This window comes from Tubulanus polymorphus, chromosome 1 (genome assembly GCF_964204645.1).
Source record: "Tubulanus polymorphus chromosome 1, tnTubPoly1.2, whole genome shotgun sequence".
Taxonomy (NCBI): domain Eukaryota; kingdom Metazoa; phylum Nemertea; class Palaeonemertea; order Tubulaniformes; family Tubulanidae; genus Tubulanus; species Tubulanus polymorphus.
Genome location: NC_134025.1, coordinates 12,545,478 through 12,617,566, shown reverse-complemented (window position 1 = coordinate 12,617,566; position 72,089 = coordinate 12,545,478). Strand labels below are relative to the sequence as shown.

Genomic DNA, 72,089 nt, shown 5'->3' with positions numbered 1-72,089 from the left:
CACACGTGTATCGATCGTTAACTTCGTCGACCCGAGTCCCATCTCCGTATGTAGAGAATTCCAGTTTTCAGTACGTTTCCCCCTTGATTTCTCAGTGTAATAAATTCTTATTCCGATAATCCGTATTTAAAGTGGTTCCACTTTATTTCGTAGCCAAATAAGCGGTCCCGTTGTCCACTATGTGAAACAGGTGCAATGTCCTTATAAACGATTGGAGTTTTATAGTTATCTAATCTTGGATTCACTCCAAGGTCTAGGTATATTTTTACTAATTTTTATCATATTTGATCACAGATCTTCGCTCACACAATACATGTGTGAAGTTTTTCTATATTTTCAGGGGATTTTTTTCACGACAGCCCCGTGTGCTGCCCGGAGTTTTCTTACATAAGATTTTTAAACGGACCAGATCGAATTGAAGAGGACCACCCTATTAATATTAATCAAAACTTAAATCTAACGTTGATGGGATATTCCGGCTCTGTGCCGCTTTCGACTTTGACAGCCCTTTCTGATGATCGTTCTCCATTCATACTGCCGGTCAGATTTTATTTATTTTTTTTTTGCTTTGACCTCAACTTCATGAAGGATTTCGGCTTGGCCAAGGGAAGGACTTGTTCGCAGTACCGCTGTTAAGTAGGTACTAATAGCTACCCGATTTCTGTGCTACCAAGGTCTAGCTAGACCATATTATTTTCTTTTTCATTAATGGCTGTACGACAAATAAACCATTAGAAGATCTATTCTGTAAAACTGCTAAAAACTTATTTTTTGCTTCTGCTTTCTACGTAAGTTTCGATTACCGAGTTGATGTGCTTTTTACTACTTAATTACTAAAGTAGTGTTGAGTATATCTAGCCAAATTCATCAATCTTGATAATTTTAAAACTTTCATTTAATTCTCCGTTAAAACTAATGGCATACTGCTGCATTAAAACTAATGACATTTTTCTCACTGAGTGATACACGTATTTAAAACTATCTAGCTTAACTTTCTGATGAATTCTCTCATAAGATTATCGTTACCAGTTTTCAAAATGATAATGAATATTTCTTAGCTTCTCAACAAGTGAAAATATTCCTCATTTGTCAGAAAAATGCGCTTTTTCCAATCGCTATTTTATTGACCCTATTCAATATTCGTACAGTTGTCAGTTGAAATCGCAATTTACCGTTATTGATGATTTGACGGAATCGTATTTTGGCATCTGGGCACTACATGGTCCCCAGGAGCCGTTTAGGTTGAAATATACGCGATTTAAACAGGTGACCGGGCGAAATCAATAGAATCAGAACAGAGGCGTGCATTGACTTCAAATGCATTGTTAAATCAATCCGAGTCATAGGGTCCGGTTCAACTGTTTACAACCTATTAATGAATCATGACCCCCCTTAAAAAAATCCCGGGGATGCCCGCGAATTCCGACATGTAGAATTTCGAGTTAATTATGTCGAATTTCGACTAATTATGTCGAATTTCGACTATTAAGTCGAAATTGTGAAATATTATCTCGTACGTCACCATGGGGCTTCCGTAGTTAAGTCCCTAGGATCTGTCCGGTTGTGTACGTCAAACCATCGTATAATATTCTCACTCCCTGTTGTGCGGACATACTGCAAAAATATATAGATATGGGAAAACCTGGGACCGCAGAATGCTCGCACGAAGGAGCGAGAACCTACAATGACTTTTCTTTTTTTTAGACTGACACCCCTGGAGAAATGGGAAAAACCGGGGCCTCCCAGCGACGGCTCCAACACTCCGAAACTGAAAGGTATTGCAAAACCCCAAAACTAACATCCCAAACCATAAACGGGTTATGACAATAGATCTAAACAGCAAGCGCAAAGAAGCAATATTAATTGAGAACGTAAACGCCCAATGGACCGAACTTCCCTAAACGCTCAAAGATAAAATTTAACGACAATGGTTTAGCATCATCGGCTGCGGTAACATGACAGGGAAGGAAAAGCAACTCCCAAAAGTTACCCAACGGTAATCACAATCGTCGCCGGAAAATAGAATCCACACCCTCAAAACAGATCGTACCGTATCCCAAAGGCAACTAAAAAGGATTACCGGCATTATAACTAAGCCAACCCCCCAGCCAACATGACCGAAGCCATGACAACGGACATTAATTAAGAGGCCCGCGGCTAGAGAATTGAAAACAGGACGCAATGAAACAACAAATTGAAACCGATAGACGATCTAATTTATTACCAGCGTAAACAATCAAAAGGTTTTAGACGCTCAAATCCATGCAATTCGGCTATTTCTACATTATGAGTTTTCCGGTTTGCTCGGCTACCCGTACTGGCGGGGTAGTCTAGATAGGCAAATGAAAGCTCCGGTTTGCTGAACTACCCCTCTTTGCAGGGATGCGGTATGATGTTTGATCTGACAGTTTCAAGTGGTTAATGGGTGTTTCAAGTGCTTACAACGATGCTTATTACTTAATGTGGTACATGGTGCTTAAAAAAAGATTTCATAATAATACGCTCAAAGTATAGGCCTACCGCGTGGGCTTCGTAGAAAGACCACTGCCTGTGGCCTTCCCAAATTTTAATTGTTCTGTCCGATTTGGTATCGTCCAATTGAAAGAATGCCTTTTCCAGTTAGGGCATTTTTGGATCACATCACTCAGGAAATGACTCACGCTTTTGGGCCCTTTCGTCGGTCCCACGTGTTTCATTTGAGCTATAGACCACAATGGTGACACCATGATGGTCAGAAACTAACCAATTGAGATATTCCCGAGTCTGAACACCTGACTTCGAATTTCGGAAATTTATCAAGTCATGTTTGTTTTCAATCTACCGAGGTATCATCATTGCAAATTCATAAATTGACCATCACTGACCATCACTGACCAATTCAAACTTCTCGAATATGAGTTCGATATACCGCATTATGGTGTCAAACTAGAAAGGATTCGCCATAAATACTGAGAATTCATAAATTTACCATCACTGACCACCACTGACCAATTCAAACTTCTCGAATATGAGAACGATATACCGCGTTATGGTGTCAAACTAGAAAGGATTCGCCATTGAAAATTCATGAATTGACCATCACTGACCACCACTGACCAGTTCATGCTTCTAGAAAGATATACCGGTACCGCATTTGGTGTGAAACTAGAAAGGATTCGCCATTAAAATTCATACATTGGTCATCACTGACCACCACTGACCAATTTAAACTTCTGGAATGTGAGAACGATATGTATACCGGTACCGCGTTTGGTGTGAAGCTAGAAAGGATTCGCCATTGAAAATTCATAAATTGACCATCACTGACCAACACTGACCAATTTAAACTTCTGGAATGTGAGAACGATATACCGGTACCGCGTTTGGTGTGAAGCTAGAAAGGATTCGCCATTGAAAATTCATAAATTGACCATCACTGACCACCACTGCCCAAGTGAAACTTCTCGAATATCGTGGTCGAATTCGAAAGTGGTTGTCGTCGTATTGTTATTTCTAGAGACCAGCAGTATGTTTTGCTACTGTTTCTGAATGGCGTTGACATGATGGAAATATATTACTCCTAAATAGGTTACACATCTGGATCACAGCACCTCACTTGCCGCAGTGCGTTATTTTGACTGCATAGTAATGCTAATACATAAACTTTTTTACTACTTGACTCAAAGCTGAAGCGAATCATCTGAACAGTACTGCGTTTGAAAACGAATAGAAAATGTTTGCGAGAAGCACCTGCAAATTAGTTATGATAAGATTAAATCTATGGTTAATCGATGCTTAAAAAACAATTAAATCACAGGCAACATGACTAACAACCGTCTTTCAACCAATCAGCGCGATGCCAATTAATTAAATCATTAAACGCATTAGGCTCCTAATATTTGTAATCATTTCTCGTTCTTTAAACTTGGCCACTTTTGTTTCAGAAAACCGCGTACAGACCAGTGGTCACCAAGGCATTAAAAAAGTTTTGAAAATTCGATGGTAACGATTTGTCCGTAAAAAACTGTTTCGTTAATATTTCAAGTATTTTTTAGTCTTGTACAGAATTCACTATATGAAAAGTGTTCATAGGAATTGAAATTCGGTGTGATATCAGTCACCTGTTACCCCTTTTTCATTGTCAGTTCTTTATTGCACTATCATGCGCTCTTCTAAAATAGAAAAGAACATGTGTGTTTCGTTATAAACAAGGTTAAATTCCAAACGCACATGAAATATCACACAATATACACATCTAGCATTTTCTCTAACTAGGCCCTTTCCAAATGGCAATTGTTTAGTTTTTCAACGGCCGACATTCAGAAGCACCTAAAAACCAGTGGTAGCGCTTGAGATTTTCAGTGTAGGTCACATCTCACATCGACTCGGCTCGCAGTCGGTTCGTTTAATGGGAACACATCTGGTTGACACTAGTTTCACAGACGAAATCAAAAAATTTTTTTCAAATGCCTTTGATAACATCTTAAACATAGTATTCTTCTTAATTACATTTCGTTGATTCCATAGATATGTTTTTATGAAAATTGCTCCAGTTATAACGGATTCAAACATACATGTAAAATCATTATTTTCAAAATATCCTTACTTAGTCAAACAAGGAGATATGCCTGATTCCTTTTTAAAATTTAGATTTCGACAGATATCATCAAATTACTAGAAAGGGACAGCAGCGTTCGGTCATCCACGAAAAATACCTAAAATGCAGTCCTAGGGTTATGGAAAAACTGGACACGAAACATACAGAAAAATCCTTTGTTTGGTTGACTGAAATTATTATTGAACTCTTAAATAGCGACATTCAGAGAAACAAAAACATAAGAATATAATCTCGTCCACCCGTTAAAAAACATAACGTAATGATATGAGGCCATGCGTCATCTTTAATTGAAATCACATTATATTCATTCTCATGCGAGGATGGGTCTCCAAATTCATAGGATAAGGAGAATAATGGGTTTGAATGATGAATACAACTGATAAAGCGCCAATTTCACTGATTCTTGCATATAAATGTTCAAAGGCGCTTTACAGTAATCGAGTAAACAGGTGCGTTTTTAGGAGTCTTTTGAATTTGAATTCAAATCGGGTGTTCATGACGACTATAATTGAGCATTCTAGGGCTGGAGCAAGAAACGTGTGGGATCGTCCGCCAAGGTATCGCTAAGGAGTCAGTCCGTGGTGGCTTTTGAAAGCGACAACCGCATATGAATGCATTGATTGAATGACATCTCAAAAGTCAGATTATATAAAATTAAACATGATATACGGATAGGTTCTTCCATATAGGCCTATACTGGTAAAAATGAAATGACCCAATATGTGATATAAATGTTCAATCAAAAAGTAGAAACTGAATCAATAATTCAGTATGGTAGGCCTATTGTTACAACATCAAACACTCAAATTCAATCCTTTGTTAAATTGGTAGCCAGTGTAGATGAGCAAGTATCGTGGTCCCTGATTTTAGTTATCGTAATAATTCAAGCCACGCGATTTTGAACTGTTCAACAAGTTGGAGTTTGTGTAAAGATGAATAAGTTTGAAATGGAGTGGACTTCAGATATTACTGTTTGCATGCCTATGTCCAGAGCCGTCTGAAGGAATTTTTCAGTGGCGAGGCTTATTTCTGAAGGGTGGTCTGGGGGCCCTCCCCTAGAAAAAATCTTGAAAATTCAATCGCCGGAGATTCGGAGATGTTCACGGAGATGTTCACAGAAGCATGAGAAGTCGTGAGCAAACCACCTAGTACAGAGAACGACGAGCTGCTATGCGGTACAGCGTGCTTTTGAAAAAATCTTTATTATGCAAAAAAGTGGAGCGGCTTTGGCCGCCCCTGCCGCCCCTGTTCCGACGGCCCTGATGTCTATTACTTAATCTTTTTACTAATCATAGAAAATTGTGGTAAAATATTTGACTCGACGGTTGGTTTTAGATTGTATCTCTCCAAGCCAGAGGTAATCACGGATATCGGACTACAAAAAAATTCCTTGTGTAAAGCTCAACTTTGTAAATTCCTGGAAAAGCTCGCCTCGGATATTTCAATAATGATTAAACATTAATTTTCCCAACGAAAAACCTAAACAACCAATGTACGCTTGCTTTAAGTTTACCAATGGACTATCGTTGCTTTTTCTAGCTATTTGTACTGTTTGCCGCAAAAAGATTGCATCCTCTATTACAGGATTTAAGGATACAACTCTAAAACCAGTTAGTTTGAATTAACCATTATACAATATGATACATGACCAAATACACTGTTAATATGAAAAAGATCCACTATGTACACATTTCAAATCTCAAACCAAGTTTTATCATTAGAAAATTACGACACAACATTCGATCGTTCACTAGAGATCATCTTTTTGAATTTGTACACAGTGAATTTTCGTATCGTATTATGGTATTATCAATTCTCCGCATTTGAGTGTGACTATTCTACGAATACAAAGTTATTTTTAGCAATGAAGTTTTAATTGTCATTTTAAATGTTAACTATCCACTGGTATGTAAACTTACTAACTTTTGGCAACTGACCTCAAATCGTGGAATGGGCTCAGGTAGCCTGCTGATCCACTCTTTATTAATACTACTAAAGAAATATTCAGTATAAGAAGTAAAAAGTATATTAGAGTACTATTTATCTTTATATCGCAATAATTTGTGTACGTATGATTGAAAAACGATATTCTATGGAGTCTCATGTTACGTACTTATGATTATTGTGTATAAGATCAATAATTAGCAACCTTCCACGGATACGAAGCGGCCTAAGTTTACATCCTACCATAATTTTCTCTAAACTCTCAGCATTATATCAAGATCGGTCTTAGAAAATATATGAAGGACGTGTTCACAGGTTAACGAGGCCAAAAATCTTCCTCAAAATTTCAAATTTTTACGAGCAAAGATAATATACTTCATGCTTTTGGTGCAGAAATAATGCATGTCCACAAATTGCAAATTGTGTTTTCAAAGTAAACGATCCGAGTGTGGAATTGTTTCGAATTCACGGTTCTCCCATTTACTCTCCGGTATTTTACAATTGTTTCAATAAGATACGTAAGTCGCACTTTTGTTGTGATACAGCTTTCTCTATTGGTCAGCGTTGTGATCATTTAAAATTACCCCTAAGTTTGTATTCTCACTGAACTACTACATCCCTTATAACGAATATATATTTCATATGAGGCGATTAACTTTGATGATCTGCGGTCAGTGGACAGCAGTTACGAAACATTCAAAACTACTACATTATCTTCCTTCTATTCATTATTCATATATATGATATGATATGATATGATATTATATCTCCTTTAGTGTTCAGTTTAAACGTCTTGAACGCAAAAGTTTGACAAGTTTCGCATAATGGTACCGATACGCACGTTCACACTAGTGAAATGTGCACGTTACAGGCTCAAATGCGCACGTTACAATTGCAAATCGAAACGTTGTTCGTCCAAAACCCGATGTGAAAATCTTTTGCATTTAGTGGGAAATTTCAAAGTTAGCTCGCTTCCTACAATGAAAATTGGACAAGACTTTTAAAACGACACATTTAATAAGAGTAGTACTGACGAAGGATTCAGGCAATACCCCGTGTTATTTCTAAAAACATTTAACCGGTAATTAGACAGTACTGGTGTAGCTTGTACAGGTAAAAGAGTTGTTATATTTACGTTCAGACCGAATGGAATTATTTGATACGAGACACGACTAAGTTGTCTCCGAAACAGATAAATATAACTATGTGGTCAGTATTGGTCAAGATTTGGTCACTTGAATAGTTGTTAGATGAAAGCCCACACCATTTCTAATTATTTGACACCAAACACGACTGTGTTGCTTCTAGAATAAACAAATTACTTTAAGGTCAGTATTGGTAAAATATTGGTCAGTTAAATAGTTGTTAGATCATAGCCCGCACCGTATCTAGTAGCTTGACGCCCAAACACGATTTTATTGCTTTACTAAACATATAAATTACTTATGGTGGGTTCTAGTTAGTGGTAACTGGTCAGTACTGGTCAAGCATTGGTCAGTTAAACAATTTTTAGTTTAATGTCCACATTATATCTAGTTATTTGATACCAAACAACTTAATTGTTTGCAAAACAGATAATTTACTATATAGCCAGTACTGGTCATGCATTGGTCAGTTAATAGACCAAGGTCCCCGCCACGAGTTATTTGATACTAAACATGATTGTGTCGTTTCCGAAAATTTATCTGTTGGGCAATTTGTGGTCAGCCCTGGTTCGTTAGTATTTTGCGGGCATTTTATCTCGAACCACCGAAAGACTGAATTACTAATTAATTCAACAGATCATTAATTAATGGAAATGAAGATCAGTGTTAACCAATAGTCCTTAGTCTGAATAAAATGTATGTGGTATTATATGGGTGCTATGGTGCTGTACACCGAACTGTATCTTTTTATTTTCACTACTACCGTAATTGACTATGATGTTTTTAAGTGGCATTATGAGAATGCCGGTTTGCTAGCGTATCTATTTAACACCCGTATTGCTCGGGTTAGTTTTACTATCAACGGGTGGCGCTGTATGTAAATTTCACATAAATCAACGACTTTCGGCTATTAGCGGTACTTAAGACCACTTGAAAACATCATAGTCAATTACGATAGTAGTGAACATAAAAAGATACAGTACAAAGATACAGTACGGTGTACAGTTAAGGACATGATTCCATAGGACCCATACCAGAGACATTTTGTTCAGACAAGGACTATTAGTTAAACACTAATCTTCATTTTCAGCAATTAACGATCTGGTGAATTAATTAGTGATTCGGTCCTTCGGTGGTTCGAGAAAAAATGCCCGCAAAATAAGAACCTAACGAACCAGGGCTGACCACAAATTGCCCAACAGATAAATTTTCGAAACGACACAATCCAATCATGTTTGGTATCAAATGTGGCGTGGACCATGGTCTTTTAACTGACCAATGCATGACCAGTACTGACCATATAGTAAATTATTTGTTTGCAAACAATTAAGTTGTTTGGTGTCAAATAACTAGATATGATGTGGGCATTAATCTAAGAATTGTTTAACTGACCAATGCTTGACCAGTACAGACCAGTTACCAGTGCTAACCAGAACCCCCATAAGTAATTTATATGTTTAGTGAATCCTTCGTTAGTACTACTAACTCTTATATTTAAATTTGTCGCTTGAAAAAGTCTTGTCCGATTTTTGTTGTAGGTAGCGAGCTAACTTTGAAATTCCGCTAAAATGCATAAGAGTTTTACGTAGGGTTTTGAACGAACAACGTTTCCATTTGTAATTGTAACGCGCGCATTTGAGCCTGTAACGTGCACATTTCACTCGCGTGAACGTGCGTATCGGTACCAACATGCGAGACTTGTCAAACTTTTACGATCAAGACCTTTAAACTGAACAAAGAAGATATCATATCATATTATATATACATGAATAGATGGAATGATAATGTAGTAGTTTAAAATGTTTCGTAGCTGCTGTCCACTGAGCACAGATAAAAGCTAATTGCCTGATATGAAATATATTTTTGTTATAGAGATGTTGTAGATCAGTGAGAATTCAAACTTATGGTTAATTTTGAGTGATCACAACGCTAACCAATAGAGAAAGCTGTAAGGCCTAAGAAAGGATGCATTAAGTATAACATATCTTTCAATATAATGATGAAGTATTCAACTGGCCATCACAACAATAGTTTGACTTATCTTATTGAAAAATACCGGACTGTTAATGGGAAAACCTTGAATTCGAAACAATTCCTCACTCAATCGTTTACTTTGAAAACTCAATTTGCATTTTGTGTACATGTATTTTTTTCTGCACCAAAAGCATGAAGTATATTATCTTTGCTTGTAAAAATTTGAAATTTTGGGGAAGATTTTTGGCCTCGTTAACCTGTGAACACGTCCTTCGTACATTTTCTAAGACCGACCCTTGAAATAATGCTGAGAGTTTCGAGGATAATTTTGGTAGGATGTAAACTTAGGCCGCTTCGTATCCGTGGATGGTTGCTAATTATTGATTCTATACACAATAATCATAAGTACCATGAGATTCGATAGAATATCGTTTTTCAATCATACGTACACGAATTATCGCGACATAAAGATAAATAATATGTTCATATACTTTTTACGTCTTATACTGTATATTTCTTTAGTAGTATAAATAAAGAGTGGATCAGCAGGCCGCCTGAGACCATTCCACGATCTAAGGTCAGTTGCCAAAAGTTAGTAAGTTTACCAGTGGATAGTACATTTATAATGACAATTAAATTTTCATTGCTAAAATAACTTTGTACTTGTTGACTCAAAAGCAGAGAATTGAAAATACGATAATACGATACGAAAAATCAGTGTACAAATTCAAAAAGATTATCTCTAGTGAGAGATCGAACGTTGTGTCGTAATTTTCTAATGATAAAACATGGTTTGAAATTTGAAATGTGTACATAGTTGATCTTTTTCAGTGTATTTAGTCATGTATAATATTGGATGATGGTTAATTTAAACTATCTTTTGAGAAACGGGTCCCAGAGCTGTATCCTTTACTCCTGTAATAGAGGATGCAATCTATTTGCGACAAACAGCTAGTGCAAATAGCTAGAAAAGGTAACAATAGTGCATTGGCAAACTTACATTGGTTGTTTAGGTTTTTCGAAGGGGAGAATTTGTGGGAAAATTAATCATTACTGAGATATATCCGTGGCGAGCTTTTCCAGGGATTTAAAAAGTTGAGCTGTACACAAGGAATTTTGTGTAGTCCAATATCCGTGGTTACCTCTGGCGTGGAGAGATACAATCTTAAACCAACCCTAGAGTCAAATATTTTACCACAATTTTTTATGATCAATAAAAAGATTGAGTAATAGACATTCAAACAGTATTATCTAAATTCCACTCCATTTTAAACTCATTCATCTCTACACAAACTCCAACTTGTTGAACAGTCCACATTAAAATTAGGGACCACTATTCTTGCTCATCTACACTGGCTACCAATCTAACAAAGGATTAAATTTGAGTGTTTGATGTTATAACAATACCAGACTGAATTATGGATTCGGTTTCTACTTTTTAATTGAACATTTATATCACATATTTGGCATCATTTTTACCAGTATATGGAATAACCTATCCATATATCATGTTCAATATTATATAATCTGATTTTTGAGATGTCATTCAATCAATGCATTCACATGCGGTCGTTGCTTTCAATAGCCACCACGGACTGGCTCCTTATTATTTCTTTGGCGATACCATTGGCGGACGATCCCACACGTTTCTTGCTCCAGCCCTAGAATGCTCAATGTTCGTCATGAACCCCGATTTGAATTTAAATTCAAAATACTCCTAAAACACACCTGTTAACTAGATTACTCTAAAACACCTTTATGTGCAAGAATCAGTGAAATTGGCGCTTTATCAGTTGTATTCATCATTCGTACCCACGAATCTCGTATCGTATCCTATGAATGTGGAGACCCATCCTCGTAAAGAGAATGAATAGGCTCTGTTGCGTTCATATCATTTGATATGAGGCTACGTGTCATCTTCAATTGAAATCACGTTGTTTTTTTAAAGGGTGGGCGAGAATATATTCTTATGTTTTTGTTTCTCTGAATGTTGCTATTTAAGAGTTCAATTATTTCAGTCTATCAAACAAAGGATTTTCTGTATGTTTCGTGACATGTTTTTCCATAACCCTAGGAGAGCATTTTAGGTATTTTTTTGCGGATGACCGAAAGCTGCTGTCCCTTTCTAGTAATTTGATGATATCCGTCGAAATCTAAATTCTAAAAAGGAATCAGGCATATCTTCTTGTTTGACTAAATATGAACTCAACAACAAGTGACACTCCCTTCAAAGGCGCCGAAGTAAAATCATGTGTCGAGTGGAGATGATATTGTGTCAGAATTTCTTCAAAATCGGAGAAAATAGAATATTTTGAAAATAATCATTTTACATGTATGTTTAAATCCGTTATAACTGGAGCAATTTTCATGAAAAAATATCTATGGAATCAGCGAAATGTAACTAAGAAGAATACTATGTTTAAAAAGTTATCAAAGACATTTGAAAAAAGTTTTCTGAATTCGTCAACTGTTAAACTAGTAACAACCAGTTGTGTTCCCATTAAACCACCGACCGCGAGCCGAGTCGATGTGAGATGTGCCCTACATTGAAAATCTCAAGTGCTATACAACCGGTTTTTTTAGGTGCCTCTGAATGTCGGCCGTTAAAAAACTGAACAATTCCCATTTGGAAAGGGCCTACGTAGTTAGAGAAAATTCAAGATGTGTATATCGTGTGATGCAGGCTCCATATTTCATGTGCGTTTGGAATTTAACCGTGTTTATAACGAAACACGCATGTATTTATGCTATTTTAGATTTAAAAAGAGCGCACGAAAGTGTTTCATGAGACCCGCAAATAACGTCAAGTTATTCATGCATTTTTGATTTATATGAATAAATTTCGCTTCGAAATCTTAAAATTTCTCAGGTGGATTATTCAATAAATTCACAACAGTCCATTATGGATTAGTTTGACGCCAATCGTTCTTTTAAAGATCTTTCTTTCTCGAAGAAAGATTTTCTTAAAAACTTTGATTATGGCGAATCTTTTATGTGTCCGATAGTTAAACCTTCGGGTATTATACTAGAACACAAATTTTTAAAGATATTCATAACATACTGAAGGATATCACAGTTTATACCCGAAGATATATATAGTTGGATAGATCTTTTTGTTTCGACTCGCATGCGACAGTAAAAACGGTACTTGATATAATAAGTGAACTTCATCATTGATATTTTCACTAATCTACTTGAATTCCAAAAAAGAACTGACAATGAAAAAGGGTTACAGCTGTGACTGATATCGCTCCAAATTTCAATTCCTATGAACACTTTTCATATAAAGAAAACTATTAACGAAACAGTTTTTAGAGGCGAAGAATCCGCGTTACCATCGAATTTTCATAACTTGAAGGAATGGTTATTGCCTCGGTGATCACTGGTCTAGTACGCGGTTTTCTGAAATGAAAGTGGCCAAGTCTAAAGAACAACTATTGTATCACATGATTTCAAATATTAGGAACCCAAATGCGTTTAATGATTTAATTAATTGGTATCGCGCAGATTGGTTGAAAGACGGGTGTTAGTCACCTTGTGATTTAATTGTTTTTCATGCATCGATTAATTAATCTTATTATAACTTATTTGTAGGCGCTTCCCGCAAACATTTTCTATTCGTTGAGTTTTCAAACGCAGTACTGTTCAGATGATTCGAGTCAAGTAGTAAAAAAGTTTATGTATTAGCATTACTATGCAGTGAAAATAATGCACTGCGGCAAGTGAGGTGCTGTGATCCAGATGTGTAACCCATTTATGGGTAATAAATTTCCATCATGTCAACGCCATTCAAAAACAGTAGCAAAACTTTCTGCTGGTTTCTAGAAATAGCAATACGACGACAAGCACTTTCGAATTCGACCACGATATTTGAGAAGTTTCACTTGGGCAGTGGTGGTCAGTGATGGTCAATTTATGAAATTTAATGGCGAATCCTTTCTAGTTTCACACCAAATGCGGTACCGGTATATCGTTCTTTCAAGAAGTTGCAATTGGTCAGTGGTGGTCAGTGATGGTCAATTTATGAATTTTCAATGGCGAATCCTTTCTAGTTTGACACCATAACGCGGTATATCGTTTTCATATTGGAGAAGTTTGAATTGGTCATTGGTGGTCAGTGATGGTCAGTGATGAATTTGCAATGATGATTCCTTAGTAGTTTGAAAACAAACATTACATGATAAATTTCCGAAATTCGAAGTCAAGTGTTCAGACTCGGGGATATCTCAATTGGTCAGTTACTGACCATCATGGTGTCACCATTGTGGTCTATAGCTCAAATGAAACATGTGGAACCGACGAAGGGGCCCAAAAGCGTTAAGTCCTTTCCTGGAGTGACGTGATCCAAAAATGCCCTAACTGGAAAAGGCAGTCTCTCAATTGGATGAAACCAAATCGGACAAGACAATTAAAATTTGGGAAGGTCACAGGTCTTTCCACGAAGCCCACGCGGTGAGCGTATTATTATGAAATCTTTTTTTAAACCACCATGTACCACGAAGTAATAAGCATCGTTGTAAGCACTTGAAACAGCCATTAACCACTTGAAACTGTCAGATCAAACATCATACCGCATCCCCGCAAAGAGGGGTGGTTTAGCAAACCGGAGTTTTCATTGGCCTCTCTAGACTACCCCGCCAGTACGGGTAGCCGAGCAAACCGGAAAACTCATAATGGTCTTAAGTACCGCTAATAGCCAAAAGTCGTTGATTTATGTTTACGATTACGATTTATTTACACTCCAACCATTTCCATGGTATATGGAGGAAAACTATTACACATGTATATACAAATATTTACAAAACAACACTGAAGTGGTTAAAATTTAGAGAATGAAAACGTAACGAAATATATATATACATCAACTATTTACAATACTATATATACTATTATATACATCAACTATTTACAATACTATATATACTATTGGAGGGATCTATATACATCTAAGCCGGTCTTAATGAATTTAGCTAAGTTGACCGTTGGGTTTTTCAGAATATCAAGGGTATTAAAGGTATTCAAATTCAAAAAGTTTTTGCGTTGTTCGTTAAGTAAGGTACAGTCAAACAGAAAATGGGATTCGTCACCTAAAGTATTACAAGTGGGGCATATTCTATCGGCTCTGTCTAAATGAAGGTTTGAAAATTTGTTCACAGGTAAAATATAGGACCCGACCCTAAATTCAAATAAACTAGTTCCTAAGTCGTCACCAAGTTCTATTATATACTTCTCTAACCTAATATCATTTTTATATTGCCTAAAGTTAGTGTATATCGGATTAGTATTTATGGCAGATACAGTTTCTTGAAGGTGCTGGTCACGGAGTATCTGTTTTATTCGTTTTGAAAAAGATTTACTGTTAGTCATGAATTGCTGCGTCCAAATGCAGGACAAACCACAGTCATCAAACGTTTTCTTTATATATGATAACCAAGGGCTCTTAAATTTATCCCTTAAAAATAAATTGAAAGATATGTTATAGAGTATTGAATTTAGTTTGGTTTGCTTTCCAGATACTGTTTTCAAGGAATACAAGGACAAACGCAACAAGAAGCTGATCAGCCATAAACAAGAATAATGAAAAGGCCAAAATCTGAGTAGTCTCTCATAAAAGACTCTCATAAAACTGCAAATGTAAGTGTCTGGTATACGCGTCCCGCACGAACGGAGCAAACCTAAATCATGCGTCAGAAGCGAAAAATAGAAGAACTCCCTAACCGTAGTATACCGCAACACTTCCAGATAACCCGGAATCACTGCGATGACGTCAAACAAGGAAACCCGGAAATGTAACATCGCGCAAGATATTGTAAAATTGTCATTTAGGTCTATCTGCAGAGTTTCCAGAACCTGTCATGTCAGGGCCCAAGACCTGACATGACAGGTGGGACCTCAGGTGACAGGTCGATTCGCTAAAATGAAAATCGTTATGACTGAACCGATGATAGGCGATTAGAAGATATGATAGGCGCGGATTTAGAACAAATGATAGCCGATAAGAACACAAAGAACATATCGTAGTGCTTTCTGAATGTATTATTCAAAAACAAAAAACAAACTATGATGTGTAATGAATTCATTTAAGAATTTATGTTTGTCCATTTATAAAATGTTGTTGAACTATATCGCCTTATAATAATAAAGATGGAATGATTGTGAATTATTGGAGAACATTGAACGAATTGTTTACAATTAATTTATTTTTTTGTAACACGAAAGATCAAGATCAGGCAAAATGATACCAGTAGTGCCTTATGTAATCATAATCAGTATTAATAACAATCATTATACTCATTAAGATTAGGCCCTATATTATTATATATTATTATTAATTACTCGCAATATAATTAATTAACCAAGTGTACATACAATTTAAAAACATTTCAGTCCAAGCTTATAAGTTGACATAGATAAATTAGACATAACACTAATTAATTAGTGAGGCCCCACACGGCAACGCACGCTATTTTGCAGAGCTTCGGGACCTGAGGTGACAGGTCTGCATTAAAACTGATGAAATGAAGGAAAACTTTAATTTTTATGGTCTCTTTACATCAGAGAGTATAATATAAATTGCTAACCGTGGATATAGGTAATCTTAAGTTACTATAAAACAATAATTATGAAGCGAGACCTCACACGGCAACGCGCGCCATTTTTCAGAGCTTCTCGGGACCTGTGGTGACAGGTCTGCATTAAAACTGATGAAATGAAGGAAAACTTTAATTTTTATGGTCTCTTTATAGTAAAGAGTATAATATAAATTGCTAACCATGGATATAGGTAATCTTAAGTTGCCATAAAACAATAATTATGAAGCGAGACCTCACACGGCAGCTCGCGCCATTTTGCAGAGCTTCTCGAGACCAGTGTGGTGACAGGTCTGCATTAAAACTGATGAAATGGGAAAAACTTCTCTTTTTATGGTATCTTTATAACAATGAATATAATATAGATTGCTAACCACGGATATAGTTAATCTTAAGTTACTATAAAACAATAATTATGAAGCGAGACCTCACACGGCAGCTCGCGCCATTTTGCAGAGCTTCTCGGGACCTGAGGTGACAGGTCTGCATTAAAACTGGTATTAATAGAAAAAAAAACTTCATGCTTTAAATTGATGAGTAGATTTAAAATCAGTCTCAATAAAATCAGTTTCTATATTGCATTCGGCTCTTTTACATGTACATCATAAAGACAATGAATATAAATAGTGAGACTTCATGACAGTGAGGAGGGTTGCCGAACTGTGATAGTGAGCAGAGAATTTTCAGTGTCTTATTGCGGAAACGAAATATCAAGACCTCGATTCATCTAGCGAAAATATTCTCTTATAATGTGCTCTTACTTCTACATTAATCAATTCATCTATGCCTGAAACTTATTTTTTCCCTTTAATACAGAAATACGTCATAGTTTACACATAAATATTTTCTTCTCATAAATCAACCTTTCAAATGAATTATTTGTCAGAACAATTTCCTTATCGTTATTGTTGAATCATTTTCGATATTAACGACGGGTCAGAATATTCATTCAACTCGAAATGTTCTTCCATTCGTCTAGCACGTGTCTAGATATTTCGCCGTTTCGTCAAATATTGTCATGAGTTTGGGTTTTTTCGGGACCTGACATGACAGGTCAGACCTGACATGACAGGTTCTGGAAACTCTGCAGACAGACATCAATCAAAATTGTGCAAGATTCGCAAAAGGTAGAAAGTTTCTTTTGTCCAATGTCCTATAGCGCCGCCGCGGTCGAAAATCGAACTAATCTGTCAAGTCGATAATTTTTTAAGTGAGAAGACGCCGCGTTCAGTTCGCGGTACACTGTACGTACAGTTTTTCGATACACTGCTGTTCAACAAATTTGTTTTGTAGTTGAAGTTCACAGCGCGCTATTCAGTTTTCAGAAGTAGAGGGCTAAAATAACATCATTCGTAAGATCTCAGATTGAATATTTGCATCAGATTCAGAGCTCAGTTCATTGTATAAAATGTGTCATTTCATGTATTAGACAGTTACTTCTATTACTCTGACAGGAGTTTTTATGTCATAATTTTTTTACCTCATGTGTAACTCAATTATAGCAGAGTTATCAATTATTCATTTATAAATAAATTAGTATTATTAATTTAATTATTGGATTGATTATTATTAAGAGATATGACATTATAAACATATATATAATGCGCAGATATGGATGTTATATATAATGCAAAGATATGGATGTTATAATGATAATGTATTTCTACTCGCATAGAAATGAGACTAAAGTTTTCCTGTTTGGATATTAAAGCCTATAAGTCCTTTGCCAAGGATATGAATGGTTTGTGATGATATTATGTTAACTAAATTCATTTGTTGGTTGAACGATTTCAATTAATATCGCAATATTTAGCATTCGTGATATAATTAATATGATAGAGATATGGCCATTTGTCTATTGTTTATGTTAGCAAAAGTTTGCATTTGATATAGAAGGCTTTAATGTTTTGATGTATGGTTGAGATTTTCAAAATAAATGTTATGCTTACATGAGATAATTGGAACTAGATGTTTTATTTCATTTTTATCAAGTATCGATGGATGAGAAGTCTTTCGACGATGTGCAGTTAGCCCATTAGAGTTTGCCTTAAAATACTTTACTCTCAGTCTAAGCTGAATTTAATTCATACCGCCGTTACAGTACAATAAAATTCACACAAAATCTTTAGCGTAATTGGAATAGGACGTCCCCTGTTTCACATCCGGCAGGTGTGTTGACGGTGGGTAAGTTTAATAAGGTACACCAAATCTATTAAAACGATCGCTATTTTAAAATCAAATCATCCCGAAGAAATTGGGGATTCGTACCTATCGGATATATACTGGTACTCGGCGTCTTTCCACTTAACAAAACATCGTCAATAACATTAGTTCTTATTATTGTTAAGTAGCGGCGCTACCGGTACTGTCGATCGGACATTAGAAACTTTCTACCTTTTGCGCAAGATTCGATGTTGATATTGGAAGTGGAATACGCACTAATTTAATTGCTTCATTCTTTTATGGATAGAACCATGTTGTTTCCATTTATCAATGCAATTCTAGTACTTTTTCTCTTGCTGGCTGCTTTTATTGGGTTGTATTCGCTGTATATATACTATGTGAGAAATGTGAAGTATAGACATTTTCCACACACAAAACCGAAACAGTGAGTTCCAAAAATGCTCCGAAGTAAGGCTATTGCCCTGGCAACAGTTAACATGGTTAACAGTTTAAGGGAGTGCGTAAACCGAGTAAAATTGCTGCGCTTTGGGTTATGGGAGTCTGGTTAGTGCATGCGTAAATGCAGGAAAATTCATCACAGGGGCTTGTCACAATTTGATGTTGAACGGGAATTGTAGCCTTGATTCAAAAATGTAACTGTAAAAATTGGAGGAAGTGAAAAGCTTGTCAAAATGCAGGACAAGTTGTCCGCAATAGGTTAAAAGTTTACCTGGATACGAGTTGACCTGCTACCTTGATGATTATTAGGCAGCATTAAAACTGTGTAAGCATGGTTTCAGAAAAATATCTCACTGTAAAATTGATAAATGAGTGGAAATTACGTGTCACTGTCTGTTGGAAATGCCTGAATGTATCTTCGGGATTGACGTGATGTCAGCTGTCCTGAGTTTAGCTGGTGTAAACTAAGCATTACGGAGATAGGATTGTTTCCTACCTTTATACAACAAGACTAGCGGCAAGTCTTGAATCATGGGTACATTTATTTTTGGATCTTGGGTAATTTAATAGATAGATGGTATAAGTATAAGAATAAGAATAACTAGTGGATTATCAATTATTTTTGCAGTATCAAAGCCCATATTCAAGGGTCGTTCATTCCTACGCAAGACTCATGCTTAAACCACCCAGACCTGTGCATTCAAATTCACTGTACGGTTGACGAACCAAAATATGGTCGGCTTTATGTGTCTAAAGTTAAAAACTGCAATATCTCGGCTTGGAAAATAATCAATGGTTCTGATGGATAAACTATCTACACTGACATTTCATGTTTTTTCATTAGGCCTTACTTCATTTCAACAATATAATTGATTTTAGTTAGAATTTAAGATACATGATGCGTTGTTTAGTGATGAGATATGCGTTGCTTTAGTTGTCTTGTTGCCAATGAACTACATACAGTAGTGTTGCAATGCCTAGTTTAAAAGTGAAAAATTGAGTAGTTTTTGCAAATTTAGCATTTTTTTAGCATCATACACTGATCGAATTGAATAAACATAATAGGCCTAACAAGAAAACTGATTATCTGAGGTGTGCAATGATAGTTTATTTTTCACAATCAGTTTGGTGAAATTGGATTTCTGGTGGTCAAAGTCACAGAAATTTAAAAGTTTCTAATCTCTTTTTCTTTCATGATTTGTAGTTTTTTCTGGGGTCACGCCATTGAATTGTTTGGAGAAGAAGGGAAAACTGGAGTATACAGAGGTTACAAGTGGCTGCAATGGTAAGATTTTTGATGATGTTTAGCTTCTTGCATTACTAAAATGTAGGCATGTAGGCAAATTGAATGTTCCCACAATATACCAAAGATTTCCATACCCGTAGTCACGCGCTGAATAAATTTTTCATTCCTTTTAGGGCAGAAACACTTGGTCCCACATTTTGTATCTTCATCCTGCACAGAGTAATCATCATAAGTGGAGATCCTGTGGTTATAAAGGTAAATATACCATAATATAAAGATTTGTATAACAGCCAGCCCATAATTAGTTACTTAGGCCTACCATTAGACGCTATCAGTGCTTTTTATGGACTTTCGCTTTAGCGAAGTCAATTTTGCTATCGCATATGAAACTTTCTTCCTTTGGTACAAAATAATTTCCAAACGAAGCTTAGTATTAGTTTCTCTTCAGAACTTTCAAAACATTCTAATGCAGTAATAAAATTTCTTACCCTATTGAATTTCATCGGAATGCATTGCTAAATATTAATTTAGTTATTCATTTGTTGTTGGAACTACATTTCGTTTTGGAAGATCACATGCACTGTCACAAATATTCATGCTTCACACACGTGCGCGGTACATATACTCACTGCTATGTGGTGGTGTATTGACCTGTGCATGTATATGAAAAGCGCGCCTCGCGTGTGGCCTAGTTAAAGTTTCCTTGGAAACTAAATGATTCCACTGCCAGGGTTCATCGCGAGCTGTGAAAAGCAGTGAATTCTATAGAAAGATGATGAATTTGGGAAAGGGAGCAGTGAATCTTGGAAAATGTTCAGTTTTAAAAAATAGATTGTCTAACAAACTTCACACAGCCTACATAATAAGTGAAATCATTCAACATCCAGGTCCACACCATGCACGTGGAGAGTGCCCGAGTTATTGGGGAAACCCACTACCATGTATATTCATGATGAATCATCATGCAGTTGTGCATGACGCTACGGGGCATCTCTTAAAAAGTGCGTGACACTTACAGCAAGCACCTATTCTAACAATCTTGAAAATTAAGAGTAGGCCAGGCGTGGATCGAGAGGGGGTTCAGTGGTCGTGACCCCCCTACTCGGCCACGAAAAATATCTTTAATCATTTTCTTGAAGGAATGTACTCAAGACAGCCATTTTCCGGATTTGAACACAAGGACGTGCTGTGCAGGTGGTCCTTGTAAAATCTCATCGTAAAACTGCGGAGCTGCATCAGCCAACAGGCTGCTTATTGTTTCTTAATTCTCAATTGCCAAAAATTAACATAATTCATGTATTTCTTTCATATTGGTAGCTATGCATATTTCATATTGTAGGAGCTGTTAACTCACAGCAAGTACCCAAAATCGAAGTCTGGCTATGAACGTACAAGTAAAGTTTATGGCATGAGGTGATCATATCTTTAACTTTGACAATAGAGCCGTAGTTTTAAAAAATTGATTTTATTACTGGCAATCAAGTGCTTGAATAAGATTTGGTGATATCTAAACTTTATCTAACCTTTATGTCTTTATGAATTTTTGATAATGCATAATTTTGAATTTTTCAATGGTACAATTCCTAAGGTTCTATTTATAAGATTGAATTCTTCAAAATGAATATGGTGTTAAAAACATGATAGTGATATATAATAGGCCTAGATGTGTGATACACACAATGAATATCATAATTATTATTTCTTATTCATACAGACTCCTAGGAAATGGAATTGTTACCAATACGGATCACGAATCATGGAAAAAGAGGAGAAAAGTTTTCGATCCAGCATTTCACAAAAAGTAAATAATCAAACACAAAACCTGACCTCTTGACTGATTAATTGACCACTAAAGATATTTTCATACAAACTAATATAAGTTGTGAATCAATTGCAGATCACAATATCGGTGATAAGACGATACGAGTAAAATCCCACAATAAATGAATTAAATGATGAAATGTTTATTAAAACATAGTAGAAATATTTCGGGTGGTTACTACCACCCTTCTTCAGTCTAAAATGACTTGCCAAATACACGCACAGTATTAATACATGAACTAAGAAATAAGATGATGACATTTTATGTTTAGTATCAACTGATTTTAAACTTAAATCTTTCTTGACATATCTTAATTCCCTTTATCCTTCCTTGAAGTTCACCTTTGAGTGGGAAGTTGACGGGAAAATGCCCTTTCTGGATGTTCTCATACATAATTCTAATTCGAGATTAGGTTTCTCTGTTTTTCGTAAACCTACTAACTGTGAATCCTACCTACATTTCTTCTCGTTCACTCCAACTTACCTTAAAGTGGCCGTTGTTCAAGGTTTTTTCTTTCGGGCTTATAGGATTTGTGATAAAAACTTTTTAGATCATGAAATTTTACATATTCAATCCAGTTTTAAAAAACTTGCATACCCGGACAAGATTTTAGTGAAAGCCCTTCACAAAGCCAAAAAAGTATTTTTCTCTCCTGCTCAACCCCGTAATCCTATTGACTCGTCTAAACCAAAAAACAAAATTATAGTTCCTTTTGTCCCTTGCCTTGACAAATTCAAACCGGCTCTTCGTCATTTAAATACTGATTTAATTTTCAAGTAAAATAACAAAATTTCTAATTTTTGCTCCAATAACAATCTGAACCCTAATATCCATTGTGGAGTTTATAAAATTAACTGTTCTGATTGTAACCTTTTTTACATCGGGGAAACTGGTAGGAATATTAAGGAACGTATTAAAGAACATAAACGAGATGTATTCAATGGGGTTAAATTAGAAAGTGGGGTAGTCTCTCATTCTTTGGTTACGGGACACAATTTTGATTGTTCTGGAGCCAATATTATTTTTCCCAACAGAAGTCGCACTAAACGACATACAGTTGAATCTGCTTTGATTACTACTCATTCCGATCGTTCTGTCAACCTCAAAAATGGGTTCAGCCCCCATAATAAACTTCTTTCAGGTTATGTTAGTGCTCTAGTCCCCATAACGTAATGTGCAGCGATTCGTGTCTTATTTCATATTTCATGTATTAATACTGTGTGTGCATTTGGCAAGTCATTTTAGACTGAAGAAGGGTGGTAGTAACCACCCGAAATATTTCTTATATGTTTTAATAAACGTTTTATCATTTAATTCATTTATTGTAACATAAGTTGTATGGGCTCCACAAAAGTATGATATCGAAATGATACCAGCTTACAAAGAATTATGTACTTGGGGATCATTCATTTATTACGAAAGCATAAAATTTGACTTTTTCAACCTCCCCTACCCCTTTGTACGCAAAATCGGCCATTTTTCATATACATTCAGCATTACGGTACGCAATTGCATTGACCCCTCCCCCCTCCCCTAATGCGTACGTAATAAATGAATGACCCCTTGCTTTATATCCAGATCAGTTAATTACGGCTTTTGTTTAAATCCAGACATTGATGATTCAGTGCCAGTGCTTCATCTAGCCAAAAATAGAAGGGCGGTCCGCCCCGCCCCTGAAAATAGCCGCCCTTGTGCCCTTCAGATGTGTCCCATGCTCGCCCTTGTGGCTTCATCACTTGCCGTAGGTCCGCCATCCTGCCCTTGTCAGTCACGAGTAATGAGTCGGATCTTTCAAAATAAGCCGACGCGTCCGACTGTTAGTAAGTTTCCTGCAACGGCTATGAAATATCTCGTATGATATCAACGATAGTAGCTCATGTGATCAGTGGTTATATTCAAATGTTCTGCAGTCAGTGTGCATTGTGTGAAAACGTGCCTCAGACGCGTGGCCTAGTTTAAGTTTCCAGGAAATTGGCTGACTTCCAAACTACTGCCAATCATTCTAGCGACTGCTGTTGTAAAGCTGGTAGTGTATATTCGATGGATTGTTTCGTTTTGAACACATCGTGATGCTCTGGATCTTTTTATCTAGACTATTAGACAAATTTTTTATATACAAGGTGAAAAACTTTGTTCGGTGAACTCACAGAGAGACTCGCACAGACAATTAGTTTGAGTAGCCTAATAGCAATAATGTGTTCTTAAGCTGACTGCTTACCAATTATCAACAGTTACTTGCCAATCACTAACACTATCAATTTAAATCAATTAATTTGATATTTCTAAGATTAAAAATATGCAATTTCATATAGGCCTATACACTATTGCTGGCTCTTTTTCGCTGTATTTGCTACTTGAGATTGCTTTTTTCTGCAATTTTTTTGTCTGCAACTGGTTTTCCAAATCATTTTGAAAGCCCTATCTAGATTAACTTTTGTTCATTGACAGGCATAGGTGTAAGGATGTACTGTGGTCAAGTGTGTCACTCATGGCATAATCAGATTTAAACATAGTTTCTAGTCCTCAATCGTAGTAGGGGGTACCTCGATTCTATGCAATAGGGAACATTGCAGTTTGCCCCTAAAACAGACATGAGCGCGTTATTACCGGTATGTGCCCTTGCTCCGATGGAATCACGCACAAAAATGCCCTTATTTGAAATCAGCACCCTGCCCTTTTTTAATGCTAGATGAAGCACTGAGTGCACTTAATTTTTCACAGGTACAAATATTCTTTTAGCCCAGATGAATCTTAAGTATTATGTTATTGCCTTTAGGTCGCTAATGAACATCATGAACTATTTCAATGAAGGAGCAAACAAATTTTTGGATAAGTTAGAACTCTTCGCTGATGGACATACAGGAGTTTGCATGGCAGACATAATAGGAAGAGTGACATTAGATGTGATTGGAAAGGTAAATTTTGTCTGACTTGTGGTCAGGGTCTGGTGTCATAAACTGGGAAACTTGCATTAAATGAAATTCAGGATTTTGTGGTAACCGGCTGTTGCTAGTACTGGTATGGGAATTGCCAGGTAACCTGGAATAACATTAAATTCTAGTTGGGAAGTCAGTTCAAGGGCTACATTAAAATCATCAAGGTGGCAGACTTGGGATCTGAATCATATCAGACATATTTTTAGCTTCGGTGACTAAGTCACTTAAGCTACCAATGATATGTTCTATCAAATATGTTGTTCCCTGAGCGATGATCAGTATTTGATATTCCATTTTAGCCAGAAATGATGAACATAGATGGATTTGGACTTTCTAGCTAATGACAATGTAATCAATATTTGCCATTAACCTATCCGGTATTCGAAAGTTGACAAACATACAAATTCATTTCTTATTTTTCATTTAAAGTTAAGTATAAAAGTTACTTTCTGTCATATCTGTGAAATATTAAGCTTCATAGATTCGCTGGTTTTAGCCCCTAAATCAGCACTTTTTACACATTTTTGAAGTTTTTGAGGGAAATTTGAAGACACCTTGCTCAATTATCTTGATCTTTCGTCTATATTCGAATCCCCCAAGGGCCCATCAGCATAAGAAAAACATGACCTTTTTTGTGCCCAAAAATGTCAATTTTGGGTCAAATTCTGAGTCCTGTAGCTTCTTACTGGTTTGCCATTTTTCATTGCAATTTGTGATGGGTATTCTTTGGAAAGGAATCCCTTAATACTGAGACAGGGATTTTTGATCAGCCAATTATCACGCAATTGGCGGCCACCTTGGTGTCAACAGTACTCATTCGTAGATGGAAAAAAGTTTTTCCACATATTAATACCTAAGCATATTTTGTTATCACAATCAATTGGAAAGTTGTAGCTCATAACATGGTCTATGATTGTGGTGAGTTTCAAGATCATTTGTATTTGTATATAGCCACCAGGGGGTGTTGAATAATACAATGACTTAGTATTTCTATATTATGTTCGTACCTATGCATATTTTGTTACCACAACCACTTACAAAGTTGTAGCTCATGACATGGTCTATGATTGTGGTGAGTTTCAAGGTCATTAGTTATTATATATGTTCACCAGGGGGCGTTGAATAGTAGAATAACTTAGTATTTCCTTATTATATAGGTACCCAGGCATATTTTGTTATCACAATCAATTACAAAATCGTAGCTGCTGATATGGCCTATTATTTTGGTGAGTTCCAAGGTCATTTATTTTTGTATATGGTCACCAGGGGGTGTTGAATATTTAAATTGATTGTTGAGCATTTGAAACCACTTCCCAAGTGGGCATGGTGTCCCTGAACCCCTAGTTTGGATTCGTCCCCCAATGGGCGCCCCGGGGTTGGAGTTTCTATTTCTTCAAATTGCTACTAGTCCTACAGTTTAAATCAGATCAATTCCAAATTTGGTATGAATGTTCTATGGATGAATACCTACAAAGTACAGAGCTCTTTTTGGATTTGGCCATAAGTATATATATACTTACTTACTCACTCACTCACTCACTCACTCACTCACTCACTCACTCACTCACTCACTCACTCACTTACCTACCTTACTTACTTACTTACTTACTTACCTACCTACCTTACTTACTTACTTACCTACCTTACTTACTTACTTACCTACCTTACTTACTTACTTACCTTACTTACTTACTTACCTTACTTACTTACTTACCTACCTTACTTACTTACCTACCTTACTTACTTACCTACCTTACTTACTTACCTACCTTACTTACTTACCTACCTTACTTACTTACCTACCTTACTTACTTACCTACCTTACTTACTTACCTACCTTACTTACTTACCTACCTTACTTACTTACCTACCTTACTTACTTACCTACCTTACTTACCTTACTTACATACATACATACGCGCGTACGCCCGCACGCTCACACGCACACGCACACGCACACACACATATTTATATATATATATATATTCCTATGATGTTCTTTATTGTAGGTAGCGTTTGATATGGACATAAATAGTCTGGATGACCCAAATAACAAATTCCCAGCAGCTATTAACCTGTGCCTGATGAGCCTGACTAAGAATTTGAAAAACCCTTATTTCATGGTATGTTACATTCCATATCTTTAATTTGGTTTGAATAAGAAGTAGCTTCATATCAATTCGGATTTTAATCATTTATTTTCCAAAATCAGTATCTACCATGGAATTGGGCTGAAGTTGAGAAGACCAAAGACTCGCTGAAACTGCTGCGTAATTTCGGACAGATGTGTTTTGAAAAGCGTATGAAAATTATGGAAAACGAAGAAGTACCTAACGATATCTTAACAAGTATCCTGAACCAATTCAGTAAGCAATAATTTCTGGCCTATCTTTTTTGAAATCAACTCTACCTCTTAACTTTTGAAAGCCTTTGAACTTGAAATATATCATTTTAGGAAATGATGACACATTAACAATGGAAGACCTAATAGATGATTTCATCACTTTTTTTATAGCGGGTAGGTTGCCTTAAAGACGATGTATTGAATCTATAAGGTGTGGCTAGTAATCCCTATGTTTCTACATATCGTTTTAGGACAGGAAACTACCAGCAATGCAGTTTCATTTGTTTTGTTGATGTTAGCAGATCATCCAGATATCAGAGACCGGTAAATAATATTTATAACATCAATATGTGTGCTTGGTCACAACCCTCTTGCTGTATAGGATTGGGTGCCTTTTGAAAGTTATCAATTCAGGTTTGCCCTTAAGAAAAATAGACAATCCATCATAATACTCAATTATTACTGGTAGCTAGATTTACCCCTGAAAGAAATATTGGGGATATGTTGGTTTTTGCGGCACCTCATCTACACCAGTTTCACTATGGTACAGTCAAATCTGCTTAATCCACCCAGATCAGTTTCGGATTTTGATCAGATCCATTGGCCTATATCTATAATGGGCCGCCTAAATGAAAATCTGAAACATATTTAATCCGGATTGATGGTTAACGGGATCAACTGAGGAACCAAATGATCTTGGATAAGTAGGTTCTACTGTACTAAGATGAACTCTGTTGAAACTGGATATCATAGCCTTCAAATTGGTTGGCTGAAATTTTAAAATGGCTAATTTGTCAAATTAAGATTTGAAGGGTTTCACTGTCACAGTTCACAAACTATACTTTGTAGAAGCTTGTGTGATAGAATTGTGCCCAGACAAGCTTTAGAATGCAAATAAGCCTTACTACTCATGCAATATATGCGATGATAATAATCAATATGCAATATATCAGAATTTGCCTTTTACCTTAGAATGGCAAATATGCAGCCCACATTGACTTGTAGTAAGGGGAAAAATTTCTAGGTCTTAGATGCCCAAATCACCTCTAGAAGCCACTTTTTAGGCCACTTAAGTCCCAGTGGGCTATGACGTTCACTTGACATCTGCCGTCTGTCCATCTGTTGGCCACTGTAGACAGAATCTCGTTTTTTTAAAGTTTTTGATACGCCTTGATGCATGGTCTAGATATTTCGTCTATGGTTGTACCTACCCTAGCCACATCTACAGCTCTAAAATTGGCTCGACTGGAATCAAGATGGCTTACGGACGGCCACTGTTTTTGGAAAACATTTTGAAGATGCTTTGATCAATAGTCTTAAGGTTCTGTATGTATGATATGCAATTTGAAAAAAGTGCCTGGTCGGTGTTCCTTTATGGTTTACCCTTGTCAGCAGTATGAGGTTGGCATTGAGCCAATTCATGTAAAAAAGCGGTAAGTTTTTTTATGTGAGCATTTTTTCATTGGTTCTCGGGTTAAACGACGTATAATCGATGCGATTGAAGACATGACGAACCTCCGTCGATGACATGGTCAACTTAGTTAAAATTTGACGAAAAACTGTTTTTGATGGGAAAATTCTTAGCTCTTGCGTATAAAATTGCAATGACCTCAATAGGGGGCCTCGTCTCTACGAGCGAATGTGATTGGTTGTTTTTGGGATATACGGGGAATTCCGGTTCATTGCTGATGAGAATATAATTATTTCACATATCGCCATAGGTATTGTTTCATTTTAATACCCGGTAATTGTGTTGATTGAGATTGAAGTGAAGCAAACATTCACTGCACAAGGCCTCCACGTGCGCGTGAGTGCTAAACACACAAACACACGCTCATATAGACTACTATATGGTGATGCTGTAACGCTGCTTGGCGCATGTACGTTTGGTATGATAAGGCTGAATAATCGTTGTAGCAGAAGATGTGCGCTGTGTTTTCTGTTTGATAGAACTTGTAATAAATTGTAATTTCTTGTGACCTGAAAATACTAAGCAGCAAACTATAGGTATAGGTCGAGGTCTGAATATTGTAGTGGTAAATTCCAGGATTTAAAATGATCTAATACTATGCCCCGGTGTTTTAGCTTCCGCGGCCATACATTGGAAGAGGTTTCGTTTCCAAGATTCAATATTCAGCTACCCTCTGATATGTGTCATATATAAGAATTTTATTTGCATATTGTGAAAAATATTTCCCTGCCGCGCCAACCTGTACCCTATGAAATTTTGGATGTAGACCATAAACAAATCTTTATCTTTGGTCTTATTTGACTTCAAAAAAATTCTTTAAGAAATATAAAATACAATATAAACTTTGAAGTCACAAATTCAAAAGATTTTTCAAGCAATGCCCTTACTCCAAACAACCTCTAGCTTTCAAGGTAAACCGCACTTTGCCCATGGGCAATTTATTTAAGGATCCTCCTAATCCCTTACAACATTAGAATCCAGAATTAGACATCAGTTTATCTTAATTTAGGAAGGGTAAAGGTCTAACTTATTTCATTTTGATAACAGAAAAAAATTATATGTGTGATACTGCCGACCACATGTATCGTATTACAGAACATTGGTGGTATAACAAATGAGTTTGAATATGATTGTTCTAGGATTTGGTTGGCATTATGGCGAAGGGTAAAATGAAAGCTATTTACTTATACGCAGAGATACCAAATGAAGTGTGCATAAGGAAATTTTTGGCGATAGGTGAATTTGGCGATATTACGGTGGCAGTATAACAAGCTTTGACTATATTTCCATTTGTGTTGGAATCCATATGTATTGTTACCACACTCAATTGCGGAGTAGCATGACATATTCTGTGATCATGACGAGTTTCAAGGTCATTGGTTTCTGTAAATATGTTCACCAGATTGTCAAGCATTTCAGACAACTCTCTAAGTGGGTAAAGTGTCCCTGGTTCCCTAGTTTTTAATGTCACTAAAGATATTTCTCTGACCCAGGAAACCTGTAAATACAGTTGTATTCTGCTCTATGTCTATTCAACATTATTATATGATGTACACATATTTCTAGAGTCATTGAAGAGATTGAAGCAGTTTTGGGTGACAAACAACAACTAGAATATAGCGATATTGGTAAACTTGAGTATCTCGATCAGGTGTGGAAGGAAAGTTTACGTTTGTTCCCAACTGCTCCAGGGACTCTTCGCGATATACCAAGTGCAACTGAGATTAATGGAATCAAATATCCTTCTAATTCTTGCGTTCTGGTGAGGAATTTTTCATGATTGAATTCAAATGCCATTATACTTGTGGAACAGTCTCCCCCATCAATGTAAATCATGAGGAGACTGTGCTTTGAGCATGGGATCACCATGGAAAGACGACTCATTTATTATACAAGAAACTCTTATTATTGTTATTATTACTATAACACAAAGACGCTTATACAATGTACTCATTTTTTTGATATATGAAATTGTTCGTCTTGTTATAGATGTCATTCTTTGTTGCACACCGTTATATTGGTAACTATACTGATCCGGACATGTTTCAACCCGACAGATTTGCAGAAGGTCAGACGTAAGTACACTCTATAACAATGTTTTTTCGTTCAGCTAATATTTGTCTGTTGTTAGTGGTTCATGGCCTCAGCAAAATAAATGTCATATTTGTTCATGCTTCTTTTTAAGCCATGTGTACTGCTATCTGCCTTTCTCTCTTGGAATGAGGTCATGTATCGGAAGCCATTTTGCATGGGTAGGTTCATTTTATTCGTGAGATTGACATTGGCTGACTGAACTAATAAAAACCAAAACTGTATTCTTGAATCTTTTATTTCAGATGGAAGGCAAGACTTTGCTGGCAAGATTTTTGCAGTCGTACGAATATGAGTTGATCCCGGGACAAGGACGTGGTCTTCGCGAAGCAACCACTCTTAAGCCAGCAGGAGGAGTCATGTGTACATTGAACAAAAGGAAAAGGAAATAAACTTGACATCCTCAATAGCCCTTATAATGCAATATGAAATTATCAATGTGATCATAAAGCAAATGGCTTATCGGTACATCAGAGAACTACAGCTGTGTTTGAAATATGGCTGCTATTTATTTAGCCATGATTTACATATATTAAATGAATACTCAGGTTTATTTATACAATTAAGTCCTATTAAAGATAATATAGGTACCCGCTACAATGATTTTACAGATGACCCATTGCAGCGGCACTTTTATTTCAGTGCCGTCGGAAGGGTTTTTTCAGTGGTGTGGCTTATTTCTGAACAGGGGGTCTGGGGAAATTCAATCGCCGGAGATGCGTTTTGGGGCCATTTCACTGTCTCATTCACAGAAGCATGAGAAGTCGTGGGCCAACCACCTTGTACAGAGAACGACAAACTGAAAAAAGCATAAAAAATTTTTGTTAAGCAAAATAGTGGGGCGGCCAAAGCCGCCCCTGCCGTCCCCATTCCAACGGCTTTGTATTTTTACAATTTTTGGGCACGATATCATCTGTACTCAGCTGAGGTTTGAGAAATAAGATATCTTTTTTAGCCTGATGTTAGTTTTTAATTCATATATTTTATCTGTGTTTGGATCATTTTTGCTTGTTTTTATGCGGTGTATTTACATTTATCCATGTGAATCGTTCGGATTTTCCACAGGGAGGTCAATTCGGCAAATTTAACTGGAACTCGAGTCAATCCGCAGGGAGGGATATTGTGTTATTCATTGTGCATTTTGGGCGATTTTAAGATGTAAGCACGTTTATGTCACCTACTTCTCGGGCAGATAAAGATTTTAATAACGAATGAGCAAAACTCAGTTCTGAAAAGGAGAGTAGTTAGGATTCCGGACGCGCCTATAAAAAAATATAACATACATGTACAGCTGATAATGGTGAATGTAGGCCCTACACCTCGAAAATCCAAGTACAAAGGTCACCTGTACTACAGTCGTACCTCATTACAACGAACTACAGGGAATCAGAAAACCTGTTTGTTTTAACACGAAATTACATGTAATTACATTGCCTTAATTGGGACGAAATCATGAAAATATGAAGTATATCCGCTAAAAGGGCGTTATGGCAAGATTCTGTTGTAAATACAGCCAAATCTTGTTGTACGAATCTTATGAGCAAAGGACATCAATGTCATAATGTAGTTTCGTATCTGAGTCGTAAATAATGAGGTTCAGCTGTAATGAGAACTGAACTGAATTTTCTAATCACATTTCAAGCAAATGCTGAGTGAATTTAGAATCATTTCATGTTAGACAAATACAGTAAACCTTGCGTCGGATCTTTTTGGGCCAAGAAAAACTCTCCGAATTTATAAAAAGTCTTATTTTGATTGTCAGATTTTCAGCCTTTTTCCGAAAACAACAACTTCAAAATTAATTTTGGCAAATGGAAACATTAAATCAACATCGACAAGAAATGATATCAAAACACTGAAATATTTCAGGTCTAGTTGTATACACTAACCACAACTTTACGTATTAACGACTGTTGACACGTATCGTCGATTTTAAGCCGGGAGCAGGGGTCGGAACAGGGAAGAAATCAAAATGCTATGGGAAGAAATTAGCACCCCGACTTACGTTGAGTGATTTTTAACTGATTTTATTCATTTTGGCACCAAGAAAAGTACTACCAGATTCTGACTTATAAAAATCTTTTTTGGAATATGAATTCCTTTGAAAAAGAGAAGGAAAATTCGGGACAATCGATATTCATCCGATATAAGCGAATATCCGACTGGCCGATCCGACTTACGCAAGGTTACTGTAGTTAAGTTTATTTATTTATCATTTATGAGCGAGAAAACGATTTGTGAGCTATTTAGAAATTTAAAGAATGCACTAATGTACCTTGGAAATAGCATAACCCCAGACACTCCCAAGAAATCTAAGATGTAATGAGTATTGTAATATGTATTGAAACTGAATTTTCTGCATCAATCACATTCCCAACGTGTAGAATGAATAAATTGAGCAAATAAATATATTAACCATTACTCTCTAAATCAGCTTCAATTTACTTGTCATCGTATATATATGGACATATCAACGCAATGCAATCCTTATTTTTAGCCCACTTTGGACTTTGGACAGCTGTCAAATCTGCTGTCTGTATCCACCCCTCAGATAATCGATTTCGAGAAAGTAACTATAGCTTTATCAGGATATTACTACCCCAGTGAAGTTCATTACTTGTTCCTTATTCCTTATTCCGTTACTTATTGAGAATTCATCTCCCAATAAGAAAAGAAAAATTGAACCGGTTAGGACGAAAATCTGAATAAGAAACAAGTTACTTGTATATGTATCTATCATATTGAATGGGACAGGCAACCAGTCTAGTTACTCTGCCCGCCCGGCTTTTTTGCTATACCTGCCGGGTCACGTGCTTGGCTGCCTGATTTGATACATCGAGATGTTGAAATAACTGCTTTATTTGGCTACTGCACTACACGTGATGTAGATCATATTGTCCATTTTTAAATGTTGTGGGTCGTTTGCCACGTGTAAATGGTCCGAAAGCCCTCGCCTGTCAGAAACCGGCAAACAAGGAAACCCGGACATAGGCAATAGTCGTTAATACCGCACATATGGAAATCAGTGTAAAATTGTGCAACGAGCGGAGAAACGAACTTCATTTTAGCGCCCGTTTTGGCACCTTTTAGCTCGGTGATTTCTCGTTTTTGCGCAGCGCAAAAACGAACTTCGTTTCTGCGTCCGTTTTTGCGCCGCGCAAAAACGAAATTTACCGCGCAGAAACGCGCCAAAACGAGCGCAGAAACGAACTTCGTTTCTGCGCCCGTTTTGGCGCGTTTCTGCGCGGTGATTTCTCGTTTTTGCGCCACGCAAAAACGAACTTCGTTTCTGCGTCCGTTTCATCCTAAAACGTAGCCTATTTTAGAGCCCATCAAAACGTCAATTTATTACAAATATTTCATTTGAATTTGTTTACTTAAGTGAAGGCGGTGCTACTGGCTTTCGTAAAAAATCAGAATATCACCGATAAAGGAAGTTTTATTGCGTATAAACGTAACTCTGAAAATTAAATTAATTAGAAAATAATTGGTATAATAATACAACGTTTTAAGGCCGTAATTAGTATCACGAGATAAACCCTGGCGCCACCATCCGACCAAAATTACCGCGCATGAACAAAGAAACGAAGTTCGTTTCTGCGCTCGTTTTAGCGCGTTTCTGCGCGATAAATTTCGTTTGTGCGCCGCGCAAAAACGGACGCAGAAACGAAGCAATATATTTTTTGCATGGTATATTGCACGGAGTTTTTTTTTAAAACTTGGCCCTAATCAGCCACCATAGTATCCTCACTAAACGATCTAGCAAAAAAGCTATATATATATATATATTGTGTATGTTGAGTAGAGAAATTAAGTTGAAATCAGTGATGTACATGAAATCATACGACGGGTCAGTTCGTTCGTTGATATATTCCTGCAGATTCGCACAAATCTCATTATTTTAGAACACACTCGTTCAATTTTTGCTCGGCTAAATAAATTTAAAAGGAACAATATCAACAAGTTCCAATTCAAAGGTTTAGTTTTTTCTTTTGTAAATAAATTTCTTTATTCTCAATTACCGAGAGTCAACATATAGTACATGTACATGTATTTCTGTTCACATTGGTAACTAAGCATAATCTTTATTGCAGGAGCTGTTAACTCACAGCAAGTATCCAAAGTCAAAGTATGGCTACGACCTTTCAAGTAAAGTTTATGGCATGAGGTGATCATATCTGTAAACTTAGCAATATAGCCGTGATTTGATATTGCTGGCAATTCAGTGCTTAAATATATTTGGTAAACCAAAAATCTAAGCCTATGTAAATCTAAGCCTATGGTCAAGTGGTCACACTGTCAGCATGAGGAAATCGAAAAAGGCCTCGGCGAGGCAATAACACTACAGCCAAAAGTTGTGGTAAGCAAGCAAGTGGACGCTACCATGACCAGGAAGAAACGACAGGTCGAAATTTCGAACGGAATGTCTGGCGAGGTAGATGTCTGATCCCAAAGAGGGGGAACCTGTTCTTGCCGCCCCTGCGCTATCTCTTTTCTATTCCGTCCATCACTGACAGTGACTTCCTTCGAAATGGCCGAAGTATCATATATAGCCGCGATCACACGGAGACGATTTGGCCCGGGCCAAATTGGCACGGATCAGGCTCGGGCTAAATTTGGTCGGGCCGTTCTTTTGTTCGTAAAAACGCTTGTTGCCCTTACACAAGCTGATCACTTGTTCTGATTTGCTGTTTAACTTCAGTCTGCGATGATCAAGCGCTCAACACTTAAACGACAGCTAAATGCCTTGTTTTTGAATTTTCCTATGATAGGTTATTCTAAATTTCTTTCCTTTCAATGAGTGAATGGTACAATAGATTGAACTCTTCAAAATGAATGACGGTGTTAAAACATGATGGCGATCTATTTAGGCCTAGATAGTAATATATACATAAGATGAATAACATAATTGATTCTTATATCTTATTCATACAGATTCCTAGGGAATGGACTTGTTACCAATACGGACCACGAATCATGGAAAAAGAGGAGAAAAGTTTTCGATCCAGCATTTCACAAAAAGTGAATAAATAATCACAAAACCTGGCTTCTTCGCTGATTTATTGACCACATAAAGACATATTTTCATACAAACTAACTCAAGTTGTTTGGGCTCCACAAGTATGGAATCAAATTCATGCCAGCATAAAGAGACCCTAACCTAGGCCACACAATGAAATACCCAAGTTTCTCATCAGATTTTTTTTCTGGAAAGTGACAAGGGCGGGCGAATTTTATTTTTATTGTTTTTTTTATAATAAAAAAGTTGAAATAAAAAGCTCAAGCTTTTGCATGTCATTGAATATTTTCAGCACATTGCTCAATTATGATCTGAAATTTGGATATAGGCCCTTAGGGCTAGTCATCCATAATTCAACTAAGATAAAAGTACATTAACATGTACCGTATAACAATGCAGACTAGTGCGTGTCTGACAAACACTAACAATAGCATATTATTCACACTGGTCAGTGTTCTCAGCTCCGCGGTATTTGGAGGATAGGGAGCAATAGAAAACAACCTTGGTCTTTACCACCTGACCACAGCCCCATATAATGGACCCCCAATCACACAGATAATCCCAAACCCCACTTATAAACCCCAACCCTACAAAACCCTAAACTCCACTCAAAAACCGACTGAAATGAGGAGCAAACTGGAAGAATATAACTAATGGAACATACACGCGCGCGAACACTTTTAAAACGACTGACATCATGAGGGACACATGGGCATTTACTCAATGAAATGCTGTACCATATCACGTCACCACTCTGTTGTGATGCCTAACAACATTGTTGGCTTTCAAAACCATTACTGAAATCCTTTGACTGTTTCATTTCATTGACACTAGGACTACCGCACTGATCCACAAACAATCACACACAAAATTGAATCACCTCTGAAAGAAGACTCGGGAATGTACCGGTACGTGTGCGCGTTTCTTCAAGCAAGTGTGGGGTAAAGCGTTAATGTATAAATCCCCATCAATCATTTTCAGAACGACGGTAATGAGAGGAGGGGGATCATCATTTAAGATCGTCAAAGTAAAACACGGCCTAAGGGCTACACTGTACCTCCAAAACACTAGCACCTAAACGCCAACAACGGATGATATCAAAGTTCGAACAACTATACAACAGGCAAGCGGATAAGGATACCAGTCTAGCCCCCGGGAGCCAGCATGGCATGAGCCGGGACAGCAGATCCTGTAGCCTTCTGTGGCTCAGGACTATTATTTTATTGTTGTTTAAAAATGCAATGGTCGATCGAAGGCAAACAAAGAACCATAGAACATTCACATTTGGAAGGGATCTCAGTTTCACTATATACGACATGAGGATGACACAGACCTCCACCTACAAAACGCATCCAATCTTACACGTTAATAAACCGCCACAAGACGCTCCATAGCTCATCGAAATACATCCTGAACTTGATGCTTGTCTGGTCAATCACAATTGCGTTGAAAACTGCCATCTCTAAATATCTTCAAACGAAGGGTACATTTGGACAGATGGCGTTCCATCTGAGACATTATGGGTGACTCCAACAAACCTCAGCATTACGAAAAGCTGTCTCTGCCCATTTTGGCCCCTCTGCACATATTGATTCTTATGCAGTCCCACCTTATGCAGTCCGATTTTGAATACTCTAGTCTGAAGCAACCAAATTGCGTGGGAGCGAGGGCTAAACGCCCTCTAATACAAACAAAATCGATGAAATATGACAAACCATAAACCAGTATATAGAACCACCGAAGAGTTAACACCATGGATAAAGCGAAAACATCTGTTCAACAGCCTCGCCCCAACGCCAGCGCGACAAAAGCTGGGACAGCAGGTCTTAGTAGACCTGTGACATCGGACGAGCAAATAGAATATAAATAGGCTTACGTAGAATACATGTATAAAGATAATGGATGCACCCAATGAATGCGCCAAACCTACGCAAAGTAAACCTTCCAGAATGCGATCAGTCAACCTAGATTGGTTACCACCAACAATGACCAAAGCTTGCAATGATCATTCAAAAGGAACACAAATGAACTCAGAACGTGAGTATTTGGGGTAATGGGCTTCCAAGCCAAAGGTCGAACGGTCGAGCTCATTAAAAAACAAAACATTAAAAGTAATTTAAAACTATAATATATTTTCATAACCGTGTGTATTTTATATTATAACTAAATATTTATTCTAAGATATCAATAATTTAAATTTAATAAGCATATTGTATTAAATCAATTGGTCGCTCCACTTCGCTACCGCTCCGCTCCGCGACCAATTGATTTATTTACAATACACAAATTCATATAATCAAATATATTTTAATAATAATAATTATTCTATTATTCAACTGAAATACACACGGTTATGAAAATATATTATAGTTTTAAATTACTTTTAATGTTTTGTTTTTAATGAACTCGACCATTCAACCTTTAACCTGAAAGCCCATTACCCCTATTACTCTTAAAATATTCATGTAAATGAATAACAGATTATTCAATATAAAAGTGTAAGCTCTTATAGAATAGATATATAAATAGTTATTTTATAAATTTTTATTCATATGGAAATTGTAGTCTCAGTAATGATTTTGAACCTTTATTATTCTTTAATTTATTCATATATTCATCATGTAATTCAGTGGGTATAATTTGATTTTCTTCCAATGATTGTTGCATAGATTTTTTATCTTTGTTATAAAATAAAACTAGAAATCTTATATTCTCCCTAAAGTCTTTAACAATTGAATTATATTTTTGATTTAAAACCCATGTTGTTATCCCAAAATGTCTCCCAGAGAAAGCTAAGTAACATAACTCACTTTCTCTCACTTTTGAATCATGTAAATTTGCGCAATCATCTATAATGAATAATGTATTTGATCCTTTATAAGTATCTATTGCTATTTTTATACAATTATCTAAATTTTCTTTTACTGTTTTAGGATTTAATATAATAAACTTTTTTATCTTAACTATATCTCTATTATATGTTTTATTCATTTCATAAGTAGGACAGAATAATATTATATTATCAAAATGATTCTTATAAATAGTTTCTAACAAATCTAATATGAAATGTGTTTTACCACAATTGGTTACTCCAGTAACTAACATATTATGCGGTTCAAATATAAATAAATCTTTATTCATTTATTCTTTTAATTTTACTAGATAAAATCCATTCATTAAATTTATCATCGTATCCTTTATATTTCACCAAAGAATACTTTTTTCCTTTAAGAGTTTTTGTTTTCAATACTTTTTCTATTTTGTATTCTATTTCATCTGGGTTTGGTACAAGTGATAATTCTTGTTCATAGAAATAACCTAATATTTCTTCATCTTTTAGATCTTCTAATTTATAAACAAATGGTTTAGTTAATATTATCCTTTTAATCTTGAATATTTCTTCTGTAAAATTAGGGGTATAACCTTTATAAAATGTTTTTCTATATTTAGATATTCTAACGTGTTGTCCAATTTTAAATCTAGGTTCACCGAAATCATGTGTTACAAATGCACCATATAAATTATTCCAAACTATTTCTGAATTATCTTCTTTTCTAGCTTGTATAGGTTTCATATTTATAAAACTATGTTTAGAATTATTATAACCTTTCACCAAATCATCTAACACATCGATATATTTATATGTTTCATTAGCAGTAAAATATTTCCACGTTCTAGTTTTCAATGTTTTATTAAATCTTTCTATAATAGATGCTTTTTTATCTGAATGTGTTGAAAAATAATCTACATCGTTATCAGATAATAGTTTTTTGAAATGTTTGTTATAAAATTCCTTACCTTCATCAAATTGTATCTTATCTGGAATATCTTCTTTAAATATAGATTTAAAAGCTTTTGTTACTTCTATTCCAGTTTTATTTTTGATTGGAATTGACCATGCGTATCTACTGAATATATCTATAACATTTAATATCCAGAAATATTCTTTGTTGTATTCCTCTAAGTTCTTCATGTCAATTAAATCTGCTTGCCATTGTTGATCGATATATGAAACCATAACTTTTCTTGTTAGATAAGTTTTATCCATTTTCTTGTGAATTTGATATGTTGGTTGATTTTGTAACCATGATTTTAATTCACTATATTTTATATCACCATTTTCATTATCAGATTTAATTTTATTCCATAATTCTGAAACGTTAGAATATGATACTTCACTCTCTGGGCTATAATATAAATCTCTTAGATATTGTTCTTTTTTCATCTTATTTTAATCCATTAATAATAATCTTGGTTTATTTTCAATGACTTTATCATTTGACTTATTTTCTGGTATGATAGGTTTATTTTCATTGGAATAATCTTTATCATCAGATTTGAATTTTGATTTATATATTAAACCAGATAATATAATAACTGTTACTAATCCAATTGTAATATATAATTTATAATTACTTCCAGCATTAGAAGAATCAGTGGATTATTATTTGAATCGATATCAGATAATTTCTGTGATTCATTTATATCAGTTAATTTCTTTTTCTTAGCTTTTTTTAATTCTGAAGATCTTTTACCTAATTCTCTTGCCCATTTAATTTGTTTCTCGGATCTAGCCTTTTTCTTAACTCCATCACTCATTTATTTTAGTTAATTTTTGTTCTGATTCATTTTCTGTTTCACTGTTTGGTTGTAGTACATCTGTTTCGTTCTTACCTGATTTATATTCCATAGGTTTGATATTCGAAAATGTAATGACGCCAGTAGAAATGATTGTCATAACCGATCCTAATTGAAATGAAGCATATCCAACCCATTTTTGTAATTCAGTCATAACTAAGTAGTCATTTTTCAAATCACTATATAATTTATTTTCATCATCAATTGGTATTAACTGGTTACATAACTTAGAATAACATTTGACAATACCATCTGAAATAGAATCATTTATTCGGGCCAATCTTGCCTCTTCATAAATCTTAAAATATTTTATTACTTTATCTGGTTTCATAGCATCTAATTCTTGAAAAGTTATTATTTTCCCGATAAACTGATTACATTTACCACTAGCAATTAATAATTCTAGATGGTGTTTACAATATAAGTAGTATTCATAATCTATATTGTTATTAACTTGAATAGAATTAGAAACAACTGTATCTTTATTATCACTAATACCCAAATCATCTAATGTTTTTTCAATATCAATACTATTCTTACTCGATTTCTTTGACATTTATATTAGAGAAATTTAATAAGAAAAATATTATAAGTATTCTGATACTAGATAGTTAAAGGTAAAGAATTCTAGTATTGACTACTGATACTAACTATTTGAATTTAAAGAATTTCTATTTGAATCTATTCAAAATATAAAGTATTCTCTTTTGAAAAGAAAGTATTAAAAATATAATAGAATTCACTAGCTAGTTGAAGTTATTGTTTTTTAAATACTTTTTATTTGAATTAGGATTTAGATTACCTCACTACTATTGTTTATCTATAGGAGCAGTAATTATAACTGTCCAGATAAGTCATTTCGGATTCTTGATAATAAATCCTAAAACTGAAAATAAATTCAAAGAAACGACTGGTGGAAATACTATTTCATAAACACACGTATATTTTATTCTACAATCATTATCGATTTCCACATTCCAAGCCGCTCGGCAGCCGAGCGGTAAGGTATGCGTGGAAAGCAGGAATCAATAAAATACAATACAACATCTGTCACTGTGTGACATTAACAACAGCTGAATGACGCAATTGAAATTCCCGACAAACGTAATGCATTGAAAGCCTATACAGTATGGCTAAACTGCTACAGTCTCATGAGTTGAAATATCCATAATTTCTGATTCCACATCCATCTATCTTCACTTTCTTGATTCAATGGCCTTCATTTTGTTATCTAAAAGATCAATATCTAACGTAGAATAAAACTAACTTGAAGTTGTAGTTGTAAAATATTAATTACAACACTTAAACATAGCCATTCGTGGCGCATCTTACCAGGATAAGTTTTACATGTTTAACGTTTCCCAACGCCTTAATAACAACAAAAACAGTACTTACATTTATAACTGTAAACTCCTAAAATTGTGTTCATAGAGAGAATATCCTATACGTTCCTATGCTTATGTGCTGCGCGTTTATAACTGCCAGTTATTCACTAGCTAAACACTGTCTGTGCAACAGATGTTCCTTTGTAATGTTATTGATTAATCCTTTTCAACTGAAATAGAACATTCGATCAATATTCAAATGAGGTACACCCTATTCAACTGAATATAACGTGCGACAGATGCTTTTGTAAACAACCTAATACAATTACATATAGGCGATTTGACATAGATCGAGAGTAACCGGTTTTCTAAGCGTTTAACATTCAACGTATTTTTCATTATGTGTTGAATTCCATAATTCAACAAATGTCTTTGCTTTATCCAGTTGATCTAAATATAACTGTAAATCTAGTTTATTAGATTTAATTATGTTTTCCTTCTTTTCTAAAGGCCTTAAATTTTTCCAACTCCAAATAAGTTTTTTATTGTATTCATCATTCATGTTAAATTTAGAAATCGGCAACACATGATCAATATGAAATGTTCACCATAATTATCTCTATTCATTTTATCATCGAATTGATATATTATCCATGAATTGAAAAATTCATCTGAACAACCCAATAAATTAGATAGTGTTTCTGAATGTGTTTCTTTGTTGAATAATTGTGTTAATCTAGATCTTAAGCATTGTTTCAATCTAAAATTAAGATCTGTTTGATATCTTTCTCTCATATATTCTGTCATATAATCATTATAAGCTTCTCTATTATCTTCTCTGTATTGTTTGGTATATAGTTTAGTACAAGTTTTACAACAATATTGAAAACCATCTTTGCTAATCTTACGCTTATTAAATTCTGTTATAGCTAATTTATCTAATTCACATTTAGAACACTTCTTGTAATATATATTTATAACACCAGTGTAACTTGTAATATTGATAATTTGTGGTTGTTCTGGTTCCATTTATTATACATATTTTTTAACTAAATTGATTTTAGAAGTAATTCATTTATATGTTATTCATGAATATATATGAATTATTTCAATAAAACTTTACTAACACTTTTAATGTTTAAAAATCTAACTCATACAAATATAAATATTGAAATATGTTTAAAATATACCTATGTATTAGATACCCTATTAGATACCCTATTAGATACCCTAATACCTGATACCCTATTAGATACCTTAAATACTTAAAACCCCCTTTTTAAAAATAAATATTATTTATACAATTTTTAACCAATTTATTTTTATTTTTTCAACTAATATATGAATAAGTTTGAAAATAATAAAGGTTATTTATCATTACTGAGGTTTCAATTTCCATATGAATATCAGTTTATAAAATAAGATATTTTATGTATTAGATTGTATTAGATTGTATTAGATATGTATTAGATACCTTAAATACCTTAAATACTTAAAACCCCCTTTTTTATTTACTATTATTTTATACAATTTCCAACCAATATTATTATTTGTGTTAAATATAATTAATATCTTAATCACTTTCACTATCAGACCCTAACAATCTATTCAAACTCTCTACCGTATCATCATCAATAGTTTTTTTATTTTTATACTTTTTCATCCTTTTTACCGCATCGTCAATAGTTTCTTCTTTATTTTTTATAGAATCTTTATTATCAATATGCTTATCTGTAACTATATCACCATGTGGGTGCCGTATGGCACAATTTTTATTATTATCTTTATTAGTGTTTGCTCCTAATATTTCATTTACAGTGTTTGGTTTTAATATTTCATTAGCATCGGTTAGATCTAATTCATCTTTATTTGGTGTTGCTAATAATAAATCTTCATATATTTTTTCACCATTTACTTTTTGATTTGAAACAAACTTTGTAACATATCTAAATGGGTGTTCTATAAATTCTTTTAAACCAACACGTTCGATAACATTATTTATATGTACCCTTGTATTCATATGTTTATTCCAATTTGATGTAGCGTTTGAAAATTCACTTTTACAATATCCACAATAATTTCTATTTTCACTAAAATGTAATATTTTTTCATTATTAGATGTAAAAGGTATTACATTATTAGATGTAGAAGGTATTGCATTATTAGATGTAGAAGGTATTACATTATTAGATGTAGAAGGTATTACATTATTAGATGTAGAAGGTATTACATTGTTATCAATTACATTACTTAAATTATCAACAACACCACTTTTATTATTATCGATTTCTATTAGTTTAGTTTTATAAATTTTGAAAATAGGATCAAATATCAAAGCTATATTACAAGGTATTACATAATATAAACCATCATTATTTTCATGTGTATCGATGTATGGAATATGTTTATATACTTTACCTCCTTCCATTTATTATATAAATTTTTATTAAAGTTAAAATTTTAATACATAACACTATTCAATTGAGAATTTACAATATTTAATTGCGCGTCAGATATAATATAAATGTGCATTTTAAGATTTTTGATTCCTTTATTCTTTGTCATGAATAATTGTATTCCATCTTTAGTGTTTTGTAATTTTTTTCCAGAACCATGTAATGAATTATCCTCTGTTGTTCTAAAATCTAAGCATAGTGCATATTTATTACCGGTATAATAATCAATTTGATTAATGTTACAATTTTCAGATGATTTTACTTTTTCATTCATAAAATGTTTTCTAATTTCTGGCCATTGATCTATCATTCTCATTCCTTGACAAAATATTTTATTTGCTATTCCTTCGATAGTTATTTCTACTTTTGTTATTTCAGGATTATAATAATTATCAACATTTATTGCGCCATTAGTATATGTTGCAATGGTAAAAAATATTAATATACCTTTAATAGATCTTCTTGGGAAGTTAATATTCTCATTAATAATTTCATCATTTGCATTAATAGTTACGGTTTTAAATTTATCAATATAATCATATAATAATGAAAATCCTTGATTGTATTGAGTTTGAATTATACTTGAAATATTTTCATCAGTTACTGTATCATATTCTAAACATATATTCGATAATTTATAACTCATATCTTTATTAACGCTAGATATTACAATTTCATTTACAGGAGCAAATGTTATTTCGAATATAACATCTTCTTGAATTGCGTATTTATATAAAGGCGCATTGTTATTTATCAATTCAAAGTCTAATGGAATTTTATATTTGCTTCCATATATACTTTCTATCAATTATCTATAGAATTAGTTAATATCGCATTATGTGCTTCTGATCTTAATTTATTTTGGTTTTCTGATTGGATTCCTTGAAATATCATATTATTTCTATTTTCTTTAGTTAACCATAAATCTTTATAATGCATAAATAAATTATAATCATCTAATGAGAAAACTGTTTCTGGACCAATCTTTATAGTTAATGTTTTAATCAAATATCTTCCAACATTATCAACAACATAATTATTATTATTACCGATTACTTTTATATCGGCTGATAAATGAATACTATTTGGAACATAAAAAGTATTTTGTGTTAATCGAGGAATTCTAACATATAAAGTTTCATCAGGATTAATTAATTATTTATTTTTTATCATGTTTATTAAAATAATTGCACTTTCAAATGTAATTAGAAATAAAATAATATGTTCAGCAGCAAAGTTAATAATGTTTCCTGCAGATTTCAATATAAAACCAACAATTGATGCAATAACTCCTGGCAATGCTGCAGCAGATTTCTTTGATAGTTCCCATAAATATTTTGCCAATTTCTTTAAACCATCCTTAACTTTATCTTGTATTGAATTATTATCTGGGGGTTTATCTGGTTTATTTGGAGTAGGAGTAGATTTTAAAGCATTTGATATTGCTAAACCAATTGTTGTAAATAACATAGTTACAGCTGTTAGAATTGAAAGAATTGTTATTCCTTCTAATTTAAATAATAACTTTATTCTATCTTTCAATGATATTTCAGAATTTGGTTTAATCAACAAATCTTTAAAAATAACTTTTAATCTATTAATATTATAATCATATGATTTTAACAATAATTTAATTTCTTCTTTTTGTAATTCTATGTTATATTCTAAATCATCTTTTTCTTTTTCTGAACGTAATTCTTTTTGCCTATATTCTATTTCATCAATTACTTGATGATCTAAATCAGACTTTAATTGTTCTATTTCTTTATTTTTATCAGTTAATTCTTTTTCTAAAGTTCTAATTTTAATATCTCTTTTACTTTTTTCATGCGCAATTTTATCAGCTGATTCTTGCATACCTTTAATTTCTCTACGTGTTTGTTCAGGAAATTGTTTTAATTCTTCATCAGTTAAATCAAGTAATCCTTTTTCTAGTAAAGATTGTATTTGATTTATTCCAGTTTCAGCACCAGATGTATCTGGTATACTATTCATCTCTTCTTCTGAATCTCTTAATCTATCAATTTGTTTTTCTAATGTTAATTGTAATTGACTTGAATCATTATCAATTTGTTGAATATCTCTTCTCGATGTTTCGGGCGTTGAAGATCTTAATTTATCTAATCGATCTCTATACTCTTCCATTTCTGTTTCTGAATTTTTATTGATTATTTTTAATAAGTCATCACTTCTTTCACTAAATTCTGTTATATTATCATCTCTTTCTTCTTGTGTAACATCAGTTATTTCATTATTAATACTTATTATTTTAATTCTATCTGGTTCTAATTTTCTCAAAGTTGATTCCGCTAATATTTTATTTAGTCTTGTCTTTTGATTAGTGATATCAATATAATAATCACCATCCAAATGATAATAATATTTACCTTTAAAAAGTTTTAAATTTTCTACTAAAAGTTCAGCATCTCTATCACTTATATTATACCCAGATCTTTCAAATACAGGTTTGAATTTATAAATTATTTTATTATATTCTAAATGTTGTCTTGATAAACCTTGATTTAAATTTTCAGGAGGTATTCTCGATCTAGTTCTTCTATCAAATTCATCTGTTGAATGGGCTTTAGAACCACTATCTGCTAAATTAGAATTATATGCTGATTCATTACCATCATCAATATTAGTTTCTGCATCATTATAATCATCATCAATATATCCTTCATTATTATTTCCCATTTCTCCCATTTCATAATCTTCTCCACCTTCTGCCATTTACATAATAAAAAATTAGAATTTAAAATATAATATTCCTCCGATTACAATTCCTATACAAGTTTAGGCTAATTTAGTATTTTCATGGGATTTACTATCATCATTTAGTTTAATTATATCATGTTGAATATTATCAGTTTTTATATTTTCTGATGTATTGTAATCTTTTATTTTAGAATCATTATTTAATTTAATATTCTTAGTTTTAGTTTCTGTTGATTGAATATGTTTTTTATTTTTTTCACCTTCCATTAATTTTGGAGCGGTAATAATCTTTTTATTTATATCATTCAATCCAAATGAATTATCTATTGTTGCAGTTTTAATTAGATTATTATAACCAATTATATTTCCCATCTTTAATACTAAATCATTAGAAATAATTAATAGATTAGGGCCTATACAATAATTTAATCTAATATGTGATTTATCGAAATAATTTTGATATCTTACAATGTTTTCTGGAATCGATCTATTTTTATCATTATGAATTGAATCTTCAAATAATACTTTAAATTGTTTCTGCGCATCGAATGAAGTGTTATCATTTCCAACTATTGGGGATCTTGTTTCAACTTGCGCACCTGAAATACATATCAAATAAGTTCTAATAGATTGATTTATTCTTTGTATACCTGATTTTGTAAAACCTTCACCATTTTCTAAAATGAAATTAACCCAACCATTATTATTATCAATTTTATAATTATGATAAGCTCCAATTCTATGCATATAATCAATTCTTTTTATTTCATACTCTTCACCAACACCTTGCAATTTACCATGCGCTCTAAAATCGGAATTAATATTTATATTAAATTCATTATATATTTTATAAAACTTAGATAGATTAATATTATTATCCAATTCTTTAAAATATTTAGATCCGGGCAAAGGACATTCTAATTCATTTAATATTATTCTGATTTGAAAATATGTGTGAAATCTAAATATTGTGTGAATTAATTTTAAATCAGAATACTTCAAATTTTTATCTAAGTTATTTAAATAATCATTCCAACTTATTCCACATCCTGTTGTTGCACAATAAACAGCAAAATCTAATTGGTTCTGCCAATATTTCATATTAGATTTTACTTTATATATATGATATTCATCTCGAGTAAAAGTAACTTCATATGTATTAAATATATTTTCCATTTTAGAAATAAAAAACTTTGATTCAGTAACATAAATTTCTAAATTAGTTAATGAATTTAAAACTACATTTCTATATGTAATATTTTTCTTAAAATCTATTGCAGGAATATTATATTTAATTGATTTATTATATTGGAAAGCTTTTGGAAACCCCATTTATATAATTAAAAAATTAATAATTAACTAATTCTTTTAATAATTTATCTTGTTCTTCAACTGTTATATGACCATTTAAACTTATTATATAATCTAGTGTATTCTTCAATTTATTAATTTCTTTTATATTAGTTTTAATTTTTTCTTTATTACTTTTTGTATTTAATTTTGAACTTATACCAGTTAAAACACTTGAAACACCAATTGATATAGCTAAAGGTGTTAATGGACTAAATATTTCTAGAAATGTTATTACAGAACTTATTGTAACCGAACCACTTATAATCAAATAATATATAATTTTACTTTTTAAATATTTTTTCTTTTTTATCTTTAAGTCACTTTCAAATTCTAATATTTGTTTTTCTAAATATATTTTTAATTTAGTTTTACTGATATCATGAGGAATAATATCAATATTATCAACTTTATCTTCCATTTATTTAGCAAAAAAAAATTACTAATTAGTAAACTTATAAGCAACAAATATAACAATAACTGTTCCCCCTAAAATCCAAATTATTTCATATTTCTGTTGTTCATTACTTGGGGTATAATAATCTGATAATCTAGGTTTGTATAGATGTAATTTTTCTTTATTGGTTACCGCGTTATATAAACTCATTGCATCATCAACTGATTGAAAATCTCTATGTGAAATCTTCTGATCATATAATTCCTTGTTAATATAATCCATATAGTTTTGCCTCTTTTCTCTATATTCTTTCGCTGCTTTATTGTATTTCTCTAATGCTAAGTTATGTCTTTTTTGTTCTGTTAATGATCCATTTTTATCAATATGCTTGAATAAATAACCACCACCAGTAAATGCTAAAGCGTTAACAATTGCCGATCCTATAATAGTTATAATTGCAGAAGCCATTTATTTAGCAAAACAATTATGCATTTATATGGGAGGAATATATTTTTGTTTTTCCAAATAATCGATAGTTAAATTAGATAAAGTAACTGCTAATGTTAATTTTAAAATATCATTTATATCAAATCTATCAACATTAACACTTCCCATTTTGAATACTTTTTTTAATACCATTGAATAACCAACAGTTCCAACTGATAGTAATGCTCCATTATATAATCCAGTTATTATCCACTTATTATCACTCATTTATTTATCAAAAAAATTACTATCATCAAAATATTTAGTTAACTAAGTGATGATTAATTTAACATTTATTTCATTACTAGTTTCATTTGTATATATTTCAATTATTATTTTTTTAATATCATCGATGATAAAATCTTCATCTAATTCATAAAATCTTAAAGATTCTCTAATTAAATTAGTAATCTTTTCTACATTTAAAGTTTCTTTATCTATTGTTGTTTCATACTCAAATGTTGTTTCATTAGAAAATGCAATATTTTTAATATGTGTAATTACATCATTAATGTTAAATTTCATTTCTTTCTCATGTTTAAAATCAAACCCAAAACATATACTCGGCCTAACAGTTATATTCATTTATATAGTGAAAAAATTACTCTCTACATCTTATAACTAATTCATATATCACAGGAAAGTTATTCAAATCAATTAAATATCCATTATGATTTCTTATTTCTAATTTAGAATTATTAAATTTAGGAATGCATGGTTTGAAATCACATTCTGTTAAATTATAATTTATTTGAGTTCCAAATTGTTTAACATTTTTTAGCGGTAAAGTATTTATTATACTAGAACTACAAATTGTTTCTTTAGTTGCTTCGAAAGTTTTTGTAGGCTCGATTAAATTGCAATAAATATAAAAGTGTGTAAAAGGTATTATATTTGAGCTGCCTTCTGCGTTTCCAGTAACTGTAAGCGGTTTAGTTCCTAACATTTTAGCCAGTGGTTTGTTTACCATAAATTTATGTTGTTCATTAGATATCTTTATTCTAATTTTATTAGTACTATCAATTTTATTAAATTTAATTTCAAATACAGAAGTGCCCCCGATTTTCAACCGAGCTCTTCTATTAATTTCCTGCGCTAATGATTCTAAATTATATAATCCTGGTTTTAAAAATATATGAAACCATTTATCTTTATTTCTCATATAAATCATAAACCCTCTATGTTCAAAAGTTTTATCCGATATATTATAAAAAGAATTACATAAACTTATATTTACTAATTTTAAATCAACACAATTCTTGAATTCTCTATCTAATTGAACTAGTAAATTATGAGATTTATAATTTTTAAGTTTTCTAGTATCAACAAATATTCTGTATCCTTTTAATTCTACCATTTATTTTACATATTTTCTTATTCGAAATCTATTTCATGGTGCCCTTTTTCATTCTTACCTTTGTATACGAAATAGAAATCTCCAGAACATAATTCTTCTAAATCTTCACTTGATAATCTATGAAATCTATCTGGTAAATATGTTCTGAATTTATATGTATTTCCTTTTAATCCTTCATATTCTAAGTGTATAACTAATTTATCTCCATATTTGTTAGTAACTGTATCAATATTTGTAATTAGATATTTCTTATGAATTGTTAATTCTGTTAACTTTTTGAATTTATAATCTACAGATTTTACATTTGTTATATCTTTAATTCTATCTAGAAATAATTTGTTGTTCTCACTGTGTGTTTGTTTACTCCATTTATAATACATATTTTTATTAAAATTTGATTAACACGTTAGAATCCTTTTCATAATCTCGTTCTCTTTTGTTTCTTCTCTTTTAAATTTTAAGTATTCATCTAAATTACAACCATAAGCAACTGTATGAATTCCATCATCTAAAATATATCTTTTATCATCAAATGGGTTTAGACTTATCTTTTCAATTTCTTCAATAAACATTTCATGATCTTCAGATCTTAAACATCTCATCTTATGTTTTCTAACTTCTTCATTGAATATACAATTGATGTAATCTTTGAAATGAATATTCTTTTCTACTACACTTTTGGTTATTCCTTTCAACTTTTTAGCTTCATGTTCTTTAGTTTTATATGAATACATTTTAGATCTAATACCGATGAATTCAATCATTTCTTCACCACCTAATTCATCCTTAAACTTCCCTGGAACTTTTTTATTATCATTGCTAAACAATTCATGATCTTTAGGATAGTTACTAAAATCAAAATGATGTTTTAATGTTTTTAAATCATCTGTTATGTTATCAGTTTTTATCTTTAATATGTAACTGTCGGTATCAAAATATAATATTTCTATATCTTTTTCTCCAAAAAGTGGTTGTAATACATTATAATAGAATTCATACATTAGTAATTTTGATATTTCTTAAACTGATGCTCCAACATAAATTGGTTTATTAAATTTCATTGATGTTCTTCTCATCTTAACTGCGGCTAAATTTTCATCAAATATTCTGTTACCAATGAACTTAGGATATGTTTGTAAATGTCTAATTCTTTTACCATTACTAACTAACTCAATATCATTTCTATTTCTAATATTTTCACAAGTCTTACCATAGAATGCATTATTCATTAGTTTGAAGAAATCTTTTTCGAAATCAGTTTTAGCTTCAGTTCTCTGTTTGGTGTTAAAATCTATATATTTTTCTAACCATTTAGATTGACTAAATGAAATATATCTATGTACTTTTTTTAGAATCATTCCTTGTTTTAGATAAAACTTTAACATTCTATAATGTACTACATATTTATATTTATCTTCTTGAGTTACCATTAACTTTTCTGAAATGAATATGATTTTCGGGTTTAATTCTTTTTTGGTAATTTGATAATTCTTCATGAGTTACAGTTTTATGTTCGGGACAGTAAGCTAGATTTCTAGATTTAAATTTAATATGTTCAGGATATTCCAAGTCTACAACAAAGAAGTAACCAGTATCTGAATCATCTGCAATATCTAGAATTCTTTTCTTCCAATCAAATTTATCATTATTTTTCATTCTGTAAAACTTCACTTACTTCAAATACTCCATAAGGTTGTGGTTCCATCATTGCCCAACCATATAAATTATTTGCATCTATATATAATAACTTATATCTGGGGTTATCATTTACATTGAAATATCTATCGCCTAATACACCTGAAACTCCTCCTCTTATAGATTTTTCAAATAATAGTAATTGATCTATATTTGTTAACAAATCCATTTTCATATCTGTAAATTTTAATCCACAATCTCATGTTAATCCTGGTGATGAATAACAATGACAAGGATCAATATTGAAATATTTTAGGTTAACATCTCTAAACCTTTCGAATATATCGGTTAATAATAATACATCTGATTTTAAATATAAATCTACTAATTGCCCATGATTTTCTATTTTGAAATGATTCCAAATATTCAATGTTCTATTATAGACTTCATCTTTAACATATTCATTTTTTAATTCATCATAGAATTGTTCTTTCAATAATTCAGTTATATTGAAATCATTATGTGATTTATAAAATGAATATGGAATTGCTCCTTTATATCTCATTAATTGAAAATCATCATTATTTGGATAGTGTTGTTTTAATATTTTTAATTCATCATCAACTAATGATTTTGATAAGTTATCTAATGAACTATTTAAAAATCTATATGAATCTATAAATCTTAGACAACCAAATTGGAATGATATATAATTCTCAGATGTTTTAGCTAACATTTTTAATTTATAAGTTGGTATTTTATCTTTTGATCTATTTGAATTTAATCTTTCTATTTCGTTATTAATTTCTTCTATCTTATGGCATAACTGCTTGATGAATAAATGTGCATCATATCCTGATAGATTATGAAATATAACTGGTACAAAGTTAATTTTCTTAGCTTGTAAGTTACAATTCTCATGCGCAGCACCTCTAAACTTTCCATTCAAATGATCATGGTCTCTTACTTTTTTATCTTTATAATTAAATATCTTTTCACAATAATAACATTTATCTGCAAACGCAAATTCTTCTTTATCTTCTTCTGTCATTATAATTTCTATATTTGTATTCAATAATTTACTAAATCTTATTTCATATTCAATTCATAAGCCACAAAAATGATTGATAACATTTTCATTTCTGTAATTATAATATTCACTTTCAATTAGTTCTGGATAATCAGATTTAATATATAACCCGAAAGCTGCAGCTGATTGATGAATCTTTTTAATAGTATTTGTTTTTGGTGGTTCATCTGAAAAATCATTTTCATTAGAATTTAATTTCTTTCTTTTATATATTTCTTTTCTATCTTGATCAGTTAATTCTTTATTTAATGATTCAAAATCTCCATATATAACAAATGGTACTTTATTTTTGTAATCATATTTTTTTAATTCTAATATTTTATCCTTTTCATTTGGTAAAACTAATTTACAATAATCATGATTTTCACATAATTGTTTATGATTTAATAATGTACTTTCATTACTGAATCTATGTAAACATTTTCTACAAAGATTTATTTTATGGTGATCATTTTCTGATTTAAAAAATAAATCTATTTGTTTAATCCACATATAATGATTCTCATAATATAGTATATCTATAACATCATTTGAATCATAATCTTTTGATAGATATAAAGGTTCTAATGTATAATGTTTTATATTGTTACCTTTTGTATTTGGTAATTTGATTAAATCAAATACAGTTATTCTTAAATTATTATCTCTTTCTATCTTTGGGACGTTTTTAATTCTAACAGGATACTTATCTATCTTATAATTATTTTCAAATGGTTTATAATGAGTTAATCTAAAACTATGTTGTTTATAATCTTCAACTGGGTGTAAACAACTTATTATAGCCCATAGAAAACATTTATCATCTTCATTTTGTACATTTATTACAGCATTAGTTTTAAATGGTAGTTTGATATAACTCGATGCTTCAATATCTGGTTCTTTATAATATGATACATTATTTTCATCAATTGGTTTTGATTTAGTTAACTTATTATATTTTGTGTTATAAACATGTAAAGTCATAAATATTATTTCATCAAATATTAAACCAGATCCTTCAAAATATTTCTCTTCTATTTTAGTTTTTACTTCATTATAACATTTATCTAATTTATCATCTATATGTTGTTTTGAAATAATATGTTGTGAATGAGAATTTACATTATATATTGGTTTATCTTCAGATTTTATGAATTTAACTTTAGAAGATATACTTATTTTAGGGTATTCAACATCAGTTATTATTTTCATTATTTCTTTCATATTTTCTAAATGTTTTTTATTTTCTTATAATGTTTTTCCTTTATGAAATTTAAACTCGATAGCTGCTGGGCCAATATCACTTTTAAATGCTTCGGTTATCTCTATATCTTTTTTATTATCTAATGAATTAATATAATTTCTTACATCTTCCATGTATGGTCTTTTATTGTTTAATTCATTTTTTATGCTTTTAATTGTCTTCTGTTTCTTATCATTATCTTTATCAAAATAATCTTCACCTAAAATATCATTATTCTTATTTCTAATATGACTTTTAGATTTTAAATGTTCATTATAATATCTTTTATCACTGAATGATTGATTACATGTATCACATTTGTATGTTTCTTTTTCATTCTAATTTAGATTCTAATATATCATCTTTATATTCTAGTTTCAATTTATTCTCTAAATGTGCTTTAGTTTTATTGTGTCTTGCTTTTTGGGATTTATCTATATTGATATTACATGTTGGGCAGTAGTACTTATTTGCTTCCATTTTAATACTAAATTTTTTATTAGAATTGATTTTAGAAGTTCAATGATTTATATCATGTATTATTTCAATCACACTTTACTAACACTTTTAATGTTTAAAAATCTAACTCATACAAATATAAATATTGAAATAATGTTGTAAATATATACTTTTATATTGAATAATCTGTCAATTTAAATGTTATTCATTTACATGAATATTTTAAGAGTAATAGGGGTAATGGGCTTTCAGGTTAAAGGTTGAATGGTCGAGTTCATTAAATATATTTTCATAACCATGTGTATTTCAGTTGAATAATAGAATAATTATTATTATCAAAATATATTTGATTATATGAATGTGTGTATTGTAAATAAATCAATTGGTCGCGGAGCGGAGCGGTAGCGAAGTGGAGCGACCAATTGATTTAATACAATATGCTTTTTAAATTTAAATTATTGATATCTTAGAATAAATATTTAGTTATAATATAAAATACACACGGTTATGAAAATATATTATAGTTTTAAATTACTTTTAATGTTTTGTTTTTTAATGAGCTCGACCGTTCGACCTTTGGCTTGAAAGCCCATTACCCCTATTACTAACGTGACTGACAAATACATACCGTATACATAATGTATACACCGTAGTCGGTCCCAAATTCGTCACTTTTAACACACTCGACCTCAGATTCCAACCGTGCGATAAACACCTTAATGATTCTTCTATAACGGGACTGATTCTTATTCCTCCTGTCCTACAATAATTGTCTACCATCTTAGCGGGCACTTATATCTTTAAGTCCCATTTAACAGACTGAAGTCCACTTTTAAGCCTTCTCGGAATCTCATCATCTTCAAAGTCCTTCTATCGGACTCATCATGTTTATAGTCTGCTCTTCTACAAAATCCGAACTCTTATCTTAAATTCCATCTTCTACAAAACCGGACTCTCATTATATTCACAGTCCTTCATCTACAGTACCAGTCTCATATCATATTTATAGTCCATCCGACTCTTATCATCGTTATAGTCCTCCTACAATACCGGACTCTTATCATCTGTATAGTCCTTCTTCTACAATACCGGACTCTTTGTCATCTTTATAGTCCTTCTACAATACTGGACTCTGATTATCTTTATAGTTCTTCTACAATACCGGAGTCTAATCATCTTCACAGTCCTTCTTCAAATAACCGACTAGCCTAAACTAACGTGTCTCAACCAGAGTTGAGATCGAAAAATCCCATACGACCACGCACGTCTGAACGCGACGAGATCCAAACGACGACTGATCGCTTCGCTGATCGCACGTGACCAGTGTGAATAGTATTCCGATTATGTTCTTTATTGTAGGTAGCGTTTGATATGGACATAAATAGTCTGGATGACCCAAGAAACAAATTCCCAGCAGCCATTATTCTGAGTATGATGAGCCTGACTAAAAGTGTGAAAAACCCTAATTTCCAGGTATATAACATTAGTAATAGGGATAATAGGGGTTCAGGCCAAAGGTCGAGAGGTCGAGAAATTTTCCAAATGTGAAAATAACAATAATTTCTACTTGAATTAGTCGCGTACACTCCTAATTCAAGTAGAAATTATTATTATTTTAACATTTGGAAAATTTCTCAACCTCTCAACCTTTAACCTGAACCCCTATTATCCTTATTACTCTTAAAATATTCATATACATGAATAAAATATATATGAATAACATATAAAAGAAATAGGAAAAGTGGGGTTTCAGATCAGAGGACGGAGGACGAGCTCACTTATAGAATAGATATATAGATATATTTTAAACATATTTCAATATTTATATTTGTATGAGTTAGATTTTTAAACATTGTGACAATTTAAACACAATGTAAATTAGATAAATTAGCTATAACATAATTTAATAAGCGTAAGATTAGCAAAGATGGTTTTCAATATTGCTGTAAAACTTGTACTAAACTATATACCAAACAATATCGAGAAGATAATAGAGAAGCTTACAATGATTATATGACAGAATATATGAGAGGAAGATATCAAACAGATTTTAATGTTAAAGTGAAACAATGTTTAAGGTCTAGATTAACACAATTATTCAACAAAGAAACACATTCAGAAACACTATCTAATTTGTTTGGTTGTTCAGATGAATTCTTAAAATCATGGATTATATTTCAATTCGATAGTCAAATGAATATAGATAATTATGGAGATTATTTTCATATTGATCATGTGTTACCGATATCTAAATTTAACATGAATCATGAACACAATAAAAAACTTATTTGGAATTGGAAAAATTTAAGGCCACCCGAAAAGAAAGAAAATAGAATAAAATTTAATAAACTAGATTTACAGTTATATTTAGAACAGTTAACAAAGGCAAAGAAATTTATTGATCAATGGAACAATGATCCGAATAATGAACAATATATTGAAAGCGGTTAAAGAATAATATAATTCAAATAAAATTTAATAGAAATTACATATCTTCAACTAACCAGTGAATTCTCTTATATTTTTAATATTTTCTTTTACAATTCTTTTCAAAAGAGAATACTTTATATTTTGAATAGAAATTCTTTAACTTAACTAGCTAGTATTAAAATATTAAAATATTTTTTCTTATTAAATTTCTCTAATATAAATATCAAAGAAATCGAGTAAGAATAGTCTTGATATTGAAAAAACATTAGATGATTTGGGTATTAGTGATAATAAGGATATTCCGGCCAAAATTGAAAATAATATCAATAACAATATTGATTATGAATACTATTTACATTGTAAACACCATCTTGAGTTACTAATTGCTAGTGGTAAATGTAAACAATTTTTAACTAAGACCATTACTTTTCAAGAACTAGACTCTATGAAACCAGATAAAGTAATAAAATATTTTAAGATTTATGACGAGGCAAGATTGGCTCGAATAAATGATTCTATTTCAGATAGTATTGTCAAATGTTACTCTAAGTTATGTAACCGGTTAATGTCAATTGATGATGAAAATAAATTATATAGTGATTTGAAAAATGACTATTTAGTTATGACTGAATTACATAAATGTTTCGGATATGCTTCATTCCAATTAGGATCGGTTATGACATTAATTTCTACTGGTGTCATAACATTTTCGAATATCAAACCTATGGAATATAAATCAGGTAAGAACGAAACAGATGGCGCCGTAAGACAACCAAACGGCGAAACAGAAAATGAACCAGAACAAAAATAAACTAAAATAAATTAGTGATGGTATTGCCGTACGACACCCACACAGTGATGTTAAGAAAAAGGTTAGATCTGAAAAACAAATACAGTGGGCAAAGGAGTTGGGAAAAAGATCTGCAGAATTAAAAAAAGCTAAGAAAAAGAAATTAACTGATATAAATGAATCACAGAAATTATCTGATATTGATTCAAATAACAATCCATCTGATTCTTCTAATAGTGGAAGAAATAATTACTTATATATTACAATTGGATTAGTAACAGTTATTATATTCTCCGGTGTAATATATAAATCTAAATTCAAATCTAATAATAATGATTCCAATGATAATAAACCTATTCTACCAGAAAATAAGTCAAATCATAAAGTCATTGAAACTAAATCTAAATTATTATTAATGGATTAAAATAAGATGAAAAAAGAACAATATTTAAGAGATTTATATTACAACCCAGAAAGTGAAGTATCATATTCTAACGTTACAGAATTATGGGATAGAATTAAATCTGATAAAGAAAATATAAAATATAGTGAATTAAAATCATGGTTACAAAATCAACCAACATATCAAATCCACAAGAAAATGGATAAAAATTATTTAACAAGAAAAGTTATGGTTTCATATATCGATCAACAATGGCAAGCTGATTTAATTGACATGAAGAACTTAGAGGAATACAACAAAGGATATTTCTGGATATTAAATGTTATAGACATATTCAGTAGATACGCATGGTCAATTCCAATCAAAAATAAAACTGGTATAGAAGTAACAAATGCTTTTAAATCAATATTTAAAGAAGCTATTCCAGATAAGATACAATTTGATGAAGGTAAGGAATTCTATAATAAACATTTTAAAAAACTATTATCTGATAACGATGTAGAATATTTTTCAACACACTCAGATAAAAAAGCATCTATTATAGAAAGATTTAATAAAACATTGAAAACTAGAACGTGGAAATATTTTACTGCTAATGAAACATATAAATATATCGATGTGTTAGATGATTTGGTGAAAGGTTATGATAATTCTAAACATAGTTTTATAAATATGAAACCTATACAAGCTAGAAAAGAAGATAATTCAGAAATAGTTTGGAATAATTTATATGGTGCATTTGTAACACATGATTTCGGTGAACCTAGATTTAAAATTGGACAACACGTTAGAATATCTGAATATCGAAAAACATTTTATAAAGGTTATACCCCAAATTTTACTGAAGAAATATTCAAGATTAAAAAGATTATATTAACTAAACCATTTGTTTATAAATTAGAAGATCTAAAATATGAAGAAATATTAGGTTATTTTTATGAACAAGAATTATCTCTTGTACCAAACCCAGATGAAATAGAATACAAAATAGAAAAAGTTTTGAAAACAAAAACTCTTAAAGGAAAAAAGTATTCTTTGGTGAAATATAAAGGATACGATGATAAATTTAATGAATGGATTTTATCTAGTAAAATTAAAAGAATAAATGAATAAAGATTTATTTATATTTGAACCGCATAATATGTTAGTTACTGGAGTAACAAACTGCGGTAAAACACATTTCATATTAAATTTGTTAGAAACTATTTATAAGAATCATTTTGATAATATAATATTATTCTGTCCTACTTATGAAATGAATAAAACATATAATAGAGATATAGTTGCGATAAAAAAGTTTATTATATTAGATCCTAAAACAGTAAAAGAAAATTTAGATAATTGTATAAAAATAGCAATTGATATTTATAAAGGATCAAATTCATTATTCATTATAGATGATTGCGCTAATTTACATGATTCAAAAGTTAGAGAAAGTGAGTTATGTTATCGAGCTTTCTCTGGGAGACATTTTGGGATAACAACATGGGTTTTAAATCAAAAATATAATTCAATTGTTAAAGACTTTAGGGAGAATATAAGATTTTTAGTTTTATTCTACAATAATAATAGAAAATCTATGCAACAATCATTGGAAGAAAATCAAATTATACCTACTGAATTACATGATGAATATATGAATAAATTAAAGAATAATAAACGTTCAAAATTATTACTGAGGCTTCAATTTCCATATGAATATAAATTTATAAAATAAAATCCTTATTTGAAATATTATAGAATTTTTAATGTGTGTGCGTGGATGAGTGGATGAATTGGATGTATTGGATGAATTGGATGAATGGATGAATGGATGAGTGTAATAATATATAATTTACATATGTTTTTATTTAAAAAACAGTAAGAGTTTGATTTTAAGTTATATTATCAATTTTATACAATATTTAAATATCATTTTAATAATATATATATATATATTGTGTTAAATTTAATATAGAATACAAATATTATATTTATACTTATAATATTCTTCCGATTCATGTGTTAAAAAGTAAAATATATATATTATTACACTCATCCATTCTCATCCACTCATCCAACTCATCCACTCATCCATCAATATGTAAATAGAAATTAATCTTTTTCATTTTCATATTTTTCTTTAAGCTTATTATATTCTAACCATATATTCCTTTGCAATGACATTGTTGTAGGTCCTAAATGATTCCTGAGCTTATATTTATTGAATGTTGCTCTTGAAAATATTTTTGGAATATAATATTCGATTTCAGTTTTAGATGGATGTTTAATGAGACGAGAAGATACACAATATCCGTGTAAGAAGATAACAAGAGAAATCCCACAATAAGTTCAGCCAAAACGAGAAACTTGAATAGAAGAGTTATATATATTTTTGCGCAACGTTTCGGCTAAAGACTATTAGCCATCATCAGGCGTACTGATGATGGCTAATAGTCTTTAGCCGAAACGTTGCGCAAAAATATATATAACTCTTCTATTCAAGTTTCTCGTTTTGGCTGAACTTATTGTGGGATTTCTCTTGTTAGATGGATGTTTATTTAAAAATTCTCTAAAATCATCATATTTGAGTTCAAATACGTTCATTGCATAAGTTACATTTGGTTTAAAGTTATCTAACTTTTTCAATATGCTAACTATATCATTACTCGAGAAATAATCTATAAATGTTTTTCTATACCACCGATAATCTTATATATTCATTTTATTAAATTTCGGGTTTATAATTTATGGATTTTCTATTACATTATTTGTACCTATATGTTTAATTGAGTATTTATGATTAAATTGTTTGTCATATATTACATATTCTTTAAATTTTTCACACCAAGATTTAAATACCTGTATTGCATGGGCTGAATCATTTCCACCTTTTGTTTTTAATTTATAATGTTTTGCCCAATTAGGCTTTGATGTACATGCATTACAGAAGGCGCAATAATTTTGGTCTTCTTTGCATTTATCTTTATATACATTAGCATATGTTTTTACTAATTTTATAATATGTTCATCTTTTTTGACATGCAATAAATAATCATTATTATTATCAAAATCTTCATCACAATATATACAACTAATTATATCTTCTTTTTTAGATTCAATATTATCTTCTATTTTAGGTTCAATATTATCTTCTATTTTAGGTTCAACGTTATCTTCTTTTTTTGTTTCAATATTATCACTATCTTCGATTTTAGTTTCAATATTATCTTCTATTTTATATTCAATATCATTCTTATCTTCTATTTTAGGTTCAATTTTATTTTCTTTTTTTGTTTCAATATTCTTATCTATTTTACTTATTCTATATTTAAATTGATTAAAGTATTCTCCAAAATACTTACTGTATTCATCATAAGGTAATATATAATATATATCTGGTATCATTTCACTTGGACCATGTATTTCATATATTCCTACTTCCATTTATTATATAAATTTTTACTAAAGTTAAAATTTTAATATTTCATAACACTTAAAACATAATACTATCTAATTGTGAATTTACAATATTTAATTGCGCGTTAGATATAATATAAACGCGCATTTTGAAATTTTTGCCTCCTTTTTTCTTTTTCATGAATAATTGTATTCCATCTTTAGTATTTTGTAGTTTTTTCCCAGAACCATGTAATGAATTATCCTCTGTTGTTCTAAAATCTAACCATAATGCATATTTATTACCGGTATAATGATCAATTTGATTAATATTACAATTTTCAAATGATTTTACTTTTTCATTCATAAAATGTTTTCTAATTTCTGGCCATTGATCTATCGTTCTCATTCCTTGACAAAATATTTTATTTGCTATTCCTTCGATAGTTATATCTACTTTTGATATTTCAGGATTACAATAATTATCAACTTTTATTGCGCCATTAGAATATGTTGCAATGGTAAAAAATATTAATATACCTTTAATAGATCTTCTTGGGTAGTTAATATTCTCATTAATTATTTCATCATTTGCATTAATAGTTACAGTTTTAAATTTTTCAATATAATCATATAATAATGAAAATCCTTGGTTGTATTGAGTTTGAATTATGCTAGCAATATTTTTTATCAGTTACTGTATCATATTCTAATCTATCTTCATTATCGCTAGATAATACAATTTCGCTAGATAATACAAATATCGCTAGATAATACAAATATATCTTCATTATCGCTAGATAATACAATTTCATTTACAGGAGCAAATGTTATTTCGAATATAATATCTTCTTGAATTGCGTATTTATATAAAGGCGCATTATTATTTATCAATTCAAAATCTAATGGAATTTTATATTTGCTTCCATAAATCTTTTTTATTAAGTTATCTACAGCATTAGTTACTACTGCATTATTGGCTTCTGATCTTAATTTATTTTGGTTTTCTGATTGGATGCCTTGAAATATCATATTATTTCTATTTTCTTTTGTTAACCATAAATCTTTATAATGCATAAATAAATTATAATTATCTAATGAGAAAACTGTTTCTGGCCCAATATTTACAGCTAATTTTTTAATCGAATATCTCCCAACATTATCAACAACATAATTATTATTATTACCAGTTACTTTTATATCAGCTGATAAATAAATACTATTTGGAACATAAAAAGTATTTCGTGTTAATCGAGGAATTCTAACATATAAAGTTTCATCGGGATTAATATTAGAAGGATTATGAGTAATTATATGATGTGATCTTTCTGCTTTAATAGCATTAGATATTCTATGATTCTTAGAAGGATTTATATAACTCCCACTCATTTATTTAACAAAAAAATTAATTATTTATTTTTTATCATATTCACTAACCCAAAAATAATTGCACTTACAACTGTAATTAAAAATAAAATAATATGTTCAGCAGCAAAGTTAAGAATATTCCCAGCAGATTTCAATATAAAACCAACAATTGATGCAATAACTCCGGGTAATGCCGCAGCAGATTTTTTAGATACTTCCCATAAATATTTTGCTAATTTCTTTAAACCATCTTTAACTTTATCTTGTATTGAATTATTATCTCGGGGTTTATCTGGTTTATTGGGAGTAGGAGTAGATTTTAATGAATTTGATATAGCTAAACCAATTGTTGTAAATAACATACCGTAGTTACAGCTGTTAGAATTGAAAGAATTGTTATTCCTTCAAACTTAAATAATAATTTTATTTTATCTTTTAGTGATATGTCAGAATTTGGTTTTAGTATTAACTCTTTAACAACAACTTTTAATCTATTAATACAATAATCATATGACTTTAATAATAATTTCATTTTTTCTTTCTGAAATTCTATGTTATATTCTAAATCATCAATTTCTTTTTCTAAATATGCATTTCTTTTTTAAAAATCAATTTCTTCAATAACTTTAAATTCTCTATCTAATTTTAATTGTTCTAATTCTTTTCTGGTGTCAAATAATTTATTTTCTAAAGGTTTAATTTTATTACATCTAATATTTTTTTCGCGCGCAATTTTATCGGCTTCATTTCGTATACTTATTATTTCTCTAATTGTTTTTTTAGAAAACATACTTAAAGCTTCTATTTCTTGATCTGTTGCATCAAGTAATCCATTCGGTAAAAGTTTTTCAGTTTGAACTTCGTTTGATTTAAGTTTACTAGTTTTGGAAGTTATATTCTGTTCAAAAGTTGTTTCTAGTTCTAAATTATTATCGATTGTTTCAAATAATTCATTAATTCTTTGTTTAAATACTCTTCTATTTTGATTTATTTCTTCTTGTGTTACATCTTCTGGTTCATGACTATTATAACTTATTCTTTTAATTCTATCTGGTTCTAATTTTTCCAAAGTTGATCCTGCTAATATTTTGATTTGATTTTTATAAGTGATATCAATATAATAATCATATTGCAAATGATAATAATATTCACCATCTAAAGATTTTAATTCTTGTACTAAAAGTCTGGCGCCTCTGGCATTTATATTATATCCAGATTTTTCAAATATAGGTTTGAAATTATAAATATATTCATTATATTCTAAATTTTGTTTTACTAAATCTGGATTTTCATTTTCAGGATTTATTCTCGATCTAGTTCTTCTATCAAATTCATCTGTTGATTGGCCTTTAGAACCACTATCTGCTAAATTAGAATTATATGCTGATTCATCATCATTATCAATATTAGTTTTTGCATCATTATAATCATCATCAATATATCCTTCATTATTATTTCCCATTTCTCCCATTTCATAATCTTCTACACCTTCTACATTCATTTACATAATAAAAAAATTAAAATTTAAAATATAATATTCCTCCGATTACAATTCCTATACAAGTTAAAGCTAATTTAGCATTTTCATGGGATTCATTATCATTATCAGTTTTAATTATATCATGTTGAATATTATCAGTTTTAATATTTTCTGATGTATTGTAATCTTTTATTCTAGAATCATTATCCAATTGAATATTATTAGTTTTAGTTTCAGTTGATTGAATATGTTTTTTATTTTTTTCACCTTCCATTAATTTTGGAGCAGTAATAATCTTTTTATTTATATCATTTAATCCAAATGAATTATTTATTGTTGCAGTTTTAATAAGATCATTATAACCAATTATATTTCCCATCTTTAATACTAAATCATTAGAAATAATTAATAGATTAGGGCCTATACAATAATTTAGTCTTACATGAGATTTATCTAAATAATTTTGAAATCTTACAATGTTTTCTGGAATCGATTTATTTTTATCATTATGAATTGAATCTTCAAATAAAACTTTGAATTGTTTCTGTGTATTAAATGATGTATTTAAATTTCCAATTATTGGGGATCTTGTTTCAACTTGTGCATCTAGAATACATATCAAATAAGTTCTAATTGATTGATTTATTCTTTGTATACCTGATTTAGTAAAACCTTCACTATTTTCTAAAATAAAATTAACCCAACCATCATTATTTTGTTGTTGTTTGATATAAATATAATATTTTGGTATTTCATTCCATTTAAACGTTTTTTACTTAGTATTTTTTATTGCTTTTCTATATTCTTTAGTATAAGGGACAGCAAAACCTCCGATTGGAAATGGTGAATTATTCATTGCATCCAAAGCTTTCTCTACTTTAGATAAATCTCCCCCTGTAATTGTTCCCATCTTTGATCTAAAATCAGAATTATTTATATCTATATCAAATTCATTACATATTTCATAATACTTTGATAAATTAATGTTATTATCTAATTCTTTAAAATATCTAGACCCTGGTAAAGGACACTCTAATTCATATAATATTAATCTTATTTGAAAGTATGTATGAAATCTAAAGAGTGATAATATTAATGGTAAATTTGGTTCATTTAAATGATTATTCCAACTTATACCGCACCCTGTTGTTGCGCAATAAACAGCAGAATTTAAGGTTTTGCCAGAATTGCATATTTGATTTTAACATCCATAATTTTGCTTTACTTAATTCTTTTTCAAAATTAATTTCATAAACATTGAATATATTTTCCATCTTTACATGAAAATTATTACTTTCAGTAACATAAATATATAAATCAATTAATGAATTTAAAACTTCATTTCTATATGAAATATCTTTATTGAAATCTATTGCAGGAATATTATATTTAATTGATTTATTATATTGGAAAGCTTTTGGAAGACTAACTGCCATTTATATAATAAGAAAATTAATAATTCATTAATTCTTTTAATAATTTATCTTGTTCTTCAACTGTAATATTACCATTTAAACTTATTATATAATCAAGTGTATTTTTAATATATTCATTTCTTTTATATTAGTTTTAATTTTTTCTTTATTACTTTTTATATTTAATTTTGAACTTATGCCGGTTAATACACTTGAACTTAATCCTAATACACCAATTGATATAGCTAAAGGTGTTAATGGACTGAATATTGCTAGAAATGTTATTACAGAACTAATTGTAACTGAACCACTAATAATAAGATAATATATAATTTTACTTTTTAAATATTTTTTCTTTTTTATCTTTAAGTCACTTTCAAATTCTAATATTTGTTTTTCTTAATATATTTTTAATTTAGTTTTACTGATATCATGAGGATTAATATCAATATTATCAACTTAACCTTCCATTTATTTAGCAAAAAAATTACTAATTAGTAAATTTATAAGCAACAAATATAACAATATCTGTTCCACCTAAAATCCAAATTATTTCATATTTCTGTTGTTCTTTACTTGGGGTATAATAATCTGATAATTTAGGTTTGTATAGATGTAATTTTTCTTTATTGGTTACCGCGTTATATAAACTCATTGCATCATCAACTGATTGAAAATCTCTATGTGAAATCTTCTGATCATATAATTCCTTGTTAATATAATCCATATAGTTTTGTCTCTTTTCTCTATATTCTTCTGCTGCTTTATTGTATTTGTAGTTATGTCTTTTTTGTTCCGATAATGAACCATTTTTATCAATATGCTTAAATAAATAACCACCACCAGTAAATGCTAAAGCGTTAACAATTGCCCATCCAATATTTTTAATATGTGTTATTACATCATTAATGTTAAATTTCATGTCTTTCTCATGTTTAAAATCAAATCCAAAACATATACTCGATCCAACAGTTATATTCATTTATATAGTGAAAAAATTACTCTTTACATCTTATAACTAATTCATAAATTATAGGAAAGTTATTCAAATCAATTAAATAACCATTATGATTTCTTATTTCTAATTTAAAATTGTTAAATCGTGAAATACAAGGTTTAAAATCACATTCAGCTAAATTATAATTAATTTGTGTTCCAAATTCTTTAACTTTTTGTAATGGTATAATATTTAATATACTAGAATTACAAGTTATATCTTCATGAGTTACAGTTTTATGTTCGGGACAGTATGCTAGATTTCTAGATTTAAATTTAACGTTTTCAGGATATTCCAAGTCTACATCAAAGAAGTAACCAGTCTCTGAATCATCTGCAATATCTAGAATTATTTTCTTCCAATCAAATTTATCATTATTTTCATGTTGTAAAACTTCACTTATTACAAATACTCCATAAGGTTGTGGTTCCATCATTGCCCATCCATAAAAATTATTTGCATCTATATATAATAATTTATATCCAGGGTTATCCTTTACATTGAAATATCTATCACCTAATACACCTGAAACTCCTCCTCTTATAGATTTTTCAAATAATAATAATTGATCTATATTTGTTAACAAATCCATTTTTATATCTGTAAATTTTAAACCACAATCCCAAGTTAATCCTGGTGATGAATAACAATGACAAGGATCAATGTTAAAACATTTTAGGTTTACATCTCTAAACCTTTCAAATATATCCGTTAATAATAAAACATCAGATTTTAGATACAAATCTACTAATTGTCCATGATTTATTATTTTAAAATGATTCCAAATATTCAATGTTCTATTATATACTTCATCTTTAACATATTCATTTTTTAATTCATCATAAAATTGTTCCTTTTTAAGTTCAGTTATATTAAAATCATTATGATTTTTATAGAAAGAATATGGAATCGCTCCTTTATATCTCATTAATTGAAAATCATCATTATTTGGATAGTGTTGTTTTAATATTTTTGATTCATCATCAACTAATGATTTTGATAAATTATCTAATGAACTATTTAAAAATCTATATGAATCTATAAATCTTAGGCATCCAAATTGGAATGATATATAATTCTCAGATGTTTTAGCTAACATTTTAAATTTATAAGTTGGTATTTTATCTTTTGATCTATTTGAATTTAATCTTTCTATTTCATTATTAATTTCTTCTATTTTATGGCATAACTGTTTGATGAATAAATGTGCATCATATCCTGATAAATTATGAAATATAACTGGTACAAAGTTAATTTTCTTAGCTTGTAAGTTACAATTCTCATGCGCTGCGCCTCTAAACCTTCCATTCAAATGATCATGGTCTCTTACTTTTTTATCTTTATAATTAAATATCTTTTCACAATAATAACATTTACCTGCAAACTCAAATTCTTCTTTATCTTCTGTCATAATTATTTCTTTATTTTCATTCAACTTTGTATTAAATTTTATTTCATACTCAATTAACAAGTCACAAAAATGATTGATAACATTTTCATTTCTATAATGATAATATTCACTTTTGATTAGTTCTGGATAATCAGATTTTATATATAATCCAAAAGCAGCAGCTGATTGATGAATCTTTTTAATTGTATTTGTTTTTGGTGGTTCATCTGAAAAATCATTTTCATTAGAATTTAATTTCTTTCTTTTATAATATATTTCTTTTCTATCTTGATCAGTTAATTCTTTATTTAATGATTCAAAATCTCCATATATGACAAATGGTACTTTATTTTTGTAATCATATTTTTTGAATTCTAATATTTTATCTTTTTCATTTGGTAAAACTAATTTACAATAATCATGATTTTCACATAATTGTTTATGATTTAATAATGTACTTTCATTACTGAATTTATGTAAACATTTTCTACATAGATATATTTTATTATGGTGATCACTTTCTGTTCTAAAGAATAAATCTATTTGTTTAATCCACATATAATGATTTTCATAACATAGTATATCTATAACACCATTTGAATCACAATCTTTTGATAAATACAAAGGTTCTAATGTATAATGCTCAATTTTATCACCTTTTGTATTTGGTAATTTGATTAAATCAAATACATTTATTTTTAGATTATTATCTCTTTCTATTTTTGTGATATTTTTAATTCTAACAGGATACTGATCTATCTTATAATTATTTTCAAATGGTTTATAATTTGTTAATCTATAAGTATGTTTATTATAATCTTCGACTGGGTGTAAGCAACTTATAATTGTCCATAGAAAACATTTATCATCAAAATTTTGTACATTTATTACAGCATTAGTTTTAAATGGTAGTTTAATATAACTTGTTCCATTTATACTATCATCTTTATAATATGATAAATTATTTTCATCAATAGGTGTTGATTTAGTTAACTTATTATATTTTGTGTTATAAACATGTAAAGTCATAAATATTATTTCATCGAATATTAAACCTGATCCTTCAAAATATTTCTCTTCTATTTTAGTTTTTACTTCATTATAACATTTATCTAATTTTTCATCTATATGTTGTTAAGATATTATATGTTGTGAATGAGAATTTATATTATATATTGGTTTATCTTCAGATTTTATAAATTTAACTTTTGATGAAATACTTATTTTAGGATATTCAACATCTGTAATTATTTTTAGAATATTTTTCATATTTTCTAAATGTTTTTTATTTTCTCCTAATGTTTTTCCTTTATGAAATTTAAACTCAATAGCTGCTGGACCAATATCACTTTTAAATGCTTCGGTTATTTCTATATCTTTTTTATTATCTAATGAATTAATATAATTTCTTACATCTTCCATGTATGGTCTTTTATTGTTTAATTTATTTCTTATTCTTTCAATTGACTTCTGTTTCTTATCATTATCTTCATCAAAATAATCTTCACCTAAAATATCATTATTCTTATTTCTAATATGGCTTTTAGATTTTAAATGTTCATTATAATATCTTTTATCACTGAATGATTGATTACATGTATCACATTTGTATGTTTCTTTTTCATTCTTTAATTCATCTAATTTAGTTTCTAATATATCATCTTCATATTCTAATTTCAATTTATTCTCTAAATGTGTTTTAGTTTTATTGTGTCTTGATTTTTGAGATTTATCTATATTGATTCTACATGTTGAACAGTAGTACTTATTTGCTTCCATTTTAATACTAAATTTTTTTTTTTAATTGATTTGACACATTTTATTCATTTAGAAGTTATTCATTTATATTCGTGTGTATATATATATGAATTATTTCAATCACACTTTACTAACACTTTTAATGTTTAAAAATCTAACTCATACAAATATAAATATTGAAATATGTTTAAAATAAATCTATATATCTATTCTATAAGAGCTCGACCTCCGACCTCTGATCTGAAAGCCACAATTTCTAATTACTTATATATGTTATTCATTTATATTTTATTCATGTATATGATTATTTTAAGAGTAATAGGGGAAATAGGGGTTCAGGTTAAAGGTTGAAAGGGCGAGTGAGTAAAAAATGAAAAATATGAATAATAATAATAATAATAATTTCTACTTGAATTCAAGTAGAAATTCTTATTATTTTCATGTTTTTCATATTTTATGAGCTCGACCTTTCGACCTTTGGCCTGAACCCCTATTTCCCCTATTACTAACATTTCACATAGTTCTCTTTAATCTAAATAAGGAGTAGCTTATCAATTTCATATCAATTTGTAATTTCATTATTTTCCAAACACCAGAGTCTACCATGGAATTGGGCTGAAGTTGACAAGACTAAAGAGTCGCTGAAACTGCTACGTAATTTTGGGCAGATGTGTTTTGAAAAGCGAATGAAAATCATGGAAAACGAAGAAGTACCTAACGATATCTTAACAAGTATCCTGAAACAATTCAGTAAGCATTACTTTCTGGCCTATCTTGTTCGAAATATACTCTACCAAACTGAAATATATGTATATTTTTTTTCAGGAAATGACGACTCATTAACAATAGAAGACCTAATAGACGATTTCATCACTTTTTTTATAGCTGGTAGGTTGCCTTAACACAATATGTATATTCATAAATCTATAAGGTGTGGCTAAGTAATTATGTTTCTTCATTTCATTTTAGGACAGGAAACTACCAGCAATGCAGTTTCATTTGTGTTGTTGATGTTAGCAGATCATCCAGAAATAAGAGACCGGTAAACATAATGATAAGAATACTGTGTTTGGTCGCTACCATCTTGCTGTATAGCATTGGGCGTCTTTGATAATTGTCAATTCGAGTTATATTGCAATCGCTTGCAAGTAGACAATCCATCACTCATTTATTCAAAGATGAGAACACCGACCTATAAAATCCGCGGTATTTTTTGTTGAGTTGCACGCGAACCGCTCGCGAGCGCCGTAGGCTTTTACAAATTAAAAGCGTTTTCCGAACACTTAGAGCGATCTTGAACCCATGAACGACTATTATATTTTGGAGGGTAATGGCTAGTTCGTTTTGGCGGGGGTGCCAAAATGAAAGTTCGTTTTGGCGGCGGCTCCAAAACGGAATTTTCTTTGTTTTGGCGCGCCAAAACGAACTTTCAGAGACAATTGGACGTTTTTTTTCGTTTTGGCGTTCTGGCGTTCTGGCGCCCTCATTTACATACCAGGAATTTTACGCTATGGCCCTTATCAGCCACCATACAGAAGTCTGCTCTTGTCAAATTATTACTATATAACCTTAATGGCGTGTGCTCGCTGAGTATATGTTTGTTTTAATTTTTTCTAAATGGCCTAGAATTTCCATACATTGATAGTGTCCAGATATATGATAAACTGCCATCGTCAAAACTTTTGAAAAAGATAACAGCAAGGGACTAATAGATCTATCATTTGAATATGAATATCGAAATTGGA

At 31.1% G+C, this 72,089-nt stretch overlaps 2 protein-coding genes across 2 annotated transcripts; both read left to right on the top strand.

Moving 5' to 3' along the window:
- Window positions 1–18,623: 18,623 nt before the first annotated feature.
- On the top strand, window positions 18,624–33,411 carry LOC141908143 (cholesterol 24-hydroxylase-like). The gene is made up of 14 exons (XM_074798017.1): window positions 18,624–18,858; window positions 20,077–20,157; window positions 20,292–20,373; window positions 21,458–21,531; window positions 21,833–21,919; window positions 24,717–24,855; window positions 26,886–26,999; window positions 27,089–27,242; window positions 27,332–27,394; window positions 27,472–27,544; window positions 30,258–30,453; window positions 30,681–30,766; window positions 30,877–30,943; window positions 31,028–33,411. Exons 1-14 carry the CDS (start codon window positions 18,713–18,715, stop codon window positions 31,172–31,174), a joined length of 1,509 nt encoding a protein of 502 aa, XP_074654118.1. The 5' UTR covers window positions 18,624–18,712; the 3' UTR covers window positions 31,175–33,411.
- A 22,984-nt stretch (window positions 33,412–56,395) lies between these two features.
- Window positions 56,396–71,390, top strand: LOC141903061 (cholesterol 24-hydroxylase-like). The gene is made up of 5 exons (XM_074790977.1): window positions 56,396–56,408; window positions 65,595–65,627; window positions 70,941–71,094; window positions 71,170–71,232; window positions 71,314–71,390. Exons 2-5 carry the CDS (start codon window positions 65,625–65,627, stop codon window positions 71,388–71,390), a joined length of 297 nt encoding a protein of 98 aa, XP_074647078.1. The 5' UTR covers window positions 56,396–56,408; window positions 65,595–65,624.
- Window positions 71,391–72,089: the final 699 nt, after the last annotated feature.

What these genes read in the sequence shown, in the direction of transcription:
- LOC141908143 (XM_074798017.1), top strand. Translation starts at nt 18,713, where the DNA reads ATGGATAGAACCATGTTGTTTCCATTTATCAATGCAATTCTAGTACTT. An exon ending in AGTAAAGTTTATGGCATGAG is followed by an intron (nt 21,532 to 21,832) that starts GTGATCATATCT and finishes TTATTCATACAG; the next exon opens with ACTCCTAGGAAATGGAATTG. An exon ending in TGAAAAACCCTTATTTCATG is followed by an intron (nt 27,000 to 27,088) that starts GTATGTTACATT and finishes TTCCAAAATCAG; the next exon opens with TATCTACCATGGAATTGGGC.
- LOC141903061 (XM_074790977.1), top strand. An exon ending in AAGTATCCTGAAACAATTCA is followed by an intron (nt 71,095 to 71,169) that starts GTAAGCATTACT and finishes ATTTTTTTTCAG; the next exon opens with GAAATGACGACTCATTAACA. An exon ending in CATCACTTTTTTTATAGCTG is followed by an intron (nt 71,233 to 71,313) that starts GTAGGTTGCCTT and finishes ATTTCATTTTAG; the next exon opens with GACAGGAAACTACCAGCAAT.